At 41.8% G+C, this 71,345-nt stretch overlaps 5 protein-coding genes across 7 annotated transcripts in view; 2 read left to right on the forward strand and 3 right to left on the reverse strand.

The window, feature by feature from the left end:
- The first annotated feature begins 14,326 nt into the window (after window positions 1-14,326).
- zgc:153169 (uncharacterized protein LOC767799 homolog) lies at window positions 14,327-18,150 on the forward strand. 2 transcript variants are annotated; one of them, XM_038990521.1, is made up of 11 exons: window positions 14,327-14,484; window positions 15,314-15,452; window positions 15,545-15,683; window positions 15,801-15,957; window positions 16,059-16,104; window positions 16,560-16,598; window positions 16,783-16,871; window positions 17,308-17,323; window positions 17,406-17,473; window positions 17,685-17,789; window positions 17,930-18,150. In XM_038990521.1, exons 2-11 carry the CDS (start codon window positions 15,344-15,346, stop codon window positions 18,071-18,073), a joined length of 912 nt encoding a protein of 303 aa, XP_038846449.1. In that variant the 5' UTR covers window positions 14,327-14,484; window positions 15,314-15,343; the 3' UTR covers window positions 18,074-18,150. The 2 variants fall into 2 exon arrangements, with proteins under 2 accessions (XP_038846449.1, XP_038846451.1); XM_038990523.1 differs by having other exon boundaries at window positions 17,412-17,473.
- Window positions 18,151-18,833: 683 nt separating this feature from the next.
- Window positions 18,834-34,276, forward strand: LOC120046534 (ras-related protein ORAB-1-like). Of its 2 annotated transcripts, XM_038991852.1 has the most exons (6): window positions 18,834-19,187; window positions 30,931-31,003; window positions 31,415-31,510; window positions 31,907-32,002; window positions 32,675-32,806; window positions 33,072-34,276. In XM_038991852.1, the coding sequence occupies exons 1-6, from the start codon at window positions 19,174-19,176 to the stop codon at window positions 33,267-33,269; spliced, it is 609 nt and encodes a 202-aa protein (XP_038847780.1). In that variant the 5' UTR covers window positions 18,834-19,173; the 3' UTR covers window positions 33,270-34,276. The 2 variants fall into 2 exon arrangements, with proteins under 2 accessions (XP_038847780.1, XP_038847781.1); XM_038991853.1 differs by lacking the exon at window positions 18,834-19,187 and having other exon boundaries at window positions 31,324-31,510.
- Window positions 34,277-38,975: 4,699 nt separating this feature from the next.
- LOC120045863 (centrosomal protein of 68 kDa-like) lies at window positions 38,976-43,840 on the reverse strand. Its single transcript, XM_038990797.1, has 7 exons — window positions 43,715-43,840; window positions 42,535-43,504; window positions 42,124-42,504; window positions 41,803-42,008; window positions 40,339-40,461; window positions 39,983-40,079; window positions 38,976-39,160 (listed from the first exon to the last, which is right to left on the reverse strand). The coding sequence occupies exons 1-7, from the start codon at window positions 43,838-43,840 to the stop codon at window positions 38,976-38,978; spliced, it is 2,088 nt and encodes a 695-aa protein (XP_038846725.1).
- A 14,236-nt stretch (window positions 43,841-58,076) lies between these two features.
- LOC120045617 (succinate dehydrogenase assembly factor 4, mitochondrial-like) lies at window positions 58,077-65,153 on the reverse strand. Its single transcript, XM_038990524.1, has 3 exons — window positions 64,993-65,153; window positions 59,863-59,976; window positions 58,077-58,643 (listed from the first exon to the last, which is right to left on the reverse strand). The coding sequence occupies exons 1-3, from the start codon at window positions 65,075-65,077 to the stop codon at window positions 58,534-58,536; spliced, it is 309 nt and encodes a 102-aa protein (XP_038846452.1). The 5' UTR covers window positions 65,078-65,153; the 3' UTR covers window positions 58,077-58,533.
- A 3,414-nt stretch (window positions 65,154-68,567) lies between these two features.
- Window positions 68,568-71,345, reverse strand: part of LOC120045618 (T-cell leukemia homeobox protein 1-like) — a 3,302-nt gene continuing 524 nt past the window's right edge. The window contains exons 2-3 of the mRNA XM_038990525.1: window positions 70,005-70,242; window positions 68,568-68,778 (exon numbers count right to left, since the gene is read on the reverse strand). Of these exons, the coding sequence (XP_038846453.1) occupies window positions 68,568-68,778; window positions 70,005-70,242 (449 nt within the window). The remainder of the gene's footprint in view (window positions 68,779-70,004; window positions 70,243-71,345) is intronic.

Here is a 71,345-nt window from a genome sequence, read left to right on the forward strand (position 1 = left end):
ACAGAAATCCCATAATTTAAATTCCTCAAACATACAAGTATTTTACACCATTTTAAAGATACACTTGTTGTAAATCCAGCCACAGTGTCCGATTTCAAAAAGGTTTTACGACGAAAGCACACCAAACGATTATGTTAGGTCAGAGCCAAGTCACAGAAAAACACAGCCATTTTTCCAGCCAAAGAGAGGAGTAACAAAAAGCAGAAATAGAGATAAAATGAATCACTAACCTTTGATGATCTTCATCAGATGACACTCATAGGACTTCATGTTACACAATACATGTATGTTTTGTTCGGTAAAGTTCATATTTATATCCAAAAATCTGAGTTTAGGCGGGACGCTACTGTCTCACTTGGCCAAAAGCCAGAGAAAATGCAGAGCGCCAAATTCAAATAAATTACTATAAAAATCAAACTTTCATTAAATCACACATGAAAGATACCAAATTAAAGCTACACTGGTTGTGAATCCAGCCAACATGTCAGAATTCAAATAGGCTTTTCGGTGAAAGCAAACGATGCTATTATCTGAGGATAGCACCATAGTAAACAAAGAGAGAGAAGCATATTTCAACCCTGCAGGCGCGATACAAAACGCAGAAATAAAAATATAATTCATGCCTTACCTTTGACGAGCTTCTGTTGTTGGCACTCCAATATGTCCCATAAACATCACAAATGGTCCTTTTGTTCGATTAATTCCGTCAATATATATCCAAAATGTCCATTTATTTGGCGTGTTTGATCCAGAAAAACACAGGTTCCAACTCGTTCAACATGACTACAAAATATCTCAAAGGTTACCTGTAAACTTTGCCAAAACATTTCAAACTACTTTTGTAATACAACTTTAGGTATTTTTTAACGTAAATAATCAATAAAATTGAAGACGGGATGATCTGTGTTCAATACAGGATTAAAACAAACTGTAGCTAGCTTTCTGGTCACGCGCCTCTAACAAACAGTACACTTCACTCGACCCTCGTTCTGAACAGGGCTACTTCTTCATTACACAAAGGAAAAAACCTCAACCAATTTCTAAAGACTGTTGACATCCAGTGGATGCGGTAGGAACTGCAAGAAGGTCCCTTAGAAATCTGGATTACCAATGAAAGCCCATTGAAAAGAGAGTGACCTGTTATACTCACAGACATGATTCAAACCGTTTTAGAAACTTCAGAGTGTTTTCTATCCAAATCTACTAATAATATGCATATCTTATCTTCTGGGGATGAGTAGCTGGCAGTTTAATTTGGGCATGCTTTTCATCCAAAATTCCGAATGCTGCCCCCTACCCTAGAGAAGTTTTAAAGGTAGATTCATCGATATGACGTAGATGCAGAAAGTAAACAGCATAGTGGGTCAATTTCTGCAACAACAACAAAGAGCAATAAATAAATATGTATATATGTACTGTATATATTTATTGATTTTTTGGGGGGGGCTTGCCTGTTCTGCATGTTATTTTGACATTAATACGTGTCACATATCAGTTTGCAAACAATGTAAAAAATAATATATATCATTGAGTTAATAAAGCCACATACAAACAGGCAGCTCCAAAATGCGTGTTTCAGCCTAGCTCAGTGCTTCTGTGGTGGTGGGGCAGGCCAGCAGAAAATAGGAACATTGCACCGTGATTGGCTCAGCACTGCACCGTGATTGGCTCAGTGTTCTGTCATTCATGGGGACACTACGTCACCGCCTTTAGTAAGGGTAGACATCAAGAATGTGAGCCCTTTGGGTCCTGTCATAGACTTAGATTAGAAGTGCCCTTCCAAGAAGGCTCAAGGTCATTGGCCACAGATAAAATGATGTCAAATCACGTTATATGTACAGTAGCTTTGATTGGACTGATCATGTCAACATCTTACTTTCAAAGTCTTAGCTAGCAGTCATCATCAGTTGTCGACAATCTACTAGCAAATCCTTTTTAATCCCTGTCAAATGAAGAGAAATTATAGCTAAAACGTATCGGTTCTCATCGGCCATTGGACATAAAGATTACAAAACAAGTTAGAAATCGCAAATTCAACAAGGAGTCGTTTGGAAGGAATCAGTGGCTAACTGCAAGCATTGCAAAGAAACCACTAACCGCCTGCTATTCAATGGAGTGGCTGTGTTTTTCCCCCCGAATTCCCACCATAAATCCCGAGAATGCCATACTTTGATGACAAAGTTTGATGAAAAAATATGCCTACAAAAGACCGCTGCGCCATCTTCACAAGGTGAGTCCAAAAATGTCTTGTATGCTGCTGCATATATTATCTAATATGCAAGGGAGAAATGTATACTGTGGCTAAGAAAGTAATATTAAGTGTATGTTGTGTAGTAAGCTGTTAGTAACCCCTGTGCTTCATCCTAATAATTTTCACCAACGCGGTATTGTAAATACATCTAGTGGTTAGAGCATCGAATACCCGAGCTGACAACGTACAAATCTGTCATTCTGTCCCTGAGCAAGGCAGTTAACCCACTGTTCCCAGGGCGCCGAAGCCGTGGATGTCGATTAAGACAGCCCCCCGCACCTCTCTGATTCAGAGGGGTTGGGTTAAATGCAGAAGACACATTTCAGTTGAAGGCATTCAGTTGTACAACTGACTAGGTATCCCCCTTTCCCTTATCGTTCGTGGCCCGGTGTGTGCTTGTTTGGCTAGTGTTTTGTACAGGTTTGACAGTGCTGCCAATAGTAGTGGTAGTGCTTGGCTTGCAGGTGCAAATCTATGATAGAATCGTGTTATTTGACATGACAAATTAAAAGCTTATTTAACGCATCAAATACTGTTATATGACATGTATCTTTTTTGACACGCAAAGACCCAAACGGCGTTTAATAATTTGGTATATTTTCATCTCTTAATTTTGCCTACTCTTCTAACTTGGTGGTGCACATATAGCCTATAACCTGTTTTAGAGAAATGTAATCATCAAATATTGCAAGAGCTTTCATTGTCTGTTTATATGCCCCCTTTATTTATCCAACGGTTCTGACTTGTACAGGGAGTGCACTGTAAGAACGGCCCATGTTCTGAATTCTGTCACTGTACATTTAAAAAGTGCTGAACAAATAGTTCTATTGACTACGTCCGTCGTAGCTTGCTTGTCACGGCTGTTGAAAGTAGAGGACCAAGGTGCAGCGTGGTTAGCGTACATGTTCTTTATTTAGACAAGACGCCGAACAAAACAATAAACACTACCAAAAACAAACCGTGAAGCTCAAAGGCTACGTGCCCTAAAAAAAGTCAACTTCCCACAAAGACAGGTGGGAAAAAAGGCTACCTAAGTATGGTTCCCAATCAAAGACAACGATAGACAGCTGTCCCTGATTGAGAACCATACCCGGCCAAAACATAGAAATAGAAAATCATAGAAAAACAAAACATAGAAACACAAAACATAGAATGCCCACCCCAACTCACGCCCTGACCAAACCAAAATAGAGACATAAAAAGGATCTCTAAGGTCAGGGCGTGACATTGCTCATTAATGTCTTAATCGAAATTACGGATTGCCTCTTATCCGCTTGTCGTCCCCATAGTTTGTACATCTCAATTGTCAGTAGAAACCACATTTGATTAAGCAAGTCTGCCATATCAGCTATATATTTTTTAAAGCCAGTAAAGGAGGCTAAATGAACTGTTTCGCTGCCAGACAGAGCTCCGCTTAAAGCCAGGTGTAGCCGTGGGAAGGTGTTGGGACTCTGCTGTTGGGACTTTATCTAGGCCCTAACAGTTTGTGGGCACCGTTTGTCACCGTTATGGTGCAATTAACGTATTGTTTAGTGTTGTGTTGTGTAGTGGCTTTGCTGGCATGCATCCCACTCCCCCCCACCAAGATTTACATGCTAAAATCGCCACTGCTTGTTTCTAGGAAAACGTACTCAAAATGTATAATTTGACCAAATATTTAGGAAGAGGTCATCATTTCATGGAGTCTGTGAAGGAAGAAACCACATAGAAAACGTGGTCAGCAAGCTGGGTAAAAAAAAAAGATTTTCACCAAGTCAACGATTTCATTACACTTTTATCTATGCATCAGTTAGGGTCTATATAAGCTTCAATATGAGGTCCTATACCTAGCATGAAAGTGCCTTCTTGTAGCTGTGTGGGCTAATAGAGTCAAAATGTTTGCCTTGGGTTAAATTGAGTCAATGGCCATGGGGTAAGTTGAAGGAATGGCTGAGCCAATGGCCAGTTGAGCAAATGAAAGTGTTTTCTTCCCAGGCGTAATGCAAGGCATTATCGCTGAGATATGAAGTAGCAACAGGGCCTATGTTAAAGGAGTTTTAAAAAGTACAGTGTTTGTTTGGTGTTTAGCCTGTGTAAAAATATGTTTAAAATTATTAAAAGACAAAAACATGATTGTGATTGTTGATTTGTGTTTGGGAAATAAAGATAGACATGGTTTTAAAAAGGTAGTGGTAATATTTCATTCAGTACAGAAATGTGTAGGCGGCTTAACTTACCCTGTCCCGTGGTTTGACTTACCCCCGCCGGGGTAGTTTGTGCCAAGAGACAATTTTGGGGGGAATAGCTATATTTTCAAAACTGTAATGTTTACATGAATTCTGATTATTTCCAGGGATACACAACATCCTGAAATATATGTCTATACAATATCTTAGTTTGAAAAATTACTATATTTCCTTTGACGTAGTGATGCTGAATGTACAAAATGGCTCAACTTACCCCACTCTCCCCTACCTGGTTTAGTGTAAAGTAAAGCCTTTAAGTCCTATTGATGTGGATTGAATTATCTTTATCCCCCACAGTAGCTTCTATCTATTCAATGCTGTTTTTATCAACAGTGCTGTGTTTGTGTTACCATGATAGCTTATTCTTTGGCTGTTGTGTTCAGCAGCTGTCTCCATTGCTCAGATCACTAACTGGAGCCTGGCAGAGAGCAGGCCTTATCTAATGTTGAATGCATATCACACCCTCTGCTGATTGGGGTTGGGATTACAGTCTCATGTGGTCAGTTGTCTCTCCCTGTTCCCTAATGTCCTCCTGTTCCATATGCTTTCTATTGGAAGAACTACGGCTGTTTTGTCTCCTGTTATTTTATTTTATATTTTTTTACAGATTGGTCTATATGCATTTTGTCCGTCATATGGAAGTGTCAGATAGAGTGGGAGCAGGAGAAAAGGGGACAGCACTTTTTTGTCATCAAGGGATCTGTAAGGGGTGTGAGGGGGTATGTGGGGTAGCAGAGGAAAGATGAGGTCATTTTGACCAGGATGAGATTGGGGCACTGTGGGTTTACATTTTATATTTGAGTCATTTAGCAGATGCTCCAGAGCGACATACATTTAGTGCATTCATCTTAAGTAGGCCTAGGTCTAAGCCCTTAGATCTCAATATCTACTAAGCTAAAATATGGAAGTGTTTAAAGATGGTCATAAAATTGATTATTTAGCCATTTTATTTAGAATTCTAGGACCCCTGAAGGTATAGAAAATTATTTGATGAAAGGAAGAGACAAGTGCAAGCATTATTTATTTATTTAATTTTGGGGGGGATAATAAGACTGACATGTCTTATTTAAGATACTCTTTGAAGAGGTAGGGTTTCAGACGTTTTCGGAAGATGGGCAGTGGCTCTGCTGTCCTAGTTTCAGGGGGAAGCTCGTTCTACCATGGGGTGACAGGACAGAGAAGAGCTTTGACTGTGCTGGGCGGGAGCTGTAGGGATGGGAGGCCAAGAGACCAGGGCCCGTTTCTCAATAGCGATGGAATTTAGGCTTACAAGTGTTTTAAAGATACAACGACCGAAGATGTAACATGCGTTTTCCAAAACACCATGCAAAGAGAACAGTCACTAAGTGTGTCATTGGAGCATGTGTCGATACTGATAGTGTCGAAAGAAAGGGAGCGCTGCTCTCGGATGAGCTTTTTCCATTCAAATCTTAATTTAACATTATAATTATTTCACAATACTGACTACGGATCAGCTCCTATTACAACCTAGTGCAGCAAATATTGAGGCGGCTTTTTCTAATGTAATGCTACCCAATAAAAATGCACTTAATCACCGATTTGGCACATCATTGGGCACGTTATGCTACAAATCATGAAAGAAAAGTGAAACCTGCACACTGTTCTTGCTAGTATCACTGTTCTTTATTAAGCTTATGTATTGGTCTCAAGGCGTTTGTCAGAGCTTTTGTAAGTGTTTTTAATCTGCAACCTTATGTAGACATTGCTCCACCCACATCCGTTCAGTGCATCAAATGTTGTTGTAGTCAAGAGAAAAATAAACATGTGTTACCAAATATAACAATGTGCATTTCATAAATATTCTAAATATACATACAAAGTACATACTTTATTATCATGCACCTGCAACAAAGATACTATAGCTCAGATGTGCGAGTGCCTTTTAAATTTTGAGGCTACACATCATGAAATAAATTGAGACAAATTACAGAAAGTAGTCAAATATAACTCAACTGATTGAACATGAATATGATTGAAATAGGCATATCTGGTTTTCATTTTGTCATGCAGAGCGGAACAGGTGAACCCAAGAGCAGACTGGGATGAGGTAACCAAGGTATTTATTGAAACACAGGTGGACGATGGGGTGCAGGCCAGGGGAAGCTCGGGCGGGTTACAGGAAGCCAAGTGCAGAGGCTGAGGCTGGAGCGAGGCGAGTTGGGACTGGGTAAGCAGGTCCGGAGAGGAATCCAAGGACGCAGTGGAGTGGGGGGTCCAGGACAGAGTAACAGGACTGACAAGACGTGGGACTGGAGACAGGGGCCAAAGTCAGAGCGGGCAGAACTGTAGCGGAGAGGAAAACAGCATCAGGCAAGGGAAAACAGGCATTTAAAAAAACAGGCTCTAATCAGGAACAAACGGCCTCTGACTGAGGTTACGATCTGGCAGCGTGGTAGTGGCAGAGCTGAGTATTTGTAGAGGTCTTGATTATGGAACAGGTTGCAACTGGTGTACATTTGCTCTGCCTCCAGCACACCTGGCTCCGCCCACACAATCACACACACACAACACACACACACACACACACACACACAGAGGAAGAGAGCAGTGGGGGAGTGGCGGGCGTGGCAGGAGCAGATGTAACACGTTTGAAGCATCTTTTTATATGTTACTTGTTTGTATCAATTGCAAAGACAATGGCAACTTTAATGCTAAATGCTACGGTCTAGTGAGTTTCTTCTTCTTCTGTAGGGATTGGGAGTTTCAGAGTTTCACCATTTCAAACGTATGGACTACCGTCTCACGTTGTCTGGTCTGTGGCAGTTTAACTTCTTATGGGCAGGTGGGAAGGTAGCATCCCACCTGGCCAACATCCGGTGAAATTGCAGAGCGCGAAATTCAAACTACAGTATTATAAATATTTAACTTTCATAAAATCACAAGTGTAATACATCAAAATAAAGTTAACTTCTTGTTAATCCAGCCGCGGTGTCAGATTTCAAAAAGGCTTTACGGCGAAAGCAAACCATATGATTATCTGACGACAGCGTCCTGCATACAAACACATGAAAAACATATTTCAACCAGGCAGGTGTGACACGAAAGTCAGAAATAGCGATATAAAAAATGCCTTACCTTTGTTGGCACTCCAAAAGGTCCCAGTTACATCACAGATGGTCCTTTTGTTCGATAATGTCCTTCTTTATATCCATAAAAACTCAGTTTAGCTGGCGCTTCAGTCAATAATCCACCCAGTTTCCCTCCATCAAAATGCATACAAAATGAATCCCAAACATTACTAATAAACTTTTCCAAACAAGTCAAACAACGTTTATAATCAAACCTTAGGTACCCTAATACGTAAATAAACAATAAAATTTAAGACGGAGAACTTTATTGTCTTTATCGGAGAAAAATACCAAAGAACGCATTCTGTTCCACGCGCTTGGAAACACTACAGCCAAAATGGGAGCCACCTAGAAAAACTACAATTTCTGGCAAATTTTTCCAAAAACCAGCCTGAAACTCTTTCTAAAGACTGTTGACATCTAGTGGAAGCCCTAGGAACTGCAATCTGGGAGGACTTAGCCTTATAAGTGATAGCGATAGCTACATAAGTGATAGCCATTGAAAATAGAGGTAGGCTGAAATTTTTTCGTGTTTAAAGGGGGTGTTCCATTAAGCAAACACAATGTCTGTGCTCACTTGGGTGTGGTTACTAACTTGTCACAAGTTTATATGGAAAACAATTATCTAATTTAGAAGGCTAAAATCACATTGCTATCTTCCCAAAAGTATTATCATACTTAATCATATATTTTATACAACATTTAGAAGCAAACCTGACAACTAGAATGTTTACACCCTCAGGGATACAGTTATTTAGTTATACCATCCTTAATGACATCACTAAATAATAAACAATATAACATGATTATTCTTTACATCCCCACCAACCATTCCAAACATTTGGATTTCAGAAATAATGTTCCAATGTCCAATCTTTTTTCACACTCTCTGTAACAAAGGAGTTTCAGTCTTCCAATACTGCAGGGAAAGGAAGAGAAAGTTCTCTCTAAATATACAGCACCGTGTTAAGGTGTCAAGACCGGCAGAGCCCCCCCTTCCCCTCTTCTGTGGGAGAGAGGGGGTCTGGCTATCTTCAAGCATTTGCCTAGCTGATGGGTTCTTTGATCCACTGTCAGGAGAATCATGACAGACCTCGGGGGCAATTTGTTTAATCAGCTGTGTTTGCTAGGGATGGGGAAAAAGTGTGACACCACTCCAGCTCCCGGGGACTGTCCGGACTGTCAAGCCATTCTTAAGGGTTTGATGAGCGTAGCACAAAGTGGGTTCAGGAGAGGGATGTCTGCCATGGATGCCCTGGTGACAGTTAGTACAGAGATAGCAAAGGCCCTGAAAATAAAAGAGGAGATGAGTGTTGCGTATTTTTTATGGAAGAGAGGTGGGAATGTGAAATATGTGATGAGGAATATGCAAGAAGTTGTGTGAGTTGTGGAAGATTGGTCTCTAACATGGGGGTTTAGGATGTCTATGGCCAAGTCCTGCTTTATGGTGTATTCTAGGAGGAAGGTTAAAGATGTTAGGCTGCAAATATATGGACATGATATTGTTTGGGTGTATTTAGGTATGTGGTTTGATGAGAGGCTTACGTTGGAAGAGATGTTGAGCATATTGAAGTTAAGTGTAGGAAGGTGCTTGAGACGGTGTGTGGAGAGATATATAGATAATCCGTTTTTATTCATTTTTAAGGATATATTCAGATGGTTCAAATGATCCAGTCAGTGTTAGGGTGGGGGCAGGAGTGTACATCCCAGATTTCAATCTTAGAGTATGTAAGCGGTCAACTGATTATGTGTCAGTGTATGCGGCCGAGTTGTCGGCCATGATTCTAGGTTTGAGATGGGTGGAGGAGGTGAAACCACTCAGAGTGGTGATCTGCTCTGATTCGGCGGCAGTGTTGAGTAATGTGAAGATGGGCAGGTCGGATATGACAGACTTGTTTGTGAAGATGATGGTGCTGTTATTGGGATTGGAGAGGATGGGAGTGGTGGTAAGCTTTTTCTGGGTTCCCATCCATGTGGGTGAGGAGGGTAATGAGAAGGCGGTGGCTAAGAGTGCTGTGAGGAGAGAAGGAGTAGATATTCAGCTCTCGCTGAGCCAGAGAGAAGTCAAGTTCTTGATCCGGGCAAAAGGGCTTGATCTTTGGCAAAGGGAGTGGGATGCTAGTAGTAAGATGGGGCAATTTTATCGTAATGCACCGGTCAGGAAGGAAGAGGTGGGGACTATGGGATGTAGACAGGGTTGGGTAGGTTACTTTCTAAATGTAATCCGTTACAGTTACTTGTCCAAAATTGTAATCAGTCATGTAACTTTTGGATTACCCAAACTCGTAATCTGATTACATTCCGTTACATTTAGATTACTTTCCCCTTAAGAAGCATTAGAAGAAGACAAAAATGTATGTTACCAATTGAACGGCATCTATTGCAGGATAAATCAATGTTAAAGTTTACATAGCTGGCCATATATGGATGTTACATTTTACTTTATGGGTTGGTTATGTAGGTTTCTTCTAACCCATCGCTTTCTACTACATATAATAATACGATTAAATTATATCTTTACATTAAAAACCAAAGTATCAGAATTCCAGTCATTCCAATAAATGTTATACCCCTTGATCTTCAAGAATAGGACTTGGAAATATGGAAGTATAGATTAGACAAATTGTTTTACCTGAGCATGACCCCAAAACTAAAGACTTACTAAACAGCTCTACTCTGTTGTTTAGGATTTTGTTGTCATGGAGGACTGATTGGGCTCATTGATTCGAGTTGAAAAATAAATGCTGCACACATGGAATGGCACAATTTGAGCACTACTGAAAAGGGCTATTTACATGTGAAAAATGAAAGCCATATGCTGCATTTTCTACAGGCCTATTGTTTACATTTTTGTTAGTGACACTTTGATATCTTGAGCTGTTTAAAGGGCAAATCCACAGAAGAAACAATAACAAAAAGGTTGCCCCACCTCTGTTTTGGAGAAGAAAAAAAACTCAGCATAATAGACAGAGCTATGGATGCAAGGACTGACCATCCATGATACAAAAATGATTGTTTTAACCATGTTAACCATGTTGTCATATGCTGAGGTAGTGAAGAAAGTAGAGGAAGGTGGGTCAGGTGGAGGGATCCTGAGAGCAGTGGTGTGAGTAGTAGAGCTGTACCAGTACAGAGAAGTAAGCCAACAAGTGATATCTGTTTCTGTAACGATCGTCGTCATATTCCTCCTCCTCGGATGAGGAGGAGCATGGATCAGACCAACACGCAGCGAGGTATGTAGACATAATGAATTTATTAGACACGACGAACACTGACACGAACTAATACTTGAATATTACAAAATAACAAACAACGTAGACTGACCTGAACATGCAAACTACATATCACGAAGCACACATGAACAGGAAAGAACGAACGAACGAGACGAGACAGTACCGTGTGGTGCAAAAAACACAGACACAGCGACAATCACCCACAAACAAACAGTGAGAACAACCTACCTTAATATGACTCTCAATCAGAGGAAACGTCAAACACCTGCCTCTAATTGAGAGCCATACCAGGCAACCCAAAACCAACATAGAAACAGAAAACATAGACTGCCCACCCAAAACTCACGCCCTGACCAATAAACACATACCAGACAACAGAAAAACAGGTCAGGAACGTGACAGAACCCCCCCCTCAAGGTGCGAACTCCGGGCGCACCCCTAAAACTCAAGGGGAGGGTCTGGGTGGGCATCTGTCCGCGGTGGCGGCTCCGGCGGTGGACGAGGACACCACTCCACCACTGTCTTTGTCCCCCTCCTTAGCGTCCTTTGAGTGGCGACCCTCGCCCCCGACCATGGTCCAGGAACCTTCACTAAGGCCCCTCCTACATAGAGGAGACAGCTCAGGACAGAGAGGTAGCTCAGGACAGAGAGGTAGCTCAGGACAGAGAGGTAGCTCAGGACAGAGGGACAACTCTGTACTAATGGCAGCTCCGGACTGGGTGGCAGCTCCGGACTGGGTGGCAGCTCCGGACTGGGTGGCAGCTCCGGACTGGAGGGCAGCTCATGACTGGAGGGCAGCTCATGACTGGAGGGCAGCTCATGACTGGAGGGCAGCTCATGACTGGAGGGCAGCTCCTTACTGTCTGTCGGTTCTGGCAGCTCCTGACTGTCTGGCGGTTCTGGCGGCTCCTGACTGTCTGGCGGTTCTGGCGGCTCCTGACTGGCTGGCGGCTCTGGCGGCTCCTGACTGGCTGGCGGCTCTGGCGGCTCCTGACTGGCTGGCGGCTCTGGCGGCTCCTGACTGGCTGGCGGCTCTGGCGGCTCCTGACTGGCTGGCGGCTCTGGCGGCTCCTGACTGGCTGCCGGCTCTGGCGGCTCCTGACTGGCTGGCGGCTCTGGCGGCTCCTGACTGGCTGGCGGCTCTGGCGGCTCCTGACTGGCTGGCGGCTCTGGCGGCTCCTGACTGACGGACGGCTCTGGCGGCTCCTGACTGACGGACGGCTCTAGCGGCTCCTGACTGACGGACGGCTCTAGCGGCTCCTGACTGACGGACGGCTCTAATGGCTCGGGACAGACGGGCGGCTCTAATGGCTCGGGACAGACGGGCGGCTCTAAAGGCGCTGGGCAGACGGATGGCTCAGAAGGCGCTGGGCAGACGGATGGCTCAGAAGGCGCTGGGCAGACGGATGGCTCAGAAGGCGCTGGGCAGACGGATGGCTCAGAAGGCGCTGGGCAGACAGATGGCTCAGACGGCACTGTAGGCCTGGTGCGTGGTGCCGGAACTGGAGGTACCGGGCTAAAGACACGCACCTTCAGGCTAGTGCGGGGAACAACAACAGGGCACACTGGACTCTCAAAGCGTACTATAGGCCTGGTGCGTGGTACCGGAACTGGTGGTACCGGGCTGAGGGCACGCACATCAGGGCGAGTACGGGGAGAAGGATCAGTGCGTACAGGGCTCTGGAGACGCACAGGAGGCTTAGTGCGTGGTGCCGGAACTGGTGGTACCGGACTGGAGACACGCACCTCAAGGCTAGTGCGGGGAGCAGGAACAGGGCACACTGAGTTCTCAAGGCGCACTATAGGACTGGTGCGTGGTACCGGAACTGGTGGTACCGGGCTGAGGGCACGCACCTCATGACGAGTGCGGGGAGAAGGATCAGTGCGTACAGGGCTCTGGAGACGCACATGAGGCTTAGTGCGTGGTGCCAGAACTGGAGGCACTGGGCTGGATACACGCACCACAGGGAGAGTGCGTGGAGGAGTAACAGGGCTCTGGAGACGCACAGTAGGCTTAGTGCGTGGTGTCAGCACTGGTGGTACTGGGCTGGGAACACGCACCACAGGGCTAGTGCGAGGAGCAGTAACAGTACGCACAGGACTCTGGAGACGCACAGGAGGCTTTGTGCGTGCTGTAGGCACTGTCTTAACCAGACGGCTAGCACGCTCCTCAGGACGAGTATGGAGAACTGTTCCCGGTGACATTAAGTCACCAACACGTTCATTCGGACGGATGCCGTGCCTCATGCACCAAACCAATACATCCCTCATAACTCTCTCCTCCAATTTCTCCATTAACTCCTTTACTGTCTCTGCGTCACTCTCCTCCAAATCCGCCCTCACCGGCTCCTTACGGTAAACAGGAGGAGTTGGCTCACGTCTCCCGACTGACCCAACTAAACTACCCGAGAGCCCCCCCCCAAGAAATTTTTGGGTTTGACTTACGGGCTTCCAGCCTTGTTTCCGTGCTGCCTCCTCATATCGCCGCCTCTCTTCTTTCGCTGCCTCCAGCTCAGCTTTGGGGCGGCGATATTCTCCTGGTTGAGCCCAGGGTCCCTTTCCGTCCAATATTTCCTCCCATGTCCACGAGTCCTGGTTACTTTGCCGCTGTTGTTGGTTCCGCTCACGCTGCTTGATCCATGGTTGGTGGGTGATTCTGTACACGATCGTCGTCATATTCCTCCTCCTCGGATGAGGAGGAGCATGGATCAGACCAACACGCAGCGAGGTATGTAGACATAATGAATTTATTAGACACGACGAACACTGACACAAACTAATACTTGAATATTACAAAATAACAAACAAACAACGTAGACTGACCTGAACATGCAAACTACATATCACGAAGCACACATGAACAGGAAAGAACGAACGAGACAGTACCGTGTGGTGCAAAAAACACAGACACAGCGACAATCACCCACAAACAAACAGTGAGAACAACCTACCTTAATATGACTCTCAATCAGAGGAAACGTCAAACACCTGCCTCTAATTGAGAGCCATACCAGGCAACCCAAAACCAACATAGAAACAGAAAACATAGACTGCCCACCCAAAACTCACGCCCTGACCAATAAACACATACCAGACAACAGAAAAACAGGTCAGGAACGTGACAGTTTCAGTAAGATTGGATTTTTAGCATTTATAGCAATGATTATCAATTGTACTGCAGGGATGGAATGTAAGTTGCAGAAAATTGAGGTTATGGTGGTAGCTGCAGAGAGGTATTTGGGTGTGCGAGACTTGACGTCAGAAGAGTTACAGGGTGTGTTAAGTGGTGGTGTCCCATCCTTTCAGGCTGTTGGCCTGAAGTAGGACTAAATAGATTTAAATAGTGGAGTAGGGTGGTTTTATTAATTAATATATATTTATTTATTTGTGAGTGTAGTGTAGTGTTAGATGGTAAGGTATTTTTTTTAAATTAAAAAATAAACAATGTATAAGAGAGTTAAACTCCAGTCTAGTAGGTGGCGGTAATGCAACATTTATTGGATGCCAACCACAGTTAAACCTCATCGAAGAAGGAAATCACTTTCGTTGGCTAGTGGTAGACAACATTCTACAGTGGTTCTATTTTTCTTGTTCTGTTTGGTGATATTGGCAGCTTAGTTTAACATAAATAAGCATAAATAACATATGTGAGTTGTACTGTACAGGCAAACTGAAAGAGAACTAAGGTAGGCGATGTGTAGCCTTTGGACCCAGTCTCTCTAGCTGCTTTTAACAACGCGGGTGTATTTACAATGCATACACTAGCTTTGAGCCCAATTGTATTGGGTTGCACAAAAACAGTGCACAGGAAGCCAGTTAAATACAATTCCATTTCGACTTACTGTGCCGGTCAGTTGGTCACTATGACGGGTAATATAAATAAATAAAGGTTATGCACATGCGTCATGTGGTCAAAAAAGGAACAACTTGTGGGGGACTTTTATTTTGACATGGGGTAAGCAGAGAAGAAATAGGTCTATAACAGACCCACGTTTGGAAGGTTTCTAATTCCCTGTTTTTGTGCAACCCAATTCAATTGGGAGGAGCAAGGCTAGTATATGTAAATACACCCCTGTTGATAAAAGCAGCTACCCTCTTCCAAGTACTGATGTAAACAAACATGCAATAATCATTACAAGCATGGCAGTTGCATTACTTACACCAAGGGTTCTCTCAGAATCTAATGATGATTTGTAGCCTAGTTGTTGTATCCAGAGTCATATAGAGATCTATACTGGTTGTGGTGAAATCAGTGGGTTTAATCCTTGGTCATGTCCATATTCAACAATCCCTTTTATTTTGCCCAGTAAATGCATAGGTAGGGATCTCTTGCTTTCACCAATCTAGCATTTCCAATGGTGATGACTCATGAAGGAAAGAAGATGAGAGGAAAGTGCTAGTAGTGCATCGTTAATCTATTTGTTTATTTACTCGTTTGTTTATCCCAGACCTTGGATGTGGGGACTTGAATTAGTATATGGATTGGGACTATAACCCTGTGTTTTGTTCTCCTAGACCCAGTAGAGTTCTTCAGACAGCGGAACCATGGCAGCTGTGGGGACATGGGGTTTCTCTCAGCCTTCCGTGGAGAGAATACGGTCCCTGATTACCGCTGGAGGACACGCCACAGATGCTGTAGAGGAGGCCATGGCAGGTTGGCATGAGTTGGCGTGGGTGACTCACCTACTACAGTTCAGCAGTGCAGCATGTCTTATGTCCATTGTGAAACTCTTGTATTTCTTCCAGAGGTTGAAGATGATCCAAAGACTGGGCTTCACATTGTGGGGAGGGGAGGATTCCCTAACAGTGGGGGAGTGTTGGAGTGTGATGCTGCCATCATGGAGGGCATCACTGGCAGGTTTGGGGCAGTCGCAGCACTACGGGGGTGAGAGAACCACCTGCTAAAACCACTGCCATGGCATGGGAAAGAGATGTCTGTGAAAATGAATAGTCATAGGGAAGCCCATTAATAAATGGAACGGTATGAAACTATGGTTTCCAGGGTTGGGGCTCCGATGCGGGTGGCTCGTAGGGTGATGGACAGAAGCCCCCACAGTCTGCTTGTTGGGGAGGGAGCAGTAGCTTTTGCCCGGGAGCAGGGCTTTACTATAGAGCCCAATGACAACATGCTGAGTGCACACTCAGCCAAGGCTTACCAGGTACCAATACCCCTTGGGGGAAAATGGCATGGCTAACCATTTTAAATATAAATGACAGATATTGGAAAACTACAAATTATAACTCGTATTCATTCTTGCAGGAATTTCTGGAACAGAAGCAAAGTGTCAGTGGACATGACACACTTGGTGAGAACTGAAACTTTCTTTTGAAAAATGTTGATTTATCATGATCTTCCTGCTCATTGTAGAGCATTGAGTGACAATAGAACACCTACTGTAACAACTGAAAATGACTGATAAATGTGACTGATACTTGTGCATTAAATAGTTTGGTCCTCTAGGGGGAGTCCTAATCCATATAATCACATTAGTCTGGGTTGTATATTACAGTATTTATGGATCCTAACCTGACACCTACCGTTTAGAATCTGGAATCTCTTTACAATAGTCTCGATTCCCCCCCATCTCCAATATCAAAGTTTCTCATCTAGGTTAAATAACCTCACTTTCCCTTTTTTTACATTTATATTACTGACCATTCCTGCAAGACAAGTTGGTACAAAACATCTGTGGAACCAGGTCTAAAAGTGCAGGTTACATATTTAGTATGAGATCTAACAACTTCTTCCCTTTCTCAACAGGACTTATAGCATTAGACAACATGGGGAACATAACTGTTGGTGAGGAAGGTGTCTTCTGTTTTTTCTCTTGCTCTTTCTTATTTATTATGTAAAAGACCTATTGCAAGCTCCAGTCTTTGAGTATTTCTTTTCAGAATCTAGAGATACTTCCATAGCAGCTACAGTATGAGGTTAGGTTGTAGTATTATGATTCAGCTGATTTTGCTCATGTCCTGTTTTTCAGGAGTTTCTACTTCAGGGGCCCCCTTCAAATCACCAGGGAGGGTGGGAGACTCACCCCTACCTGGATGTGGCCTATACGCTGAACACATGGCAAGTTTACATCTACCAAAATCAACTCAATCAAAGAACTGTACACACTGATTAACTTCTTTCCCTCTGTGTTTTAGTAGCCTTTTCTGGATAATTGTATTGTGACATACTACACAATGAATCCATTTTACTGCATGTTTGTTAATCCTACAAAGATTGCAGGTTCATGTAAAGTTTTAATACACTATTGTTATGTTAATGTCTCGGTTTCAGTACGCTTAAAGGGAATCTCATTCATAGCCAATTCACCACAGTTTAACATCCTTATGATCAATTAAAAAAGCAAGGGAAGATGACAGTCTTATGTTGAATTGCAAGTGGTTTCAAATATTCCAACTGAAGTAACAGTCAGATTGCAGGTTCACACTAAGTCTAACAGGCACATTTTTCTATGACTGTCATCTCTGTCATTGTATAACCCTGCTCACTTTTTCAGGTGGGAGCTGCGGCAGGTATGTGAACTATTTGGATGATCTTTTCTTTGACTGCTCAAATATATGTTTTATTATATTTTCTAAAGACTTCTCTTATCAGCCACAGGTGATGGTGATAAAATAATGTGTCATTGCCCAAGCTTCCACGCTGTTCAACTGATGAAACAGGTAGTGTTATGAGATGATCAAGTCATAAATCATTTTACTTTGTCAACCTTATACTGAGTCAGGTGTAGGTTTGATGTGCCCTGTGGTTGAGATGTTTGAGCAGCCACACTGTCCCATGAAATCTAACTAGCCAGCTATTATTCACACAGCATTAGCCTGCCTGGAACTTTTGGCCACCCTTACCTCAACTGACTCTCTGTCTCTCCCCCAGGGGTCATCACCCAACAGGGCCTGTTACACTGTCGTGGATGACATCATCAGGAGGACTGCCCCGGACAAGTGCTTTGAGATTGGACTCATCGCCCTGAATGTGAAGGTATCTTTTCTACTCTTAGTACTATATTATAGAGATACAGAGTAGTCATTGTTATATAGATCAATTAAGTTGCACAAAAAACAGATTGGGTCTTTCTGTCTCCTCGACTCCCTAACACTATATTGAAACCTATCCTCTAGGGTGAAGTAGGGGCTGCCTCTTCAGTGGAGTTTCCCTACACATTCTGGATCCAGGGGAAGGACTATGTGGAAACAAGTACTCAGCTTCCAAATTCCACAGAAATGGAGGGCACAGAAAAATGTGACACATGTACTGTAAAATAAAGGGTGTGTCATTGTTATCAGTGATGTCTTGAATTGTATTGATAGTAATTGATAATAAAACTATTTTATGTTTACTATAAGGGTCTAATAGTGCTGTCTGAAATAATATTTTAAAGTAGGCCTACACACATGTATGAAAATAATGTTATAATGGTATGTAGCATACTTATTTTCCCCAATCTGTGGAAAGGAAGTTTCTAGCTTTAGCCTACTTGTGAAATTTTGAACGCCTTTAACATGCACAGTTTATGGGCTGACTGACTCATACCTGTGCAGGTGCTGACAGGTCTGACAGGTGACCACCCTAGGCTGACATGATGTCACTCACACTAACTATGACTCAACAATTCAGGATGGAAGATCCTTCTGAAAGTAAACATTTAGCGAACCTTTGTCGGTGTATGATCTGATGTGGCTGGTCAATTTCATGAGGGAACTGGACTGTGCCTTCCGTTAGTTTTGCCATTTTATCCTCCATGTGGTCCTTGTCATTAATTTACTCATCCAACAGACCATCAGCGTCATACTGTACATTTTGAGAACCTATTGACAGAGGAACAATTTGTTTTTTGAGCACTCATTTTATGATTAATTTAATCACATATGATAGACTTGATTAATCTTAATTAATCTAGAGGTGGGCATGTAATTGATTTCCCCAGGCCAGAGTGATTCACGCCAAAATTCTGCCACGTTTCACTAGTAATGACGTAAGCTTTGACAGCAAGCCAAGGGGCAAACGAAACATCGACCAGCCTAGTTTCCTAGCTACATTGTCATTAGGGTAGTGTAGTCATATTCGGCACGGCAGAACATACTCAATACAAGAGGAGCCTTTAGGAACAAACTACGATTTCTGAGAATCGCTGATCTTGCTCTAGGGCTTCTCTGTTCAGTGTTTGAGTTGCTATTTCCTGGTTGATACTAGCAGCCATTTTGGTTTCAAGACAACTAGCCTGGGTTTGGAGGAATACCTTGCCAGCTAGTTAGTTACTTTTTTTCTCCAAAGGAATTAGCTAGCTAACTATTTATTTACATTTTTCAGAGCGAAAGGGAGTGCCGTTTTATAAGAAAAGGGGATTTACTGTGACGAGTCCAAGATGAATCCCGAATAGTAAGTACAGTAGCTAACTGAACGTTAGCTAACCTAGCTGTTCTGCTAGCTACACAGCTAACATTATCTGACCTGTTTGTGTTCTGTCCATCTAAAAAGTGCAAACTAGTTAGTTAGCTAGCTACCATTAGTCACTGTGTTTGTTGAGGTCATATTAACGTTTCACACAAGTTAATCAATGTCAATAAATGTGTTTACAGTCAGCTAGTTAACTTAGTTGCTAACTAGCACCGGCATAGTTATTCAAAATGAATTAGCTAACGTTAACTGCTAGAGCAGAGTAGTTAGGTTTAGTTGGTAACGTAGTACTAACTAATGTAAGTTACTTAGACTAGTTACCTTTTTATTCTAGTAGCCTGGCTAAGCGCATGTCAACTAGCTACGGTACATGTCATTAGATATGTTGTGATTATCGCTAACGTTAACTTAACGTTATTTAACTAGTTAACATTAGCCAGTCAAGTCAATATCCCAATGTGTAACGTTACATTACTGCAGCCTTTTGTGCACTTGTGGTCAATAATTAATGCTAGTTAGTTATATCTATAACGATTTCATCTGTGGCTATACCACATTGGTAACTTAACTCCTTGCTAGTTAGGCAATGTAGCAAGCTAGTACACTGGTTGATGCTAGTTAACTACATTGGCAATAAACCAAATTAGTGAATTAAGCATTGTGATTGATTCTATAACGTTACATCCATGGTATTCTGTGAATTTGGCCCTCAAGTGGAAAGCAACTAAGCAATATGACAGGATAGGAGTCAGTGGCACCCACCCACTCTCTACATCCTGAGTCAGTCATGTGTAGGTCACATGCAATATGACATGTCTCTTTCAACACACTCATTGGGATGTTGGGCAAGCCACGGGTTTGTCTACCATCCCTCTAAACATGTTGGCAATTACTGGAATCCTGTGGTTTAGACATATAGGTTGGTGTTTTATGATACATATGTAGTATGTATTTTAGCTCAGTTAAAAATAAAAATCGAATCTATTCAACAGTCCCACTGCATGTGAACATCTGATTTGAAATGTTCTTCAGAATCTATTCTGATTACACAAGATAGTGAATATGCCTTTGCATTGCAAGGCTAGCCATTTCCTTTTTTGACATGCACACTAGGCTATTACCCCCATTTAGAGACAGGATACAATTGATTTGAGACAGAGGTTTAATGGGTTCGCACTCAGATGTTGCATAAAGCTTCATTATTCAATGTTTATACATTTTTTACTGCATCAAGGATAGCGTACAGACGTTTCGGCTTTACAGTCTTCAGTGTGTAGGTACAATTCTCTTTCAATCAAAAAAGTATTTCTAAAGAACAACAAATGAGGAGCAGGTGCTTCTAATCAGGGTTGCCACTCATCTGCCAATCATTGGCCCCTCTGGTCTACCTGTATACAAATGTCACAAAAAGAAACAGAATTATAGGGTATGGGAGCGGGCACGAAGGGCAACTCGCAAATCAACTGCCCCAGGTGTCTGCTCACCTAAATACATCACATCAATTCATGAGCCAGCCCACCGCGAAGGACATCAGGCAAAGCCGTTCATAAATATGTGGGGCCAACTCATAAATGATATGCAAAATCTGATAAGAACATTGTTCTTGCACAGTCTAAATGTGGCTTATAGGAACGAGGTGAAATCTAATTCTTAGTTTAAACCGTGTGGAAATACATTATTCATAAGTTATTGAACTTTTAAAGGCCCAGTGCAGCCCAAAATTGTATTTTCCTGTGTTATACATATCTACACTATGCAGTTGGAATAATACTGTGAAATTGATTACCTTTTAGTGTAAGAGTTGTTTGAAAAGAGTGCCTGAAATTTCAACCTGTTTGGTGGGATGGACTTTTGGACTCCCATGGTGACATCACCATGCGGTAAATTAGTTAATAAACCAATGAGAGAGTGTTCCAAACCTCTTTGCCAATAACAGCACATTTTCCCCCTCCCCACTCAGACCTATCCTAAACAGTCCTAGCTAAATTCTTGCTTGAGAAAATGACCTTTGCTAAAGAAGCTATTTTTGTTTATTTTTGACCCTTTTTATTGAAAACAATCACGGTAAAGTACTTATTTGTTACCCATAAATGATTTGGTATTGAGATAACAGGGGTCGCGAAATGGGCATTCTATCAGCAGGCGGCGCTCTTGACTGATGTGTAGCTACTTTCTCTGGTACTTTTCTCGGTGTAGCCTACTTTTATTCAATTAAAATTCAAGATTAACTTCAAGCAAAACATTTAGGAAATGTAGCTGGCAGCATTCTTTCTATGATAAACATTATAAATATGATGGCTATGCATCGTTTTTGCCGAAAAGACCTTGCTTTTTCATTATACGCTCGTGTGGCTGTACTTGTGTGGCTGCTAGCCAAATAGCGTTGCACATCTGATGAAAATGAAGCTATTTTCTGCTGAATGTGTTGCACTTATGTATTTTCTGTGAAGGAAAACTAGTTGTATGCCCCTTACCACTCTCGAAGCAAAAAAAAAAAAAAAAAAAATTCTAGTAGATCATCAAAATAAATAAATCATATTACATTTTTTGGACTCAGTTTTTACCTGAGCAGTTTTTACCTAATGTTTAATTAAGTAGAATACTATTGGAAATGAATGTGAAAAGTTAATTTATATTCCTAAAACATAAGTTGAAATAATGCTGTCGCTGCTTCCCGTTGACTAATGTTTTATATATATATATATATACACATACATTTACATTTGAAGTCAATAGAGCGAGGACAAACGTTTGGGGTGTATGCAGTGTTTAAACTAACACTATTCAAAGGCCACACAGAATCTGAGAATACTTTTTATATCACTGGTTAGAAGAGAATTTGCTGAAGACCTTCATCCAGAATGTCGGATGGAAGTTTTGCGAGGCTGCCGAAACGGGGAAGGAAACAAATCAGTTGCTTTGTTATTCAACTTAAACAAATCACCACCCGCTGTAGGATATCAACAGTGACTCGGGTTGGCTTCTATTTGAGTGATAGTTTGAGTCGCAGATCCATGTATTGGTGTGAGATCAGCTACTTTTATACGGAGAGCGGCTTGAATTTTCCCTGCCATTTGAGTTTGAAACGTCCTAAGACGGCCAGCGCGTATGACAAAATCAACTGTACAAAACCAGTGATATTGATCTATTTTAAGTTGATTGTGTCATTGTTTTTACTATGAGCTTGTATACTAACATCACTAACCTGAGGTAGAAAGGATGTGTAATTACCCTCAATTCGATGTAGTCAACGTGAGGTTGTGTAATGTAGTAACACACACTGTCCACGTACAGGAAATTGCCACATCTTAAATGACCAGGTTTTCATGACTTTGATGATATAATTTTGAAGCCCATTCAAAAACATTACGGGACTAGATTTATTAGTCGACTCCAATGGCAACAGCTAGTCTTACTGGGGTCTGACACGACGAAAAAGACAAGACTTTACAATTTACATTTTATTTAATTAACATGTGTTTGCATCTATCAGTTACACATACATGTCAGTACAAACACCCAACAAGTAGGCCACATGGGGGAGAGGCGTTGTGTCGTGAGGTGTTGCTTTATTTGTTTTTTGAAACCAGGTTTGCTGTTCACTTGCGTTATATGAGATGGAAGGGAGTTCTATGCACTCATGGCTCTGTATAATGTACCAGGAAGTAGGCTGGACTTTCATAGGGTATTGTCCCCAGCCCTTAACACCTCCCTCAGCTTCTTTTGTTGCACTGAAGTCCTCGCAAGAGGTAGGCTACTTATCCATCCCCACACTGCTTCCATGGACTCAAATGCACCTGGTCAACCAGAAAAACTATCTTTGGGGTTCTCTGAGTTCCCAGTTAGTAGCCTGCAGAAAACAGGCTATATCTGATGCAGTGTGTTTTAGTGATGGGGGGGGGGGGGGGGGGGGGGGGGGAATCGATAGTTAAATATCGCAGTATTATTTGGGATGCAAACTCAATATTAGGAACGTGTTCGTAATGGTTGTACACTTAGTGTATAGTGAGCAATATGTTTGGAATATCAAATCGCAGTGTCAAATCGCAAAACATATAATCGTGAGAATCGCAATAGATACTGTATCGGCACTTAAGTATCGTGATAATATCGTCTCATCAGATTCCAGGCAATTTCTCAGCCCTAGTGTGTATTTTTGCAGAGCACTTGCTTTCAGTATCTTTTGCCTTGCTCTAGCCCATCTTTTGTCTGCCGGAGCTGAGCAGCTGATGTGGAAATCAAATAATGGTGGGCGGTATCGTGTTTGGTGTGTCTGTCTTTGCAGCATACAAAGTGCCATCCAATCCCACTTAAAACGCTGACTGTGATACTGGGGCGGACAGATTTTTGCTGTAGGCTATTTCCCCCTCTCTTGCAAGACTAGTCAGCGGTACTACTAGCCTTTCACAGGGCCTGTCATTGTTGTCCTCAACCATCTGCTTAACGAAGACTGCATGACTGTAATTCATAACAATGGGCGAGGGGGGGAAAAGGACAGGGAGGCAGGAAACAGGGCTGCCTCAGAGTTTCTTAGCCTTTGTGCTGGGTCAGACTAGAGCGTCGCCCAGGTTCATCCGAGCCTGCCTGCCTTCCTTTGACTACTGGAGAGAGTGGAGGAGGGTCCGATCTGAAGTTCTGCTGAATTCCCCTCTACTGTGGAATGCTTAATCAGCTTACTGGAGTTTCCATACCTTTCTGTGTTTAGCCTAGTTGTATGGCACATTGCGTAGCACATGCCCCTGTTAAATAAATACAGAATACCGTGTGGAGGGGGTTGAGAGAACTCTGTGTGTGTGTGCGCCTCGGTTAGATCTGAACATGAGTGGACAATAGCTGTATAGTTTGCTAGAGGTTTGTCTTTTGCTGGTCTGACCTATTTTGATAGGCTATGCTGATAATGCTTCCCTAATTCACACGGTTGGGAGTGGGACAGGATGTATGGACTGGTAATGCTCAGCATTTTGTTGTTGTCATGGGTTCATCCTACTGGGGTTTCAGCTCATATACAGTTGAAGTCGGAAGTTTACATACACTTAGGTTGGAGTCATTAAAACTCGTTTTTCAACCACTCCACAAATGTCTTGTTAACAAACTATAGTTTTGGCAAGTCGGTTAGGACGTCTTCTTTGTGCATGACAGAAGTAATCTTTCCAACAATTGTTTACAGACAGATTATTTCACTTATAATTCACTGTATCACAATTCCACTGGGGCAGAAGTTTACATACACTAAGTTGACTGCCTTTAAAAAGCTTGGAAAATTCCATAAAATTATGTCATGGCTCAAGAAGCTTCTGATAGGCTAATTGACATAATTTGAGTCAATTGGAGGTGTACCTGTGGATGTATTTCAAGGCCTACCTTCAAACTCGGGGCCTCTTTGCTTGACATGAGAAAATCAAAAGAAATCAGCCAAGACCTCAGAAAATAAATTGTAGACCTCCACAAGTCTGATTAATCTTTGGGAGCAATTTCTAAATGCCTGAAGGTACCACGTTCATCTGTACAAACAATAGTACGCAAGTATAAACACCATGGGACCACGCAGCCGTCATACCGCTCAGGAAGGAGACGCGTTCTGTCTAATAGAGATGAACGTACTTTGGTACGAAAAGTGCAAATCAATCCCAGAATAACAGCAAAGGAACTTGTGAAGATGCTGGAGGAAACAGGTACAAAAGTATCTATATCCACAGTAAAACGAGTTCTATATCGACTTAACCTGAAAGGCCGCTCCGCAAGGGAGAAGCCACTGCTCCAAAACCGCCATAAAAAAGCCAGACTACGGTTTGCAACTGCACATGGGGACAAAGATCGTACTTTTTGGAGAAATGTCCTCTGGTCTGATGAAACAAATAGAACTGTTTGGCCATAATGACCATTGTTATATTTGGAGGGAAAAGGGGGAGACTTGCAAGCCGAAGAACACCATCCCAACCGTGAAGCATAGGGATGCATCATGTTGTGGGGGTGCTTTGCTGCAGGAGGGACTGGTGCACTTCACAAAATGGATGGCATCATGAGGAAAGAAAATGATATATGATATATATAATGAATATTGGGTATATTGAAGCAACATCTCAAGACATCAGTCAGGAAGTTAAAGCTTGGTTGCAAATGGGTCTTCCAAATGGCCAATGACCCCAAGCATACTTCCAAAGTTGTGGTAAAATGGCTTAAGGACAACAAAGTCAAGGTACTGGAGTGGCCATCACAAAGCTCTGACCTCAATCCTATAGAACGTTTGTGGGCAGAACTGAAAAAGCAAGGAAGCCTACAAACCTGAATCGGTTACACCAGCTCTGTCAGGAGGAATGGGCCAGAATTCACCCAATTATTGTGGGAAGCTTGTAGAAGGCTACCTGAACGTTTGACCCAAGTTAAACAATGGTTAACCAAGTTAGGCAATGCTACCAAATACTAATTGAGTGTATGTAAACTTCTGACCCACTGGGAATGTGATGAAAGAAATAAAAGCTGAAATAAATCATTCTCTCTACTAATTATTCTGACATTTTACATTCATAACTAAGAACAGATATAGCCCTTGGTTCACTCCAGACCTGACTGCCCTCGACCAGCACAAAAACATCCTGTGGCACACTGCACTAGCATCGAATAGTCCCTGCGATATGCAACTTTTCAGGGAATTCATGAACCAATACACGCAGTCAGTCAGGATAGCAAAGGCTAGCTTTTTCAAACAAAAATTTGCATCCTGCAGCACTAACTCCAAAAGGTTTTGGGACACTGTAAAGTCCATGGAGAATAAGAGCACCTCCTCCCAGCTGCCCACTGCACTGAGGCTAGGAAACACTGTCACCACTGATAAATCCACGATAATCGAGAATTTCAATAAGCATTTTTCTACGGCTGGCCATGCTTTCCTCCTGGCTACCCCAACCCCGGCCAACAGCTCCGCACCCTCCGCAGCTATTTGCCCAAGCCTCCCCAGCTTTTCCTTCACCCAAATCCAGATAGCAGATGTTCTGAAAGAGCTGCAAAACCTGAACCCGTACAAATCAGCTGGGCTAGACACTCTGGACACTCTTTCTAAAATTATCCGCCGCCATTGTTGCATCCCCTATTACCAGTCTGTTCAACCTCTTTTTCCTATCGTCAGAGATCTCTCAAGATTGGAAAGCTGCCGCGGTCATCCCCCTCTTCAAAGGGGGTGACACTTTAGACCCAAACTGTTACAGACCTATATCCATCCTGCCCTGCCTTTTCTAAAGTCTTCGAAAGCCAAGTTAACTTCTTATGGCTGCAAGGGGCAGTATTGAGTAGCCAGTTAAATCGTTCCCATTTCAAACGGCCTCGTACTCAATTCTTGCTCGTACAATATGCATATTATTATTACTATTGGATAGAAAACACTCTCTAGTTTCTAAAACCGTTTGAATTATTTCTCTGTGTGAAACAGAACTCATTCTGCAGCACATTTCCTGACCAGGAAGTGGAATGTCAGAAATCGATGCTCTGTTCAACTTCCTGCCTATACATGGGCATGATACGTAAGAGTCTACGTACACTTCATACACCTTCCCCTGGTTGTCAAGAGGCGGTGAGAGAAGACATTTCGTGTTTATCTTGGTCTGAAGTGGAATTAAAGCTCTTTGTATGACGTGACCGTCCATTTCCTGTTTCTGGAGCGCGCGAAAGGGGACATGGATTTGCCTTCTGTTTAGCTGTCGTTATGGACGACTAACATCTCCGGTTTAGATTTTATTTGATACATGTGACCATATCATCGTAAAGTATGTTTTTTCAATATAGTTTCATCAGATTATTGAAATTTTTTCGGGAGTTTTGCCGTGTTCCGTTCTCTGACTTTGTTGACGTTGGAGAGATCCGTGCCACTTGGCAAGTGCCCATGCTAAATCAAGAGGGAAATTTGCCGTTCCAGATCCAAACAACGACTGTTCTGGACAAAGGACACCTTGTCCAACATTCTGACGGAAGATCACCAAAAGTAAGAAACATTTTATGATGCTATTTCTAATATCTGTCGTGCATGTGAACTGGTCGTCAGCGCCCAAGTGTTTCTGGCTATTGTGGCTACGCTAATATAACGCTATATTGTGTTTTCGCTGTAAAACACTTGATAAATCGGAAATATTGTCTGGAATCACAAGATGCCTGTCTTTCAATTGCTGTACACTATGTATTTTTCAGAAATGTTTTATGATGAGTATTTAGTTATTTGGCGTTGGTGTCTGTAATTTTTCTGTCTGCTTTCGGTGCAATTTCTGACTGTAGCTGCAATGTAAACTATGATTTATACCTGAAATATGCACATTTTTCTAACAAAACATATGCTATACAATAAATATGTTATCAGACTGTCATCTGATGAAGTTGTTTCTTGGTTAGTGGCTATTTATATCTTTATTTGGTCGAATTTGTGATAGCTACTGATGGAGTAAAAAACTGATGGAGTAAGAAAAGTGGTGTCTTTTGCTAACGTGGTTAGCTAATAGATTTACATATTGTGTCTTCCCTGTAAAACATTTTAAAAATCGGACATGTTGGCTTGATTCACAAGATGTGTACCTTTCATATGCTGTATTGGACTTGTTAATGTGTGAAAGTTAAATATTTTAAAAAATATATATTTTGAATTTCGCGCCCTGCACTTGAGCTGGATGTTGTCATAAGTGTACCGGTGTCGGGCTGCACCCCAAACAGGTTAATAAACAGATCACTGACCATTTCGAATCCCGCTGTGCAATCCGGTTTCCGAGCTGGTCACGGGTGCACCTTAGCCACGCTCAAGGTATTAAACGATATCATAACCGCCATCGAAAATTTAAAAAACAGTACTGTGCAGCCATCTTCATCGACCTGGCCAAGGCTTTCGACTTTGTTAATCACCGTATTCTTATCGGCAGACTCAACAGCCTTGTTTTCTCTAATGATTGCCTCGCCTGGTTCACCAATTACTTCTCAGAGTTCAGTGTGTCAAATTGGAGGGCCTGTTGTCTGAACCTCTGGCAGTCTCTATGGGGGAACCACAGGGTTCAATTCTCGGGCCGACTCTTTTCTCTGTATATATCAATGATGTCGCTCTTGCTGCGTGTGATTCCCTGATCCAGCTCTACGCAGACGACACCATTCTGTATACATCTGGCCCTTCTTTGGACACTGTGCTAACAAACCTCCAAATGAGCTTCAATGCCATACAACACTCCTTCCGTGGCCTCCAACTGCTCTTAAACTCTAGTAAAACTAAATGCATGCTTTTCAACCGATCGCTACCCACCCGCCCGACTAACATCACAACTCTGGACGGTTCTGACTTAGAATATGTGGACAACTACCATTACCTAGGTGTCTGGCTAGACTGTAAACTCTCCTTCCAGACTCATATTAAACATCTCCAATCCAAAATTAAATGTAGAATCGGCTTTCTATTTCGTAACAAAGCCTCCTTCACTCACACCGCCAAACATACCCTCGTAAAACTGACTATCCTACCGATCCTCGACTTCGATGTCCGTTACGAAATAGACTCCAACACTCTACTCAGACTGCATCCAGTTTGTTATCACAGTGCTATCCATTTTGTCACCAAAGCCCCATATAGCACCCATTCGTCGCCAGACCCACTGGCTCCAGGTCATCTATAAGTCTTTGCTAGGTAAAGCTCCGCCTTATCTCAGCTCACTGGTCACGATAACAACACCCACCCGTAGCACACGCTCCAGCAGGTATATCTCACTGGTCACCCCCAAAGCTAACACCTCCTTTGGCCGCCTTTCCTTCCAGTTCTCTGCTGCCAATGACTGGAATGAATTGCAAAAATCGCTGAAGTTGGAGACATATCTCCCTCACTAACTTTAAACATCAGCTATCTGAGCAGCTAATCGATCGCAGCAGCTGTACACAGCCCATCTGTAAATAGCCCATCCAATCTACCTACCTTGTCCCCATATTGTTTTTATTTACTTTTTTGCTCTTTTGCACACCAGTATTTCTACTTGCACATCTATCACTCCAGTGTTAATTTGCTAAATTGTCATTACTTCGCTACTATGGCCTATGTATTACCTTACCTCCTCACGCCATTTGCACACACTGTATATAGACTTTTTTTCTATTGTGTTATTGACTGTACGTTTGTTTATTCCATGTATAACTTTGTGTTTGTCGCACTGCTTTGCTTTATCTTGGCCAGGTCGCAGTTGTAAATGAGAACTTGTTCTCAACTGGCCTACCTGGTTAAATAAAGGTGAAATAAAAAATAAAGTGGTGATCCTAACTGACCTAAGACAGGGAATTTTTACTTGGATTAAATGTCAGGAATTGTGAAACTGAGTTTAAATGTATTTGGCTAAGGTGTATGTAAACTTCTGACTTCAACTGTAAATTAGCATAGCCTGAATTGGTGTATTTTAGCAAGCATCAGTGGGCCAAGGAATGGTGTTTTAGTGTTTTACCGATCGTTTGTAGATCAGTGTTTGGCAAGCTCATACCCGGTTATTACGCTGTGAAAGCCAGTTTGTTAAGATGTTCAATTTTGAATCTAAGAACACCATTATTAAGGCTACCACTGTCTGTCACACGTTGATATTGGTGACCATCACCAGAGCTCACAGCCCCATGTCAACCCAGTCTTAAGTTCACACCTCAGCCCTCACCTCTTCCTCCTCACTGTGAGTTGCTGCGCAGGTACCCCTGCCTATTTCCACCCAGTGTGCACGTACCTACGTGTGTCTGACTGTGTCTCTGTTTGCATTTTCATTTAGGCTATTTTGTGCAAGTGGTTTGTCTGCGTGTTGTGTGGTGTCTCTCACACCGGATCAAGGTTAGCAGCACTCTGAAACCTGAGCTGATGAACTACAGAGAGCTTTAGCAAATTCGACAGCAGCTCTGTAAAAAAATCATTAAACACGCATCAGGCTGATATGACATGAGCTCAATTAAAGAAGGCTTCTTGGTGAAGTTGAGCAAAGGCCTACTGAGTGTCTACTGTATTCCAGTTAACATACTATGCTGTCGGCAGTCACAGTGCCGTCTTCATCCTTTTTAAAATGCCATTGTCTGAGTGTGTATCACATGAGCACTGAAACTTTGAGCTCCCCCACTGATATTTAGTTTTGCTGATCGTGCACAGATCTGTATGGTCATAGCAGCGTGAGGTTTCATTTGCCCGCCAAACCCGATGTTTCACTGTCTGCTGAAGTTGCAGACAATAGATGTCCGTTAATCTCTACTTTTCTGTACCAAAAAGGTATGCAGGATTGCATCTCTTTGTGTTTGGACTCGGGCTTGAATTAGCCTGGTTTCAACTTGGGTGTGATTGTCTATAAAGGGGTCGGCGTGAAAGACCTTTTTCTAGGCGTTAGGCAAGCATTATAACACATCAGACTCATCTTCTCTGTTGATTGTATGGTGGTGTGACCAAAGTAGTTCTGCTGAGAGTTAACCCAACACAATATGTTGCCCAAGGCACTGAAAGCAATAGAACCGCAATGGTGTCTTTTGAATTGTCTGACACAACACCACAATGAAATCTCTCCTTGAGAGACGGTGAAGCGAGAAGAAACTGTTCTGTCTGAGGAAGCCATCAGAGCTGATGCTGTCTACAGAGTTTAGAGGCAAGCTTCCAATGGTTTCTGACAAGGCTGGCGTTATTTTTTTAATTTTTCTAGCTACTTTTGTTGGAACTGTGTGGGGAAACCTGGAATCCTGTTGTTTTAAAACATCTCTCTACTCTCCACAGTGACTATTTATTCAAGCTGCTCCTGATCGGTGACTCTGGCGTCGGAAAGTCTTGTCTTCTGCTCCGATTTGCAGTAAGTGTTCTGTTAATCCGTCCATGTCTCGTAGCCATTCATAAGGTGCTCGTCGTCACTCATTAGTTGCTCCAAGGCTGACCTAGTCATATTAACAATAATAATTATAGTCCTCTTAATAATAATAATAATAATAATGTAATATTGGACTAAAATCTGAAGGTAAGAACTGGATGCCCTGTAATGTGAAAAGGTCAAATCGATCACAGAAATAGTATTTGTATTATAGTATTAATACTCAGTGTTAAATCAACATTTTCTGGTTTACTCTCCTACTGTAGCAAATGATCCTACTTTTTGATTCCTTTTTTTCCCTCTAGACTGAGAATGTATGAAATGTTAAGGATTTGTACTTTGAACAGGACGTCTGCATGTTCCCACACCGACTCCTCCCCTGTCCTTTCTCCCCAGGATGACACATACACAGAAAGCTACATTAGCACAATCGGAGTGGACTTCAAAATACGAACTATAGAATTAGACGGAAAGACTATTAAACTTCAAATCGTAAGTGCTTCCCCCCCCAACCACATCTCTATTGTCCTCTACTGTGTAAAGGGGAAGCTCCACGTTACACTAACAAGTATGTATTTCAGGATCTGGCCACATTTGGACAAAAAAAATGCTATTGTAGGCATTTTAGAACCTAACTCTAGACTGTTCACCAAATATCCAAAGGCAGAGGCCTATATTATTAAGACTATCATGGTTGACTACAAAATGGTGAATTATCAGTTAGAAATACCCTTCTCTCATTTGTGTGTTTTGGTCTTATTTGTCACAGTTGAATGTGCTATGAAGCAGCATCTATTTGGCAGAGGTGTGTGTGGTGTGTGTGTGTGTTTGGCCTTCCCGTATTTGTGACGGTGACTGAGCGTCTCTGCTGTGTGTTGACACTGACAGTGGGACACGGCGGGGCAGGAGAGGTTTCGCACAATCACATCCAGCTACTATAGAGGAGCCCACGGCATCATCGTAGTCTATGACGTCACAGATCAGGTCAGTCTGCCTCTTTAGCACAGTCCACCTTTACCTTTTCACTGTGTTTGAGTTTTCTATATTATTTTCCACTATTGTTTATAATTGAAATTCCGGAGTGCAGGTTAACTAGTATTTTGAAAGACTAAGGCCTAGATTCAATCAGCAAGCATTAACCGGTGATCGCCGAAAACCGCATAGCTGAGGTTTTCGCGGTGTCAAAGGTGTAGCTGCGTTGGCGCTGTCAAATCGGTGAGCAGCTGCTCTTGATCATTGTCCCGAAGCCACATCTGCCCCACTCACGTTAGACGTTCAGAACGAGAAAGTGTAGGTTATAGAGAAATAATGATGCTCAAATAGAAAATCGTTAAACAAAATAATGAGGATTTCTGTCAGCCAAATCGAGGTCTTGATTACATCACACGTTCCATTGTTTGCATTTGTAAACATGGCTGCATGGGGTTTCTCGTAATGCGACTCTATGCAGCCAATGGCAACGTCTGCTTTCGGTTTAATGCCAGGTGCCGCTTTTGGCTTTGAAAGCTCTTAACGCATTTACACCTCCGACACCTCCGACACCGCCAAAACAACCACTATGCGGATATCGGCTAAAGCGGATCTGATTGAATATAGCCCTTTACAAATATCTTGCCCACCCTGACATGCTGGTTTTGATTCTCTTTCTTCTTCTAGGAGTCCTTCAATAATGTCAAGCAGTGGCTACAGGAAATCGACCGCTACGCCAGTGAAAACGTCAACAAGCTATTGGTAGGGAACAAGTGTGACCTGACAACAAAGAAAGTGGTGGATTACACAACAGCAAAGGTAAGGGCTTCCATCAAAGTCAATGGGTTATCAGATGGTGCAGGAGTAATGCATTTTTTTGTTTAACTATTTGAAAAAATAGTCTACAGCTGTGGTTTCCAAACTGTCAAATTTGATATTTTGTTGAGGCCCCCAAACTAACCAAATGTGTCTGGACACAATCGGATCTTTGTCTGCAACCCAGTAGTAAAATAGTAATAGTGTACAGTACTGTCACGAATGCAGCAGTTCCTCTAACCCAGTCTCTCCATTCCATTCTTTGCAGGAGTTTGCAGACTCCCTGAGCATCCCGTTCTTGGAAACGAGTGCCAAGAACGCCACCAATGTGGAGCAGGCCTTCATGACCATGGCTGCTGAGATAAAGAAGAGGATGGGCCCTGGGGCTACGACCGGAGGCAACGAGAGGTCCAATGTCAAGATCGACAGTACGCCTGTCAAACCTGCCTCGGGGGGCTGCTGCTAAGAGGGAGAACCCCACCAACACCTCTACCCTCACCTCAACCACCCCCCTCCACCTGGCCCCATTCTCCACCATGCCTCACCCACCCAGCTTAACAGTAACTGAGCGAGAGTGTGAGAGCGAAAACAAAATTAAGTTGCCTGAATTTGTACTGTAGCCGTACTACCAACAAAAATGTATGGTTATCACCCTCCCTTTATGCCCTGGTAGTTGATGATTAGTAGTACTTTCCAGGCTATCAGCAGTCAGATGGTCAGCCACTCACTGGACCTCCCCTGGCCCCCTCCTGGAGTGGCTTTACCCCCCCACCCTTATCCGAACCTCATCAGAAACAATGGATTTCGTTTGAACCCCCACCCCCATCTGTGTGAAGGTTAATGAGAATAATGTGTGCGTGTCTATCTCACTGCATTCCTACTGCAGGGTTGGTCTATAGTCAAATTCAATGATGTTTTGTTATTCTGTTCCCCTCTTCTTCTCGGTTATTTTGCTGTTTGTATCAGCAAGTGTAGATCTCTGTCTCTTTTGAAGGCGTTTATTCGCCAATATGCGGTCAGCCAACTGCACAACAGTGTCTCACTGTCTCGCAAAAAAGTCTAGTGAAAAATATGTACATATACATTGTGTGTGTGCGTGTGTGTGTGTGTGTGTGTATATATGTAAGATCTGATTTGCTAGTTCTGTAGACTTCAATACATTATCGGAGTAGTCTTGACTTAATCTCTGCATTAAATTTGTCTCAACATGTCACATTTAAACTGAAAAATAAATAAATGTTGTACTTCCAGACTGTATGATACGGAAAGATCTGTCTGCGATTCTTGGTGGAGATGTAGGAACATTTTGTTTTTAATAATTTATTCTACATTTATATGGCAAATATATTGTACCAGTAACTTAGACTCTGTATGCAAATTGGCCATTACCTGTGGAATATCTCAGTACAGAATTGCATATATAAAACACTATGTTCTTTTTTCATAATAAAGGCAACTGAATACAGTTTTAAATGAACTCAACCATTTCTCTAGCACTGTTTACCTAGTTTGACGTGTGTTTGCTGTATGGATAGGTGTGTCTAGCTAGATTTGTGCTATATCACAGTGCTCTGTTGTATGTCCAGATAGCATTCTGTGGTAAAGTCACACTACAGAAGGTCAGAACAAAATTCCCATGTATCCCGAATCCCTAAGGTACACCAGCTGCTAAATTCAGACACATTCTAATTATTACACTTGAGCTCTACACTGATTGTACATAAAATCAAGTGGCTATACAGTGTGAGGTGTACTCAGTAGGAACAAGTAGTGTAGTTTTCACCAGGTTTTTTCTGTAAATGAGGATTACAATAGAGGGAAGAACAAAGTTTTCCATGGCGTTTAAAAGTTCTCATTCGAAGTGCACATTACCCTCATAACATTCACAATTGATTACTACAGTAACAAAGACGCTGATTAAAAACATGTTGCACATTAAAGGCTTTAGGTACAAGTACTGTATGTCTTAATGCACTTTTCATCCAGGTTTTCCATGTTCTGGCCCAAAGTGCTAACTGCTAGGCTACCTGCAGCCCTAAGGCCACTGAATTGTCCAACATCCTACATTACAAATCTACAATGATGTGTAGTGCAGACCACGTTCTAATATGGAGTGATGAATAACGCTTCACCATCTGGCAGTCCGATGGATGAATCTGGCTTTGGTGGATGCCAGGAGAACACTACCTGCCCGAATGCATAGTGCCAACTGTAAAGTCTGGTGGAGGAGAAATAATGGTCTGGACCTTTTTTTCATGGTTTAGTTTAGGTCCCTTAGTTCCAGTGAAGGGAAATCTTAACTCTACAGCATACAATGACATTCTAGACGATTCTGTGCTTCCAACTTTGTGGCAACAGTTTGGAGAAGGCCCTGTCCTGTTTCAGCATAACAATACCCCAGTGCTCAAAGCGAGGTCCATACAGAAATGGTTTGTCGAGATCGGTGTGGAAGAATTTGACTGCCTGCACAAAGCCCTGACCTCAACCCCATCGAACACCTTTTAGATGAATCGGCACATCGAATGCGAACCACGCCCAACATCAGTGTCCAACCTCACTAATGCTCTTATGGCTGAATGGAAGCAATTCCCCACAGCAATGTTCCAACATCTAGTGAAAAGCCTTCCCAGAAGAGTAGAGGCTGTTATAGCAGCAAAGGGGGGAGCAACTCCATATTAATGCCCATGATTTTGGAATGAGAGGTTCAACGAGCAGGTGTCCCCACATACTTTTGGTCGTGTTCTGTACCTTGATTAGATAAGTATTCACCCCCCTGAGAAAATACATGTTAGAAACAGCTTTGGCAGCGATTACAGCTGTGAGTCTTTTTGTGTAAGTCTCTAAGAGCTTTGCACACCTGGATGTACAAAATTTGCCCATCATCTTTTATTTTATTCTTCAAGCTCTGTCAAGTTGGTTGTTTATCATTGCTACCCTGAAAAAATATATAAATACAACATGCAAAGTGATGCTCCCATGTTTCATGAGCTGAAATAAAAGATCCCAGAAATGTTCCATACGCACAAAAGCTTATTTCTCTCAAATTTTGAGCACACAGTTGTTTACATCCCTGCTAGTGTGCATTTCAATAAGCTGATGAAACAGCATGATCATTACACAGGTGCACCTTGTGCTGGGGACAAGGCCACTCTAAAATGTGCAGTTTTGTCACACAACACAATGCCACAGATGTCTCAAGTTGAGGGAGCATGTTAATTGGCATGCTGACTGCAGGAATGTCCACCAGAGCTTTTGCCAGAGCATTGAATGTTAATTTCTCTACCATGAGCCATCTACAACGTAGTTTTAGCGAATTTGGCAGAACATCCAACTGGCCTCACAACCACAGACAACGTGTGTGGCGTCGTTGTGAACAGAGTGCCCCATGGTGGCGGTGGGGTTATGGTATGGGCAGGCTTAAGGTACGGACAACGAACACAATTGCATTTTTTATAGATGGCAATTTTAATGCATATCAACTCAGTTTTTTTATAGCTGGCCATGGCAGAACACTGACATTCCTGTCTTGCAGGAAATCACGCACAGAACGAGCAGTATGGCTGGTTACATTGTCATGCTGGAGGGTCATGTCAGGATGAGCCTGCAGGAAGGGTACCACATGAGGGAGGAGGATGTCTTCCCTGTAACACACAGCGTTGAGATTGCCTGCAATGACAACAAGCTCAGTCCGATGATGCTGTGACACACCGCCCCAGACCATGGCGGACCCTCTACCTCCAAACCGATCCCGCTCCAGAGTACAGGCCTCGGTGTAACGCTCATTCCTTCAACGGTACACTAATCCGACCATCACCCCTGGTGAGACAGAACCACAACTCGTCAGTGAAAGCAACTTTTGCCAGTCCTGTCTGGTCCAGCGACGGTGGGTTTGTGCCCATAGGTGGCGTTGTTGCCGGTGATGTCTGGTGAGGACCTGCCTTACAACAGGCCTATAAACCCTCAATCCAGCCTCTCTCAGTCTATTGCGGACAGTCTGAGCACTGATGGAGTGATTGTGCGTTCCTGGTGTAACTTGGGCAGTTGTTGTTGCCATCCTGTACCTGTCCCGCAGGTGTGATATCCGGATGTACAGATCCTGTTCAGCTGTCCGTCCTGTCTCCCTGTAGCACTGTCTTAGGCGTCTCACAGTACGGACATTGCAATTTATTTCCCTGGCCACATCTGCAGTCCTCATGCCTCCTTGCAGCATGCCTAAGGCAAGTTCACACAGATGAGCAGGGACCCTGGGCATCTTTCTTTTGGTGTTTTTCAGAGTCAGTAGAAAGGGTGCAGGGTGCATGTTTTGGGATATTTTTATTCTGTACAGGCTTACATTTTTTCCCTCTGTCATTTAGGTTAATATTGTGGAGTAACTACAATGTTATTTTCTCATATCACAACCAAAGTCTGTAACTGTTTTCCCTGAGCAGTTTCTTTCCTCTCCGGTAACTGAATTAGAAAGGACACCTGTATCTTTGTAGTGACTGGGTGTATTGAGCCTAATTAATAACTTCACCATGCTCAAAGGGAGATTCAGCGTCTACTTTTTTATATTTGTACACTACCAATCGGTGCCCTTTGTGAGGCATTGAAAAACCTCTGGTCTTTGTGGTTGAATCTATGCTTGAAATGCACTAGTCGATTGAGGGATCTTACAGATAATTGTATGTGTTGGGTACAGAGATGGAGTAGTCATTCAAAAATAATGTTACCCACTATTATTGAACACAGAATGAGTCCATGCAACTTATGTGATTTGTTAAGCAAATCTTTACTCCTAAACTTATTTAGGCGTGTGTCATAACAAAGGGGTTGAATACTTATTTCAGCTTTTCTCCCCAATTTCGTGATATCAAATTGGTAGTTCCAGTCTTTTCCATCGCTGCAACTCCCATACGGATTCGGGAGAGGCAAAGGTCGAGAGCCATGCGTCCTCCGAAAAACGACCCTGCCAAGCTGCACTGCTTCTTGACACACTGCTCGCTTAACCCGGAAGCCAGCCACACCAATGTGTCGGAGGAAACATTGTACAACTGGTGACCGAAGTCAGCATGCATGCGCCCGGCCCATCACAAGGAAACGCTAGAGCACAATGGGACAAGGACATCATGGCCAGCAAAAACCTCCCCTAACCCGGAAAACACTGGGCCAATTGTGCGCCGCTTCATGGGTCTCCCGGTTACGTCCGGCTGTAACACAACCTGGGATTGAACCCAGGTCTGTAGTGACACCTCAAGCACTTCGATGCAGTGCCTTAGACTACTGTGCCACTTGGGAGGCACTAGCTTTTCATTTTTAATTAATATGTAAAAGTTTAAGAAAAATTAATTCCACTTTCACATTGTGAGATATTGTGTGTAGATCAGTGACACAAAATGTCAATTTAATACATTTTCAATTCAGGCTGTAACAACAGAAATGTGGAAAAAGTCAAGGGGTGAGAATTCTTTCTGAAGGCACTGTAAATTTAAAAAGCACTTAACAAAATAATGAATCAAAAGCATGACAACAGTCAAGTGGTCTCTATCCAACACAGCAAGGTCCATTCCACTATTTTTTTACCAAGTGCAGACACTTTTTGGGCGATTTCACTTAGTTTTGAGAAACTTAGACCCCCGCAATAGACTTCCTCTTTGCATGCTCTGCATTATGGGGGCTACGAAGAAAAAAAAAAAGCAAAGGCTCCAAAAACACCCAAATACGTTATTTTAGTGATACAGGTCATTAGATGTTGTACACATGAAATTCCAAACTTTATCCGCAACATTATATTATTCCATTTTGGGCGACTCGATCAGTTTCCCTTACCAGCCTTTGTTAATGTTTTTCCGTAGCCCCCACACTGCAGAGCATGCAATGAGGAAGTCTATTGCGGGTGGTCTAAGTTTCTCAAAACATGCCATTGGCATTAAAAAAAAAAGACATTTGGTGAAAAAAAATGTGAACCAATCCTTTAAGGCATGTCAAAGTGAAGAAGCTCCTCCCCCCCATCAAGCCTGCTCCACCAATCAACACTCATTCTTCATTACTGAAAGAGAATAGGAGAAAACTGTCTTCTTATGATGATAAATAATAAAACTGATAACATGTCACTAGAGGGTGCTATAGAGTAATCATATCCCAATCTCTACATAACCGTAGAAACATACTAACCATGCATCGAATGGAGCCCTCACTGAGCTGTCCCCTGGACCGCCATCCTATCCGGGTCCCCTGCCTGGGTCTCCTCTCTCCCACTGGGCTCCCTGGGCTGGGTCAGTCTGTCCATGGCCGAGATAATAGAGGAGAAGAGGTGCTCTGAGTGGGTCTCCAGCGCTTTGGACTGCCTCTCAATAAGACAGAGGGTCTCTTTCAGAACTGGGGGACATAAGAAGAGGAAGAGAGACAGGGGGGAGAGACAGGGGAAGAGAAGAGAGAGTAATGTAGAGATGAGTATAGAAAACAGAAGAGAAATGGGAAACTGTAGTGGTACATTTCACATTCAACCCACTAAGATTCCTTCTTGTTTGCCTGTGATATGTAACAACTTGGAATAAGAGAAAGAGAAGAAAACAGAGCCTCAAAACTCTTAGTCATGCATGGCCGCATTCTCCTCACACAGCGTTTCCTGCTTCTGTCAGAGGAGAGGACTGTGGGTATAGAATTACGCCTGACCGCCAGAACAAATCTACAGTATGCCAGTGTTAGGTGTTGAACTGAACTATATGGGACCTGAAACAAATAGTCAAGCTCACCACTGTTAGCAGACAAGAAATTCTACCCTTTGATCAAGGTAGCCTTCACACAAACAAGTAAACTCATTTGTCATTTGGAGCCCTTTAAAAACACAGGTAGCGCCCACTTCAACAGTCTCAGATGTTGTTGCTGTGTCATGCAAATCATTTTACGCTTTCGTTAGTAAAGGAGCACAAGTGTATTTCAGAATTCACAAAGGGAAATAGTGTAGGGTGGTGTGTTGGCCTCATCGTCTTCTTTCGGTTAAAACACACCCTTTACTAAGAAGAAGTCTGGTCTGACAGGCTGATCCGCTTGAGTTGAGAGCAGGATCATTCCTGTGTGAAGGCAGCCTAATTTCTAAACCTGTCCTAATTATCAGGTGGTGGTTGACACCTTAGATACAGTAGCTATAAATTAAATAGCTGCAGGCAAAGAGTAACTTGTCAGTGATGGAAGGGTCACCGGGAGAAGTGGAGGTCAAACAACCCAGGAGAAGCTCTCCAGTTTGCAGAACAGAGGTGGTCAGGGGCTGGTGGGCGTTTACTTCTCTCTGAAACCTCTGTGGAGGGAGAAAGGGAGGGGGAAGGAGAGAGTGAGATGGGGTGAAGAAGACAAAGGGAAAAACAGAGGGAGTGGGGAGAAAGAGGCATATAGAAATATTAAGAGAGAGAGAGATAGAGAGAAGGGGGCAGAGTGGGTTGATTAATCCATTTTCCCAAGATATAAAGCTGAGAAGACGCGTAGTGTACACCCGAAGAATTAAACATAGAATTGATTTATATGACAATTTAAAGTATCTGTGTATGTGCACCACTGACTGTATAATCCGCCAGGGATGACTTGACACTCTTGATGTCCACAGTGGGCGGCTCCAGCACCTCCATCCTCTCCACCACCGTGTACAGCCATTGGATGAGCTCCTCCAGGTTAGAACAGAAGGTCTGATGGGTAAACAGGTCGTAAGTCACAGAATTAATATCAAATTGCCCCACAACAGCTTGTTTGTGGATTTGAATATAGTAGTATTTAAAGGTGCTACACATAGGATTTGTGTTGTTGTTGAATTTGTGCATTGTAATTTCAGAAAATGTCCATAATATATCTGTAGTAATAGTGGAATGATAGTGTTTCACAGTATTACTTACCCGCCAGTGTTGTGATTGGCTGTGATATTCGCCAATGACTTTGTGGCTGTGCTTCAGTTTGTTTTAGTTTATGTGAGAAAACAAGTACTGAATAGTGTAGGGAATCATTGTATTAAATCGCCGATAAATATATTTCCAGCAACAAAAAATATTGTTTTTACGGTTGTTTGAAGCTGGTGAACTAAAACCGAAAGTAAGAATATTTTTCCATATTGAAAAGATGTTTCACAGCGATTTAGATGGTACAATGACTCCCTACGCTATCCAGCGCTAGTTTTCTCATATAAACTGAAATTGATCGAACAGTGTAGAATTTTTGCAAATATCACAGCCAATCACAGTAATACTGTGAAACACCATCATTCCGCTATTTGCGCCAGATACCCTGAGTGTACAAAACATTAGGAACACCTGCTCTTTCCATGACATAGACTGACCAGGTGAATCCAGGTGAAAGCTATAATCCTTTATTGATGTCACCTATTAAATCCACTTCAATCAGTGTAGATGAAGGGGAGAAGACAGGTTAAAGAAGGATTTTTAAGCCTTGAGGCAATTGAGACATGGATTGTGTATGTGGCAAGACAAAAGATTTAAGTGCCTTTGAACGGGGTATGGTAGTAGGTGCCAGGCGCACCGGTTTGTGTCAAGAATTGCAACGCTGCTGGGTTTTTCATGCTCAACAGTTTCCCGTGTGTATCAAGAATGGTCCACCACCCAAAGGAAATCCAGCCAACTGTGGAACGCTTTCGACACCTTGTAGAGTCCATGCCCCGACAAATTGAGGCTGTTCTGAGAGCAAAAAGGAGATGCAACTCAATATTAAGAAGGTGTTCCTAATGTTTTGTACACTCAATGTATTATGGACATTTTCTGAAATGACAAAATTGGCAATGAAAAAAATGATATATATATCCTGTGTGTAGCACCTTTAAGAGAGATGTACATATGTACTGTACATGTATTATGCAATATACCATTATCAACACCTTGCACTGATTGTGTAATGTGTATTGTATTTCATTGTGCCGTGTATCATATTGCATTACGCTGCATTGTATTGGTGGAAGTGGCATATGCTTGTTATTATATTCCACAAAATACAGTGATCATCTTACAGTAGCTCTCTGTCCTAACCTGGATGTGCTGCATGAGGGACTCCCTTTGCTCCTGCTCCCCCTGGCTCCCCGTCTGGAACTCAGGCAGGGTTAGTCCACTCAGCTGGTCCACCATGCCCGCCGCCTCCCTCAGACTGGCCCTTCTCACTCCCCTGCCTACTACCCCAGCCTCCATCCTAAAACCAGAGCCTCTGGCTGCCTGGAAGGACTCCCCACAATGGATCGCTTCAGAGGCGGAAAGTATTTGAAGTCAAACACGTGCTAAATTAAAAACTATTACAAATACTATAAAATACCATAAAATAACAGAGCCTTTTAAAATGCTGCCACCAACACATACCTTTATTGAAGTATTGAAGTGCTTCAGAAATGGACACTTCCTCTTTCTCCTTCTCATCCTCCCTTTCTTCCTCCTTATTCTGCTCCTGTTCTTCTATCTCCTCCTCTGCCTCCTGTTTCTCTGCCATGGTCATGCAGGACTGGACGGAGGTGTTCCCCCTCTCCAGGGAGTCCCAATTGGCTGTGACAGACTGGCTGAGTTGGGCCGTCACCTCCCTGACCTGCTGGGACAAACCCTGGAGCTCCTCCAACTGCTCCGGGAGAGGCCAGAACTCCTCGTCCCAATCCCACTCCCCGAGGTATCCTGGCCGGGGAAGGATACTGGTTGTGCGGATGAACGTGGTGGAAGAGGAAGAGGAGCTACCATGTTGGCGGTAGTGACCTCCCCCGCTATGATGTGAATGGTTCAGACCACCACCACTTCCACTATAGTCCAGACTCTCTACTGATAGACCAATAGGGTCCGCAGAGAAGAAGGGGCTAGTGGAGAGGCGACCATCAGAGGACTTGGAGTGTGAGAACCCACGCAGCTCAGATGACCTCTGACCTATACCCAGCATCCCCATCTCCCTGGCCCTACTAGTGCCCACCCCTGCCGTGACACTTAGGGAAAAGTCCAAAGCTGATAGGCTGATGGAGCTACAGAGGCGGTTCAGTTCTATCCCTGAATCCAGGAGGCCCGGGTCTGTCTGGATGAGAGACCCACCCCCGAGCTCAGAGGTATCCCATCCACCCACCACCCTACCTGGCCTCAGGGGGTAGGTGTAGTCCAGGAGGGTCTGATACTCCTTATCAGGGTCCCAGCTCGAAGAGTGTCGGTCTGGGGAGTGGGGCAGGGAGCTGGAAATGGTACAGGGCCAGCAGTTGACCTGGTGGGGGGACATGGTGTGGAGCGCAGGGTTGGAGCGACCCTTGGAGTCGCCCACTGAAGGGCCTACGTTTAGATACGTTTCCCCTCCCCCTTCACATGATTGATAAACTTCACCTGCAACCATTCTCAGCTCTGTCCGTCTCTGTCTGGAGGGGTGCAAATGGGGGATGTAGGAAGGCGAGAGAGAGGATAGCAGAGTGGAGGTCCACTTGGGTCTGAGTGGAGTAGAGAAGCTATGGACCTCCAGGGGTCGGCTGGAGAGGCTGTGTCGGCCGGGCCTGCTGCCCATGTATATTGACCTGAAGGTGGGTTCTTCGTGTGACAGCCTGGTCCTGAGGTCTGACACCCCCAGGGAGGTGTTGAGGTCCTCTTTGGAAGCTGAGCAGGGTGAGATGTCAGCCTGAGAGGGGTTGAGGTTGTCTGGGGACTCCTGTTCAGCCCGTCTGACCTGGAAGTCAAACACTCTATTATGATGGTCTGCTTCATTACTGCTACCTTCCCACTGTCGCTCCTATGGTGAGGGATAGAGTAGGAGTAGGTACAGCTAACATACACTGTAGTATTCATTGTTATTATTTCTATAGTAGAAGTAGAATTAGTTTCAAAGCAAAAAAAAAAATCAGGTCATCTAAATTTAACATGTGTTCTTTATACTTCTCAGAAGTCATACAATTGTAGCAGTCAATGCATTTGTTACAAAGCATATACACTCCCATCTCACGTATTCTGGGTGCTCCTGTAGGTATGATTTCTTTAGGATGGAGGTCTGCTGCTCTGTGGTGGTGACCACCGGTGCCCTTATAGAGTACTGCCTCCTGTCACTCATATAACCGGAGGTGGGTGCCATGGTAGCATTCTTCCTGGAACCACCGCTGTCCCCTTTCCTCCTCTCCTCATCTCCTCGTCTCCTCCTCTCCTCGTCTTTGTCTTTGGAATGTTGGGTTGTTGTTCTGCCTGTACCACTCCTCTGGATAAACTCTGGAATCCGGGTCTTCTGTCGCCCACTGCAGCCCTTGGACCCCATCGGAGAGACGTATGCTGGGAAGGCCCTGTCAACTCCCAGCTCCATGGTTACAAGGAAAGGCCCAGAGATGCGTCATGTGTCCAAGGCAACTGCTGAAATTGACAGCAAAAAAAATGTACATTTCAGTCTGTAAACAGTTGTTGCGATGTAAAACAAAGACTGGTTGCATAGTCAGGGTTGGCAGCACAGATACGTATGAGGGTGCTTATTGGGTCCATGTGAGTGGAATGATATCATATGTTTGCTCCTGGCTGCCTGACTCGCCTCACTGGTCTCATTAAGTCTGCATGCTCAGGCTTGCCTTGCCAGTGTTCGCTGGACCAGGAGAAAGAACACTGCCCTTTGTCCACTTCTGCAGTGTACCTGCAGTAACGTAGCTACAACCAGACAGACCAACCATATAAAACACACAAACATTTAGCATTCATCCAGCTAGAGCCGCCTGACAAGTCACGCTGATATGGCAATGTAAACCACCATATTAGGGTAACGTGCAGTAACAAGTGGTTTATTTATAGTAAGGCTCCTCTAATGGTATATACACTAAAAGACCAAAAGTATGTGGACACCTGCTCGTCGAACATCTCATTCCAAAATAATGGGCATTAATATGGAGTTAGTCCCCCCTTTGCTGCTATATCAGCCTCCACTTTCTGGGAAGGCTTTCCACTAGATGTTGGAACATTGCTGCATGGACTTGGCATGGACATGGACATGGCTTCCATTCAGCCACAAAATAATTAGTGAGGTTGGGCACTGATGTTGGGCGATTAGGCCTGGCTCGCAGTCGGCGTTCCAATTCATCCCACTGATCGCGACAAACCATTTCTGAATGGACCTCGCTTTGTGCAAGGGGGCATTGTCATGCTGGAACAGGAAAGGGCCTTCCCCAAACTGTTGCCCATAAAGTTGGAAGCACAGAATTGTCTAGAATGTCATTGTATGCTAAACGTTTTAAGATTTCCCTTCACTGGAACTAAGGGGCCTAGCCTGAACCATGAAAAACAGACCCAGACCATTATTCCTTCTTCACCAAACTTTACAGTTGGCTCTATGCATTCGAGCAGGTAGTGTTCTCCTGGCACCCGCCAAACCCAGATTCGTCCGTCGGACTGCCATTCTTTGATGAACTGACTTGTTGGAAAAGTGGCATCCTATGACAGTGCCTCGTTGAAAGTCACTGAGCTCTTCAGTAAGGCCATTCTACTGCCAATGTTTGTCTATGGAGATTGCATGGCCGTGTGCTCTATTTTATAAACCTGCCAGTAACGGGTGTGGCTGAAATAACCGAATCCACTCATTTGAATGGGTGTCCACATACTTTTGTATATATGTACAGTGCATTCGGAAAATATTCAGACCCCTTTACTTTTTACACATTTTGTTACGTTACAGCCTTATTTTAAAATGGATTAAATAAATGTTTTTCCTCATCAATCTACACGCAATACCCATACAGACAAAGTGAAAACAAGTTTTTTGAAATCTTTGCAAATGTATTAAATATAAAAAACAAATATTCAGATCATTTGCTATGAGACTCGAAATTGAGCTCAGGTGCATCCTGTTTCCATTTATCATCCTTGATCATCCAATCAAGTTTCTACAACTTGATTGGAGTTCACCTGTGATAAATTCAATTGATTGGACATGATATGGAAAGGCACACACCTGTCTATATAAGGTCCCACAGTTTACAGTGCATGTCAGAGCAAAAACCAAGCCATGATTGTGTTGAGGCACAGATCTGGGGAAGGGTACCAAAAAAGGTCCCCAAGAACACAGAGGCCTCCATCCTTCTTAAGTGGAAGAAGTTTGGAACCACCAAGACTCTTCCTAGAGCTGGCCGCCGGCCAAAATGAGCAATCGGGGGAGAAGGGCCTTGGTCAGGGAGATGACCAAGAACCTGATGGTCACTCTGACAGAGCTACAGAGTTCCTCTGTGGAGATGTGAGAACCTTCCAGAAAGACAATCATCTCTGCAGCACCACCAATCAGGCCTTTATGGTAAAGTGGCCAGACAGAAGCCACTCCTTAATAAAATGCACATGACAGCCCGCTTGGATTTTGCCAAAAGGCACCTAAAGGACTCTCAGACCATGAGAAACAAGATTCTCTGGTCTGATTAAACCAAGATTGAACCCTTTGGCCTGAATGCCAATCGTCACGTCTGGAGGAAACCTAGTACCATCCCTAAGGTGAAGCATGGTGGTGGCAGCATCATGCTGTGGGGATGTTTTTCAGCAGCAGGGACTAGGAGACTAATCAGGATCGAGGGAAAGATGAACAGAGCAAAGTACAGAGAGATCCTTGATGAAAACCTGCTCCAGAGCGCTCAGGACCTCAGACTGGGGCGAAGGTTTACCTTCCAACAGGACAACAACCCTACGCACACAGCCAAGACAATGCAGGAGTAGCTTCAGGACAAGTCTCTGAATGTCCTTGAGTGACCCAGCCAGAGCCCGGACTTGAATCCGATCGAACATCTCTGGAGAGACCTGAAAATAGCTGTGCAGCGACGCACCCCATCCATCCTAACGGAGCTTGAGAGGATCTGCAGAGTAGAATGGGATTAACTCCCCAAATACAGGTGTGCCAAGCTTGTAGTGTCATACCCAAGAAGACTCAAGGCTTTAATCACTGCCAAAGGTTCTTCAACAAAGTACTGAGTAAAGGGTGTGAATACTTAAGTAAATGGGATATTTCCATTTTTTTATACACATTTCCAAAAAACTGTTTTTGCTTTGACATTGTTGGGTATTGTGTGTAGATTGATGAGAGGGAAAAAACTATTCAATCCATTTTAGAATAAAGCAGTAACGTAACGAAATGTGGAAAAAGTCAAGGGGTCTGAATACTTTCCCGAATGCACTGTATGTATATAAAGTGTAACGGTATTCGTCTTCGGATGAAGAGTAGTCATCGGACCAAAGCGCAGCGTGGTAATTGTTCATGTTATTTTTATTAGAACAGAAAACACTAAACAAAATAACAAAGAGAGTGAACCGAAAACAAAACAGTCCTGTAAGGTGCAGCAACACAAAACAGAAAACAACTACCCACCAAAACCAACATGGAAAATGTCAACCTAAATAGGCTCCCCAATCAGAGACAACGAGAAACAGCTGTCTCTGATTGGGAACCAACTCAGGCCACCATAAACCTACAAACCCCTAGACCATACAAAATCCCCATAGATAAACAAAAACCCTAGACAAGTCAAAAACCCCTAGACAATACAAAAACTAAACAAATCACCCTTGTCACACCCTGACCTAACCAAAAAATAAAGAAAACAAAATATAACTAAAGTCAGGGCGTGACATAAAGTTAATAGATCAAACTTCAAAATATTTGATAAATTTATCTCAAAATTGTTTTGTTAAAGTGGCTTAAAAAATTGAATTGACAGATAACATTTATAACTGAGCAAGAGTAGTGGCAGCAAGGAAAATTGGTGACCAGTAGCGTTGCATGGATGAAATCACAAGGGAAGCCAAAACAAAAAGCCATATTACAACTTGTGTTGTGATAATTGCATTGTTTGCCCTATAACCTGTTAGTTCATATGCCTTGCCACCGTGATATATGGGCATAGGGCCGAGACAATAAGAAAACACAATGGCAGAATCAATTCAACCATAACCTTTGTTTCATCACAAAACCGGAGAGCAACCTCTGTCCGGTGAAGTCCACAAAGCATATTGCATGTAACAAACAGTTACATGACCTACAACATGGTCCAGTAAGTTAAGTTTCCCAAATTTTCAGACGACTTAACTATTGATTTAGAACCACAGAGTTACCACAAGTCGCAAAGAAAACAGGAGCTACTTCCACTATTCTAGCACCATTTCAACTTCAATATTTCAACATCATTAAATCACCTACTGTATGCTTAGACAAATACAGCGAAAACTAAAAAGATACCAAAAACAATTTAGTCCAATCAATGTAAGCTAAATATATTGTGGCTGTCCATGTTGACGAAACGTTCTATGACTGTAATAGAGTACACGCTTTTAGTTTTTGTTGTCGTAGGATACCAGACGGCATCCCTAGCCGCGTCCTCAGAGCATGCGCAGACCAGCTGGCTGGTGTGTTTACGGACATATTCAATCGCTCCCTATCCCAGTCTGTTGTCCCCACATGCTTCAAGATGGCTACCATTGTTCCTGTACCCAAGAAGGCAAAGATAACTGAACTAAATGACTACCGCTCCGTAGCACTGACTTCTGTCATCATGAAGTGCTTTGAGAGGCTAGTCAAGGATCATATCACCTCCACCTTACCGGCCACCCTAGACCCACTTCAGTTTGCATACTGCCCCAATAGGTCCACAGATGACGCAATTTCCATCAAACTGCATACTGCCCTATCCCATCTGGACAAAAAGAATACCTATGTAAGAATGCTGTTCATTGACTATAGCGCAGCATTCAACACCATAGTACCCTCCAAGCTCATCATCAAGCTGGAGGCCCTGGGTCTCAACCCTGCCCTGTGCAATCGGGTCCTGGCGGGCCGCCCTCAGGTGGTGAAGGTAGGAAACAACATCTCCACTTCGCTGACTCTCAACACTGGGGCTCCACAAGGGTGTGTGCTCAGCCCTCTCTTGTACTCCCTGTTCACCCACGACTACGTGGCCATGCACGCCTCCAACTCAATCATCAAGTTTGCAGACGACACAACAGTAGTGGGCTTGATCACCAACAACGACGAGACAGTCTATAGGGAGGAGGTGAGGGCACTCGGAGTGTGGTGTCAGGAAAACAACCTCTCACTCAACGTCAACAAAACAAAGGAGATTATCGTGGACTTCAGGAAACAGCAGAGGGAGCACCCCCCTATCCACATCAAAGGGACAGCAGTGAAGGTGGAAAGTTTTAAGTTCCTCGGCGTACACTACCGGTCAAAAGTTTTAGAACATGTACTCATTCAAAGGTTTTTCTTTATTTTTACTATTTTCTACATTGTAGTGATATCAAAACTATTAAATAACACATATGGAATAATGTAGAGAATGCCAAGAGTGTGCAAAGCTGTCATCAAGGCAAAGGGTGGCTACTTTGAAGAATCTCAAATATAACATATATTCTGATTTGTTTAACACATTTTTGGTTCCCAAAACAGCTCTGGAACGACCTGTACGATGGCGTGTTCCAGTTTCCGCCAATATCCAGCAACTTCGCACAGCCATTGAAGAGGAGTGGGACAACATTCCACAGGCCACAATCAACAACGAAGGAAATGTGTCACACTGCATGAGGCAAATGGTGGTCACACCAAATACTTACTGGTTTTCTGATCCACGCCCCTACCTTTTTTTAAGGTATCTCTGACCAACAGATGCATATCTGTATTCCCAGTCATGTGAAATCCATAGATTGGGGCGGCAGCGTAGCCTAGTGGTTAGAGCGTTGGGCTAGTAACCGAAAGGTTGCAAGATTGAATCCCCGAGCTGACAAGGTTCAAATCTGTCGTTCTGCCCCTGAATCTGTTCATAGGCCGTCATTGAAAATAAGAATTTGTTCTTAGCTGACTTGCCTAGTTAAATAAATAAAAAGGGCCTTATGAATTTATTTAAATTGATTGATTTCCAAATATGAATGATAGAAATGTTGCGTTAATATGAATAGGAAAGTTACTTTCCTGCATAACCATCCCGGATCCGGGAAAATTGTCATCAGCATAGCGAATAGCATAGCGCCACAGTCAAATAATATTACTAAAAATATTTATAATCATGCAATCACAAGTGAAATATACCAAAACACAGCTTAGCTTGTTGTTAATCCACCTATGGTGTCAGATTTTGAAAATATATTTTACAGCGAAAGAAATCCAAGCTTTTGTGAGTGTAGTTTTCAATGCTACATCAGCTAACCCCAAATTAGCATAGTCACGAAAGCGTGAAAAACAATAAAATTCATCGCTTACCTTAGATAATCTTCAGACGTTTCCACTCACGAGACTCCCAGTTACACAACAAATCTTCTTTTTGTTCGATAAATATTACTTTTATCACAAAAAAACGCCATTTGGGTTGTGCGTCATGAAGAAAAAAACGACAGCCTCATTCAGGTCCTGAAAGGAAGACGGAAATTTCCAAACGTATCAGATTAAAAAATATTCCTAAAAATATTTATAATCATGCAATCACAAGTGAAATATACCAAAACACAGCTTAGCTTGTTGTTAATCCACCTATCCTGTCAGATTTTGAAAATATATTTTACAGCGAAAGAAATCCAAGCTTTTGTGAGTGTAGCTTTCTATGCTACATTAGTTTAGCCTTATATTAGCTTGGTTAGCTTGGTCACGAAAGTAAGAAAAGCAATCAAATTAATCGCTTACCTTTGATAATCTTCGGGTGGTTCCACTCACGAGACTCCCAGTTACACAACAAATGTTCTTTTTGTTCGATAAATATTACTTTTATATCCAAATACCTCCGTTCGTTTGGTGCGTTATGCTCCGAAATCCACCGTAAAGAGCGGTCACGAAAACGCATACGAAAATGCCAAATAATATCCATAATGTCCACAGAAACATGTCAAACGTTTTTTATAACCAATCCTCAGGATGTTTTTCAAATATATATTCGATAATATATCAACCGGGAGTGTTGGTTTTTCATTAGGAAACAATGGCCGCCTTTCTCTGTTGCGCACAACTCACTCTGAGAGCCCCCACCTATCCACTTACGCAATGTGATCTTTCACGCTCATTTTTCAAAATAAAAGCCTGAAACTTTGTCTAATGACTGTTGACACCTTTGGGAAGCCATAGAAAAAGGAATCTGGTTGATATCCCTTTAAATGCACGTTAGGCATGCATAAGAACAGAGAGGTTTAAAAAAAGAGGCACTTCCTGATTGGATTTTTCTCCGGTTTTCGCCTGCAATATCAGTTCTGTTAAACTCACAGACAATATTAAGACAGTTTTGGAAACTTTAGAGTGTTTTCTATCCTAATCTGACAATTATATGCATATTCTAGTTTCGGGGGCTGAGAAATAGGCCGTTTCAAATGGGTACGTTTTTTAGCCAAAAACAAAAATACTGCCCCCTAGCCTTAAGAAGTTTTTAAGTAGGAAAAAGCAGGAAATGCCAATTAGACTGGTTTTGGATTTCTCCCAGACCAAGATGATTATGGAACTGACGGTTTATGACATAGCCCCTCTACCCTCTAGTAATTTAATAGGATCTCTATGGCGTTGTCAATCAAAGCCTACTACAGCAGAGTAGGCTTTGTTAGAGATCCTAACAAAGACTATTACCTTTATGCCTACACGATTTGAAATATCCTACTGTATTATGTCTGAATACAAACAAATACACATCAATTTAATCAATGTTAATTCCGTACCTCTCTGTTGAAGCTGATCAAATCATTTCGGTCCCCAGTGCTTCTTTGTTACTTTCGTTTGAGGGAGAACAGTTGTGGATACTGGCGCTTAGCAACAACTTGTTTACCTTTAATCACACATGGCAGAGCAATGCACAGTGAATAACTGATATTGTTGTTAATTAAAGAGCCAATGAGTCTTCTTGCCAGACTTACAGACATTTCTGGGAACAGGACTAGTTTTCTTGTATATATTTATCTTATTAAGAGAGCCTAACTTTCAGAGGTATGCAGGTAATTTGACACCTCAACACTAACTAGGGTTGTGCACTGTGACACTGTATTATAGTATGGCCTTAATACGCACATTTAGTTAAGAGCATAGTTTTAAATGAGGACAATGATACAGAAGCTTTGCTCTGTGAGAAAACCCTCTAATGTTTTAGGATGCTGACTACTCTTCTGACAGGCAATGTTTTTTTAGGGGTCTGAAAAAGTACACAGATCTCACTGGGCACCAAAGGTAAACCCAGTGATTCCAAACAAATGAACGAAACAAAGCAGCGATCCTGGGTGAATAAAGCTTGCTCACTGTCCAAAATGGTCCCCGTTATAGACATCTATTTCTTGGTTAGTTTGGCCTACATTTCCTAATCTTGTTTGTAAAGAAAGCTCTTAATTGTCAATCTAATGTGTCAAATAAATTTCCTAAGAGCCTTCCAGGTCTTTCAAAAATCCCATCTTTGTGTGAAAAACAAACAACTATGGTTGCCAGGCTGAAACAAAATAGCCTAGAGTTTACAATAATTTATGGTTCCTAATATTTTAACTGTGATTCGCTACGTAGGTCCTAGTAACTTTAAATGATTACATGGGTCTACACAAAGTACAAGTCAAAGACCAGTCAATTGAGAAATAAAAAAATTACCAGTGCAGGGCTTGGGGGGTGGAGGGGGGTCCGTGTACATTTAGTTAAGATTTCTGACTCCAAACTGAGAATGGAAAAAAATGGAAAACGGTAAATGTTCCGTTTTTCGTTTCTGAATTTGAAAAAGAAAATCGACTTGTTTTCTCATTTATTGCGTCAAAATTGGACATGGAATAACAGAAAACAAATAAAATGCATTCCATTTTTTATTGTAGTTTTTGTTCACACATGGAAGTACATGCCTCCTCGTAGAATATTCACGGGGCTAGGTTGGCAGCACAAAGAAAGGATTAGACTGTGTGAGTGAAAAAAAATACTCATGCTTGCTAAAATGCATGACTTATTATGAAATTAGCATGCCAATAGAAAAGCTCAACAAATGAACAAAGTTGGCTTGCACTAGCTGACTATTGACTAGCTAGCAGGCTAGTTAAGTTAGTCCCACAACCTGCTACAAGATTAAGGTGGCTTCTATAGTTTATAATTTCCACTTTAAAATGTCAGACTTGATTTGTCCTAACTAAAAACACATCAACCCTCTCAAATATGTCAATTAATTACAATCCACACAAGAATTAACATTTTCTATTGCTGCAGGATTATTTTCCTGCTTTGAGAAAATTGTAAACATTATGACCCTACATCTGTACATACACCCTGTGGGGAGGGGGAGGGGGGGGGTTGATAATGATACGGAACCAGTCTAATATTGCTTGGTTAATAAACCCCCCCCCCCCCTCTTTCTCTCACTCACACACCGACAGGACCATTCATACAGTTCAGTCCTATGGATGATGCTCTCAAGGTCCTGCACTACTCCTCCTACAACAACCCAATGAGAAGCAATAAACCTGGCCCCATGACTGTACATTAAGTGTGCGTAACTCTCTAACACTGCTGTACCTACTGTGCTGAGACAATGTGACTCTAGAACAGTTTTACACTATTTTAAATGGAATGCTCAACAGTGATTATCTCTCTCTCTCTCTCAATTCAATGGGGCTTTATTGGCATGGGAAACATATGTTAACATTGCCAAAGCAGGTGGAATAAACAATCACAAATTAACAGTTAACTCTCTCCCTTATCAATAACAAGTGATATCCGTATCACCGTAGACTAAACCATTGCTGTCCTCCTTTCCCTTCTGTCGCTTGACAATCTTTACAGTTCATTCACAGATGGTAAGGTATGTAGGCTGGTTGACGCCACCTGCAGGCCTGTTTGAGGGACAACAGGACAGAACATATCAGAATTCTTGGACTTCAGCTGAGACCCTCCTCTCCTTCCCAGTCCTTCAAGGAAAGACCATTCTTTACACTTCCTTTAAGGCATGATGCTCTCAGTGTGTCTCTCCATTTCTCTCATGTCGTGTGGTATTCTGTCGCTCTCTCTCCAGGATACATTAGGGGAAGTTGTTTTGTTGTTGGCACCAACATCATTGCCAAGCAGTTGACTTGGCAAAGTTCAAGTGTCATACAAAGTGGGTAATGTTGAGCCCCCAAATCCTGTCTGTCACTGAATCAATGACATATCTTAAACATATACAGTTGAAGGTGTGGTCTGTACCTTGTGAATATTCCCTTTTGATTGCACAAATATTCCCATTTGTTCTCTCAGCTTTAAAATAAAGATGTTTTTCAGAATTACTGCCACAGGCATATGTTAAATAGTCAGGCACTCGCATATTGGAAAAGAGTGGAGGGGGACAGAGAATTAAGGCTATAGCACACTAACAAATGACCGGCCTGGCCTGAGTATTTAACATACGGTATATGTCTATGGCAGTCATTCTGAAAAACATAGTTATATTTTATAGCAGAGAGAACAAATGGGAATATTTGTGCAATCAAAAGGGAATATTCACAAGGTACAAACCACATCAACTGAATATGTTTAAGATATTTAATGGAGTGAGTGACAGACAGGAGTAGGGGGCTCAACATTACCCACTCGGTATGACACTTGAACTTTGCATGTCACACGTGTTACGTGACTGGATCACAAAGAGACATTTCTAGTATACATAAAAGCAACGTTCAGGGAATTTAATTCATTTTGACATTTGCTCAGTACTTGAAGGGTGAATAGAAAAACTTGCACAGACCTCTTTGAAGGTGCTAGCACATTACTGCCATCTAGTGGATGAAATTGTTTACAACACGGGGGTTAATTCTGTAAATACACTACAATTCAGCCATATGAGACTTGACACAGGATTATTAATGTTAACTTCAACCCATATCAGATATAATGATATTGCAGACTTTATTGTACATACAGTACCAACACATACATGAGCATAATAATACAGCCTGTCACATTTAACACTTCATCCAAAGTGCTTTACTGTAAAATGTTAAAACAGGCTTAAAAAAAAGAAATGCTTGCTGAAGCGGATTGCTGCATTTGGTTAGTAGTGAATAGATGTGTAAAGACCAGGGTTGGGTAGGTTACTTTCTAAGTGTAATCCGTTACAGTTACTAGTTGCCTGTCACAATTGTAATCAGTAATGTAATTTTTGGATTACCCAAACTCAGTCACGTAATCTGATTACATTCTGTTACACTTAGATTACTTTCCCCTTAAGAGGCATTAGAAGAAGACAAAAATGATTGTTACTAATTGAACGACATCTATTGCAGGATAGATCAATGTTAAAGTTTACATAGCTGGCCATATATGGATGTTAAATTTTACTTTATGGGTTGGTTATGTAGGCTTCTTCTAACCCATCGCTTTCTACTACATATAATAATACGATTGAATTATATCTTTACATTAAAAACCAAAGTATCAGAATTCCAGTCATTCCAATAAATGTTATACCCCTTGATCTTCAAGAATAGAACTTGGAAATATGGAAGTATTGATTAGCCTAATTGTTTTACCTGAGCATGACCCCAAAACGGAGGACTTATTAGCCAGCCCTACTCTGTTGTTTCTGATTTTGTTGTCATGGAGGACTGATTGGGCTCATTGATTCGAGTTGAAAAATAAATGCTGTGCTCATGGAATGGCATGCTTTGAGCACTACTGAAGAAAAAAAAAGCCCCACTTGCATTCCATAGGCTTGGATTCACACTGTGCAGCTGTTGCAAGAGCACATTTTTCACTGTCTGTCCACTGGTTTCAAAAACAATGATTGATAGGCAGCTTAAACATCTTGAATTCAACCATTATTGGGTTCAAATACACATTTAGATTTGCTAACAGCAATCCACAACAACCACAATCCGTAATGCGCAAATAGCTAAATGATAGAGCAGCGGTGTGATTCACATCAATGCACTATGTGGATATCAATAACAAGTGATATCCGTATCACCGTAGACTAAACCATTGCTGTCCTCCTTACCTCCAAACGTTTATTCAAGTTGGATAATCTTTGCATGTCGACAGCAGTCTCATCATTGGTAGACATACTGTAGCTTGGACTGTAGCATACAAAAGCCTATTCCTGCTCTTTTCCCGCGATCCATCAAACACATTTGGTGTGTCATCATAGTGATCGCTGACTTGTGGTAAGACTCCCTCAGGTGGAACAAACTTAAACTTGCGCCTTTTTTCAATGCTGATTTGAATGTCATTAAGAAAACAGAGAATGGTCAAAGATTTTTTGCTAAAATCCTTTCTGAGTTTAAAGGTAATCCTTGAAGTAATCATCTAGTTTTTCAAAAGTATCTGTAATCGGATTACTCTATTTTTGCTTGTTATGTACCGTTTTTTTGTAATCCATTACTCCCCAACCCTGGTAAAGACAAAGTAATATCATGAAATATAATTCTGTAAAATATGATTATTATTAATATTTTACCACAGACCTTAATATAAAATATTAGATTTTATATCACAGATAAAATGCAGCAATTACATTTCCTTTTATTACTTATAAAGAGAAGGGAGGTAGGGGGATTGGGAGTTTCTTCAACCAAACCCATCTACACCCATCTATCCGCTTGTCCCACACCCATATCCCTCCATACAAGTGCCAACTGTCAACTTTCACAAAAAACCACACTTGAAGCAAATATAAACAGGTGCAGTTAATACAGGTAATGAGTGGAGAACAGGGGGGCTTCTTAAAGAAAAACTAACAGGTTTGTGAGAGCCGGAATTCTTACTGGTTGGTAGGTGATCAAATACTTATGTCATGCAATAAAATGCAAATTAATTACTTAAAAATCATACACAGTTGAAGTGTACCTATGATAAAAATTACAGACCTCTACATGCTTTGTAAGTAGGAAAACCTGCAAAATCGTCAGTGTGTCAAATACTTGTTCTCCCCACTGTATATATACATGTATATATAGGGGAAGTACTCAGTAATCGACTTCCCAGCACCAATTGTATTGTGGACTTGGCTAAACTGATACTAACCTCACACTATTTTCGCTTCAGAGGAGACTTTTTCCTCCAGACCAAAGGGATAGCGATAGGGAGCACTATGGCTCATAATTATTCTAACATATCTAGGAATGTTTGAAAAACAGGTGGTGATGAATCCAGACCGTAACCCTTTTCTCTCCAATATTCTCCTAATTCTGAGATACTTGGATAACATTTTCGTGATCTATACAGGCACCCAGGAAGAACTTTTTCAATTCCATGCTTATCTAAACTCTGAATGAACACCTTCATTTCACCATTAACTTTGACCTATCACAAATCAATGTTCTTGATCTGATGGTTATTAAGTACAAAACTTCCCTCTACAATTCTCTATAGGAAACCTACGGACAGAAATACCCTCCTTAGAGGTGTCAGCTTTCATCCACGTCCACTTATTAAAAGTCTCCCTATAAGTCAATTCAGTCACATCAGAAGAATATGCAGCTTTGATGCTTCTTATCAGAAACAGACCATGAACCTCACACAAAGGTTTAAGGAAAGGGGATACAAAGACAATTGGGAAAAACATGCCAATGATCATTTTGAAGGACTAACAGTTGGAAAGCCTTCAACCAAAAGTTAAATAAAAAGAACATGTCCCATCATGCTTCACCCAAAACTCACCATTGGGGAAGGCATTTAAGGACGCCATCAGGAAGCACTGGTACATTATTGATACTGACCCACAATTGAAACCCATTTTTAAATATCGCCCAGGGTTTAACAAAATGGCCTACAAAAGTTAGAGATATTCTCGGTCAGAGAACCGTTACTACTTACAATGGGCCAGCCTGGTATAGGTGGTGTCATGCTCTTGTGAATTTTGGGTAGAGCGTATGACAGGTGTCACACATGTGGTTGGGCAGTCAACATTCATATACTCATATTCTGTCTTTGTAAAATCCCCTTCATCCCCAAATTTTGACAATTTATTATGGATCCCAGAACATTTCCATACTCACGAAAAGCTTATTTCGCTCAAATGTTGTGCAGTCAAGTGAAATCCATAGATCACAGCCCAATTCATTTATTTCAATTGACCGATTTCCTTCAATGAACTGTAACTCAGTCAAATCTTTTAAATTGTTGCATGTTGCGTTTATATTTTGATCAGTACATGTTACAGGGTAAGGGCGTGCCAGTCAGACAAGACGTAGAAGAGCCGCTCAGGTCAGGATGTCAGGTGGTTGCCTGTTGAGTGTCGCTGAGCAGGAGCGCTTCCCTTCATTGCATAGAATCAATAAACAACTGAGAGACAGGAAAGAGAGAGAGTAGAGTGAAAAGAGACATGGCCTAATGTAGGAATACTGACAATCAGAGGCATTGTAGATGACTCAATATCATGAGCATACATCAAAAAGTGAAAACATGCCAGAGTAATCTCCAGAATTTTTTACATTGCATTTATTCACAACATTGACATCTCTGTACAGGAAGCAATAACCTTGCATGACAATCGTTCACTATCAGTGGAGGCTGCTGAGGGGAGGACGGCTCATAAAATTGTTCAGAATGGAATCAAACAGCTTTTTGCCATCCTCCCTCAGCAGCCTTTACTGTTCACTAGGTCATCATGTCTCATCATCATCATACATTTCAACAAAGACAATATCAGTGTGCAAAGTGAGTATTGCACCATAAAAAGTAAGCGAGACTGTTCTACAGACTACATGTGTATAAATGTGAAATACAAATCAGATTGTATGGTTCATGGGGAAATAGTCCAGCCTGATTCAGTATGGTGCACTATTCCTGGTCTCTTGCACAACAATCCTCAGACATAGATGCATAAGTTATAGCTAAGGTATGTCCACATTGCATGTGTAATACACCAGGAATGGAAACTAGAAGTCGACACAGCGGCCCTTCCTCTCCCAGTCCCCGTAGCGCGTGGGTTCTGGGCCTCGGGGCCCCCCCTGCTCCTTAGTGGCTGGGTTCACATCATCAGGAAACTCTGGTAAATCAATGGGGAATGATTAGTGAGAGAGGTAATGGAGCATCCTAGAAGGTATCTGCAACCTTTTGCCTTATCTGTGACATAGTGAATATACAGTGCAGTCGGAAAGTATTCAGACCCCTGGACTTTTTCCACATTTTGTAAAAACTGAAATATCACATTTGCATACACTACCGTTCAAAAGTTTGGGGTCACTTAAATGTCCTTGTTTTTGAAAGAAAAGCAAATTTCTTGTCCATTAAAATAACATCAAATTGATCAGAAATACAGTGTAGACATTGTTAATGTTGTAAATGACTATTGTAGCTGGAAATGGCTGATTTTTAATGGAAAATCTACATAGGCATACAGAGGCCCATTATCAGCAACCATCGCACGTTGTGTTATCTAATCCAAGTTTATAATTTTAAAAGGCTAATTGATCATTAGAAAACCCTTTTGCAATTATGTTAGCACAAATGAAAACTGTTATTCTGATTAAAGAAGCAATAAAACTGGCCTTCTTTAGACTAGTTGAGTATCTGGAGCATCAACATAGAAAGAGGAGTGGGAGGCCCCGGTGCACAACTGAGCAAGAGGACAAGTACATTAGAGTGTCTAGTTTGAGAAACAGACACCTCACAAGTCCTCAACTGGCAGCTTCATTAAATAGTACCCACAAAACACCAGTCTCAACATCAACAGTGAAGAGGTGACTCCGGGATGCTGGCCTTCTAGGCAGAGTTCCTCTGTCCAGTGTCTGTTCTTTTGCCCATCTTAATCTTTAATTTTTATTGGCCAGTCTGAGATATGGCTTTTTCTTGGCAACTCTGCCTCGAAGGCCAGCATCGTGGAGTCGCCTCTTCACTGTTGACGTTGAGACTGGTGTTTTGCGGGTACTATTTAATGAAGCTGCCAGCGAACATTAGACTCCTTCATTTTAGAGAATTTGGCAGTACATCCAACCAGCCTCATAACCGCAGACCACGTGGTGGTGGTCACACCAGATGGTCACCAGATTATGACTGTTTTCTGATCCACACTCCTACCTTTTTTTTATTTTTATTATTAAGGTATCTGTGACTATCAGATGCATACCTGTATTCCTAGTTATGTGAAATCCATAGTTTAGGGCCTAATTAATTCATTTCAATTGACTGCTTTCCTTATATGGACTGTAACTCATTATTAAAATTGTTGTGTTTATATAGACAAAAAAACAGTGTATTTGTCCTACTTTCAAGGGGATCCTTTGTCTTCTCATCATTCATGTCAAAGCGGCCCTGGGGGGTTTTGGCCTTGCGCAGTGGCTCCTTGTCCTTCGCTGCTCCACTTGCTGTCCGCAAGCATCCTTTACACAAGAGAACCACATTACAGCTGAGGCATTAACCACTTCATACCTAACCTAAAAGATACATTTGTGTTGATATTTTGAGATTATTTTTACATATCAACATGAGATGATCGTTTAACAGGTTGGCTTGAGAAGGGTATCAATCTCTTGGTGTAGATTTTCTAAACAAATTATGTATGTGAGTGTAGGATCCATTTCCTGACTTAAAATTAAAATAGTTCACCTAATTTCAGTTTGTGACAAAACAAGCAAGTATAGCATAGAGAACCATTGTACCAGGGCTGACAACTTTTGAAGAAAGCTTGGAGTGAGATTTGCCATGTGAATTTCATTGCCCGCTGGCACAATCCCTTGATGGAAAATGTTACTGTTTTAAAGCTTATTTCCTGCAATTCTACGTATTGTGACATGGCTTAGGCGCAGAACCAGGGTGGAATAAAAAATAAAAAAAAATAAAAAAAAATGGTCAGGTGTATTTAGGAGGCTTTGAACATTAAATGAACACACAATTCAATGACTGCTACTTTGAGATTTTGGGGGGATGAAATTTAAAGTAACATTTTAATATCAATGGTCAATGGCAGTGGGTAACCAAATCAGGTTGCAGTCTTCTTGTCCATAGACTGCTTTCAAGGTATGGACACAATTGTTTAAATTTGGGTGAACTCTCTTTAAAAATAGGTCTGGAAGAAAATCCTGCTTGCTCTCCAGAAGGGTTGGCCTCCTCCTTGTTACAACAATTAATTTCTCAAAAATCACCCAACCTTCAAGAAAAATCTAATGAATACCAATATGCAGGAGGTTTATGCCTACTAGTTGAAGATCCTTGCAAAGGGTCGGAAACCTTCCAGTAAATTTCCGGGAATTTTTCAGGAAATTTTCCTTGGGATGTTAAGCCTGGGAATTTGGGTAATTTCGCTTAAATTCATCAACAAAAAAAAGTTTGCTTTTAACAGTGAACCTTTTTTATGGGATACACAAGGAAATTCTAGGTCTTGTGGCATATTTTGGTTATTCCATGTGTATCTCTGTGTTGTTGTTTGTGTCGCACTGTTTTGCTTTATCTTGGCCAGGTCGCAGTTGTAAATGAGAACTTGTTCTCAACTAGCCTACCTGGTTAAATAAAGGTGAAATTCAAAAATTATTCAAGAGCACAGACACAAGGGACAACAGACACACTGGTCTCTACATTGCAGATGAGCTGAAGCCAGTCATCAGTGACCTTGGACCACAGAAGGTATTTGCACTGGTGACAGACAATGCTGCGAACATGAACGCTGCTTGGCCTAAAGTGGAGGAGTCCTACCCTCACATCACACCCATTGGCTGTGCTGCTCATGCATTGAATCTGCTCCTCAAGGACATCATGGCACTGAAAACAAGAGTGCCAAGGATATGGTTAGGTATGTGAAGGGTCATCAAGTTATAGCAGCAATCTACCTCACTAAGCAAAGTGAGAAGAATAAGAGCACCACATTGAAGCTGCCCAGCAACACCAGTTTGGTGCGGTGTTGTCATCAGTCTCCTGGAGGGGAAGGAGTCTCTCCAAGAAATGGCCATATCACAGTCTGCCGACATGGACAGCCCCATCAAGAGGATCCTCCTGGATGATGTATTTTGGGAGAGAGTGGTAAGCACCCTGAAACTCCTGAAACCTATAGCAGTAGCCATTGCACGGATTGAGGGAGACAATGCCATCCTGTCTGATGTCCAGACTCTGCTTGCAGATGTAAGAGAATAAAACCATACTGTCCTGCCCACTTCACTGTTGCTCCAAGCAGAGGAAACTGCAGTTCTGAAATACATCCAAAAGCGTGATGACTTCTGCCTGAAGCCCATACACACCACAGCGTACATATTGGACCCCAAGTATGCTGGCAAGAGCATCATGTCTGGTGCAGAGATCAACAATGGTGTCATCAGTACTGTGTCTCCACCTTGGCCTGGATGAGGGCAAGGTTATTGGCAGTCTGGAGAAGTACACTTCCAAGCAAGGGCTTTGGGATTGAGATACAAAATGGCAGTCATGCCAACATATCTCATCAGCCACCTGGTGGAAGGGACTTTGTGGCTCTGAGGCTCTTTCCCCTGTTGCCTCCATCATCCTCCAAATCTCACCAACATCAACCGCCTCAGAGCGCAACTGGTCCTTGTTTGGGAACACACACACCAAAGCATGCAACAGGCTGAGCAATACAAGGCTTGGAAAATTGGTGGACATCCGGGCAAATTTGAGGCTTTTTGAGCCTGACGAGCCATCCTCAACAAGGTTGGAAAGTGACAGTGTAGATGAGGCCTCAGTCTGATGTTCAAGAGGTGGACATTGTGGAGGTCCAGGGAGAAGAGATGGAAGCATGAGAGCAAGACAACCAAAGCTTTATTTTCTAGACTATTATTTTACAGATGTATGCTGAAAATGTTTTTGGGATGGATCATTGTGGATCATTCAATTTTCCCATTTGTTTTCCCATTTGTTATTCTGTGAAATCATCCCATGTGAAGAGTCACCTCATTTAATTAAAGTTCAATTTGTAACTAAATAGTTTTTAAAATTTATATTGGAAGGATTTAATAATTTGCAATTATGTCTACTTATGATAAGGTAAAAGGTTTATGTTTCAGTCTCAATATGATATGGTAAATATATCCATTGTAAAAAAACATCTACATTTAAATGGTATTAAAAATAATTAGCATATATTTCCATTAACTCCCATATATTCCCGTTAACTCCCACGGAAAGTTTCCACCTCTGAATATTCCCCAAAATGTGCAACCCTACTCTACATAGACAAAATATAATGTATTTATGAGTTGTGAGTACCCCTACCATCTCTGCCTAGCATGTGCACAATACTGAAATGTCAAATGATATTTAATTCCTATATTTGAGCATTTAATATCCAATGCTTATTTGTATGATATTCAAAACTGTCTATGAATGGCTGCAAAAATATATAGCCTCAATTCATTTTCAAAGACCCCAAGTAGGCATATAAGATTTCAAATATGTTACTTTTTTCAGGAAACTAGACGTATGTCGTTCTTCACTACTTCACAGGAGAGACATTTGAACGTAAACACTTTTTTCTTAATCAAAATGCTTTTTTGGCAGAAATGCCTTCTGGAACATTTGAGCTTTCATGTGCCTTAATAACAAACTTGTATGCCATCTGTAAATACAAATAAAATGGTTAAATTACGAGCCTAGTTGGTTTAGCCACAGAAGAAGACAGCAAACTTCCCGCTAGCTATGATTGGCTGAGATAATGAGTGGGCTGGACATGCCTGAGAGACGAGTTCGCATTGGTCTGCCATGTAGCAAGCTTCTGGCTATAATATGAGCTGGTCAATATGTGTAGGTAATCCTTTCTAACACTTTATTTTTTATTTTTTTTAAGATATCACCTAGTAAAACTGCATAAGTGTTGCTCTCCACTTTCTGGAGGACCGATTTTTGAAATCAGTGGAATTAGAATATGATAGCTAAGGAGTTGGAGAAAATTCTCACATTTGATTGCAAATATGCAGACTGAGTCAAAAACAGAAAACACCCATCTCCAGATTACATCTTCAAACTAAGGGCAACCATGTCATCCGTAAGAGAGTCTAGCTAGCTACATTTTTAGATATTACACATTTAATTTTGTCAGAAAGTAATTTCCATTTCAAGTTGGTGTACTGTTAGCTAGCTAGCTAACATTAGCCGACTGGCTAGCTAGCTAACGTTATATGAATAATATTACTACACAGATCATACATGTCTCACAGCCATTTGCATTTCTAGTTAGTCTAATGTTAGCTAGCTAACATTGAACATGGTTGGTTAGCTACCTGCAGATTCATGCAGGGTAGTAACGTTATGAGTTGGGATTATGGTTCATTGTTTAGCTAGCTAGCTAGCTACATGTCTAAACAAAAGACTCCGCTGTGCAAGTAACTATTTCAATAGAATGTTATGTCATTGTGACAACTGTCGATAGATGTAGCTGGTAAATTTGCTCTGGCTATCTACTCCAATTTCAGAGCACTCTCGTCTGAGTGTGCCAGAGCACAGAATAACTGACAAATTTACAAATGCTTCACCCGGTATCAGTAAACATTGGCAAAAAAAGCATAATTCAATTGTTGCCAGCAGCACAGCTGCAGTCACCAACGCTCTGGGTAACATTAAAAAAACGCCTAACCAGCTCTGCTAGGGCAAGTAAGATGGTCCGAGTGAGCTGTACTCTCATTTGTGTTTGGAAGTAGCTAGCAAGCTAGCCAACATTAGCTTGGGTGCTTGTCTGCTGTTAGGTCAAAACGCTCAGATCAACCCTACTTTTCAGCCAGAGTGTCCAAAACGTTCCGAGGGGCGAAACACTGAATTTACAAATGGTCAAGCTGACAACGTTCTGTGTTTATGAACACTCCAGATTAAATTTACAAACCCACCCGTAGTATAAATCAGATTTTAGTTTTAAGAGATGGGTGGGGCTAAAACTTAAGGGTGTGAACGATGCTGAATGGTGTAGACAAAGATCTCTCCAGTAGGTACCAAACATTAAAGGGCCATTTTATCAAAGTGAGTTAATCAACTTTCATTTTCTCAAAAGTTGATCAACTTTCAAAGCAGAATTACTTTCCAATTGTATCTCAACTGTAGTGTATAATATACAAGTTTCTAGCTCTGAGTCTCTACTTTTAGACAATGTAAAAAAAAATAATAATAATGTTGCTACATAAGACCGGTCGGTCGCATGTGATTACACTGGCAAAATTGGGAAGGTCTGTAGTGACGCCTCTAGCACCGAGATGCAGTGCCTTAGGCCGCTGCACACACACACTGTCCTACATTGCCGAGGAAGAGCTTGCAAACAAGCGTTTCACTATACTAATTACACCTGCTGTATATTTTGCACTTGACAAATAAACGTCGATGTTGGTGTTGTTTACCTTTCTAGCCAGCAAGCATGCGCACATTGTGGCTAGCCGCTTTGAGAAAGACACTCTTCGAGTTAATAAGACACGCACCTGTAAAAGCAGACTCCATGAATAACCCTTGGGTCGCACGAAAAATCGATGTAGAAGCACATACGCGTAGTAGAGACATGTTCATTGCCGTTAGCTAGACACACTGGCTTGATAAGAAAGGTCAAACAGTCATTTACACAACTTTATGGTGTTTTGGCAAGCATTAATGACGTCTGGAACGTCATCATATTGCGACAAAATGAACTCTGCAGTAACTACGTATGGACACCAGGGCGAGCCAAAGTGAAATGTGTGAGTCAATCAGGATGCAGTGCAAATCAGAATCCTTGGGACGTCCATACCCTAAGCCCTAACATTAACCTCTACTCTTACCCTACCCCTTACCTAACTCTAACCTTAACCATTTCAAATGTCAACTGCGATTGGGTCAGAGTTGGGACGTCCTAAGGATCCCGGATAGCACCAACCATCAGTCAGGCATTGGGATAAGATGCAGCCTTGTACACAACACAACCTAGCACCACCGGTATGTCCCTGTGTAAGTGCTTTCATCATCATGTCTTCTGGACGCAGAACGTGATGTAACCTCATTATGAATGTCTGTGGGAGAAGTCATGGGTCTATGTTCTTCTCCTTATAAATTGTATGCATGTGTGCATATGTGGAAAAAGTATATTTTTGTTGGCATGACTATTTGTGACACACACAGATTGTTTCCCATGGGTTCTCGTGCTTTCCTTGGATGCTTTATCACTAAAAACAGTGAAGTGTGGAAGAAGTATGGTGTAATCTATCAATCCACCGATCAGTGGTCCAGAGGAGATGAGAAAACAAAGCCTTGTTCAAAATTGGGATACAGCTTTGGTATTCTTTTATGGGCAATATTTAGTCTCTTGTTATATTTTAAACAAGAGAACTAATGGGTTAGAAGAGCCAAACATTTTTCAAATACAAAACCATGAAGACAAATACTACAAATGATACAAAATCATTTAATACAAATTTGTAACGTACAAATTGCCCTATTCTGTTCATGACTATGATTAAACAATGATTGCAGGATAACGTCTGCAATAAACTATTTATTTTACATGCAGCTCGAAATTAAAAACAACCTTGCTCCATTCATACATTTTAAATTCAGAGACATAGGCTACACAATGATTTATGGCTTTGCATGGTACAGTGATTCATCTGGGTCTAGACACAAGAGATTATACTGTAGCTAATTTGACTCATACAGTCCTATTCATAAATCAATAGGATTTATTGCAAATGAATTGTAGCAATGTTCATGAAGGACACGACACAGATCGGTTTATTGCAATTTATGTTTTAACTTCTTAATTGATGATGTTCAGGATATGCTGCTTTGTTTCCCTGGTGGTGAATGAAGAATGCATGAGTTCAGTGACTCACTGTGGCTGAGTTATACATTACTGTAGTATAAACAGGAGACTAAGCTGTAACTCAGGGTTAACGCTCATTGGGAGTGTGTAGTGATGAATGCATTGCAACATTACAGATTATAGAGAAGCAAAGCCCAATAAAATCAAATAGAGGACATGTTTAGAAATATCCATACTTCATACAGTATGTTACAAAAAGGTGCAGAATAATAGCAAAATAAGAACTGAGGAATATTTGTGGCTGTGTCGCTAATATTGTTTGATTGTAGTTACAAGGTGGAATTGTGGCAGAGAAAACAAGCAGTAAATGCACATTTAGTCGAAATGCAATAACATGTTAAGACAGTTCTGAAATGCACAAAGGACATGTATTTGATTGCATAAACCAAGCCTAAATAATTTTCATTTAATGAAAAAAACAAATAAGAATACTGATTTAAAAAATGAGAAGACTGAGGACAAGAAAGAAATGCAAGGTGTTGCCTAAGCACTCACTCCAATCTGCCGCTCACTGTGCTTGTCCACTTCTTTTAAACTTATCTGCCATTTTGACCACCTTTTTCCCTTGAGGGCTTTGAAACAACTGAAAGCCAGCATGCTTGCTTGGTTTAGGAATTTCAGGAGTTTTGGAAAAGCCACTTAAGTGATGCTGCAGTGCTGATTTTCTGAGTAGATGGGGAAATTCTACCCTACATTCCTTTTTGACCATGGGGAGAGAGGCCCTGGACTAACTCACTCACTCACACACACACACACACACACACACACACACACACACACACACACACACACACACACACACACACACACACACACACACACACACACAGCTGCATAAGATCAGCATCACACACACACTTCACAGTTGCAATGAGTGTTACACTAACACACAAGTGCAGAGCCGCATACTCCATAATGTAGATTCACATTCATCATTATCATGCAACCAGTATTAATCACTTGCTGGAAACACCCATTATAAAGGTCTGGTATTGACTAATAGGGCAGATATACGAGGGATGGTTCCTATAGTCAAAGATAGTTCTGGCCATCAGTTTTCCCAGACACAGCAACGTAGTTCCTTCCATGCACTCCAAAATGCATGATGACCATTGGTTTAAAACAAAATATGACAAAAACACAAAGCACAACACTGCTGTATTAATTATTTTAAAAGATTTTATATGGCCTTATAATTCTTGCCTGTCATCATATGTATAAATGGATCACCAGAACTGAAATTATTAGAGGACTATAGCCTAAAATACAAGAAAATTGAACAAATAACACCTTATTTTACAGGCATAATTCAGCTGTTTACCTGGTTTTTATTAAGAAATGATAGGCTAATAGTAACGATGGATAGGCTACCTACCAAAAAAAAATAACTTCAACAAACTCAAGGCAATATTAATATATCTACCATCGTGCTTGTTTGAAAGATAAAAACAAGAACTAATATTGGATAATGAATTAGTAAAATATTTAGATAACTCATTTCTAAGCAAATACCAGGTAAATACCAGACTGCAATAAAGTTTCATCCAAATGAATAAGTGCTTGAGTGATGTGGTAAAAGGTAAAAGATAATTACTCATTTATAAGAGAGAAACTTGATGAGATGGTAAATTGTAAAATATTGTCACTGCTTCTTCCCTGCACAGAGAGAAAGGGGTTGCGTCTAGTCAACTGCTAAAACCTAATTTATAACCATTGTTATCAATATGAACATTGTTATGAGACACAGATAGGCTACTGAATGTATGCCACCGAATCGATACATTTTTCTTGAATTAGGCCTGTTCCTAAAATGATCAGGTATGAATATCTATACGTTTTCCTGTTAGAGAAAGTGCTAAAATAAGTGCTCACTTATTATTGACTTATATCAAGGTATATCTATATGCTTAGTCCATAATTAGGACTGGATTATGTTTTACTGAAAATGTTAAATAAAAACTTCTGAAATTAAATCACGTAAAAACAGGCAGAAAAACTGAAACTCAAAAGCCCGCTGCTATTGAGCGCGTGTCGTGGCTTACTTAAGTTCACTGACACTTTCAACCTAAACTTTTTTCGAGGCAGTGTCAGATAAATCCGGTCGTCGTGAGTCATATTTTTTCAAGTCCTCTTCATGATCTTAAAAAGTTGTTCTATATTACTACAATCATTTTAAAGAGGGAAAATAAAAGCGGTCAGAGTTTGTTATTCGCAGGCGGACACGCTGCTGATTTTGGCGGTGTTTTCAGTCCACGGCTGGAGGTTCTGAAGCGCAAACAGGGAGCTGTTATGCAGGCAGAGCGGGTCCGGGTTTGCCGGTTGATTTATCGTTTTCTGAAAAGCCTCCTGTTGGAGTTGCATGAGGATCCGGTTGGCTTGCTGTCGCTCTGCTTCTCTCTCCTCCGCTGTCTGGCGCCTGGAACACCGGAGACACAAGAGAGACACTGTGAGGCGTCAGAGGGAAATTATATCCAAAACAGGCTGCGTCGTATACGTACAGGCCTTGAGATCTACATCACATTTTGACACAAAGTGAATGTCTTCTGGATTTATTTGAACACGTTTAGTCAATCATGATTAGCCTAGATTATAGCACATTGTTTAACAAAATTAGCATGTAGGCAAAATTGCTTGCTTACGCATTATTAACATGTTGGCTAAAAGCTGATATCCAAATACAAATTGCCCACAATGTTCGAATTATTTCTCAGCCAACAATAGCCTATGTGGAAATAAATACAGTTTGGCAATTAATTTGTCTTCGTCTGATGACATAAATCTTTCTTTAGATTTTGCTGTTATGTTCTCCCATTGACTGAATAATTATTATTAGGCCTAGACTATATAACATAATATTAATCGTTGATTGATATGTTATTTAAAAAATTCTAAAATTCAATCTCCAGAGACGTATTAAACTGCTTCAGTAGACTACGGAAAACAACTTCAATCTGCGTAAAAGACGTGGCCAAATTGGCCTTCCACTTTTACCCATGATATGTTTAATCTGAAAGTAGCTTTAATAAATACCTTAGAAATAATGATTTTTGTCTGACATGACATTATTTCGAAAGATGAAAAAAACGTTCACTTTTACAAGAGTAGTCATATGCTAAAATAATCATTATCCTACTTTTGTGGGATAGGATATAGTTAGTTGCCACAGAATGTAACTCATTATAAGACTGACTTTGTCTTTTCCTTGACTGTTGCAAGACAACATTAATTATCTGAATGCAACGGTTTAGAACCGAAAACTTCAATAGTAAAATACAATTTACGACCTGGGGTAGACAAAGAAGTGGGGCGATTGGATTTTTGTATATATTTGTTATCAAATGCACACAATTAATTAATGTCATATAATAGATAAAGACATAATTTTCTATGCGTTATTATATTAGAGTTCATATTTGTAAAACATCACCCAAATGTGTAGACCTATTGCTATTTTTGTTGGGTTTGTAGCCTTCTTGGAGTGTAAATAAATTGCCCATTCTATACATAAAAGCACCAACAGACCTAAAACACACACATACACGCGCGCACACACACAAACAAACTATGACATTCCGCGCTGGAGCGTACACCTTATAGGCTACGTTAAATGTGGCCTATACAGATGATCATCAGTAATCTCACCTCCATTTTGTTCTTCTGTTCTGGAACCATGTTTTGACTTGCGCATCAGTCATCTTGAGGGCCTTAGCCAAAGCCGCTCGCTCTGCGGAAGCCAGGTACTTCTGTCGGTGAAAGCGTTTCTCCAGCTCGCAGATCTGCAGGCGGGTAAAAGACGTCCGGGGCTTTTTCTTTTTGGGGGGCGTTCGGTTCTGGTACGGGTGACCTACACGGCGTGTTACAGTGAGTGGTGAAAGCGCCACTGGATTGGGAGACGGATAGATAGGGACAAAAGCAAGCAGCAAAATCAGAAAGAGAGCAGCAACAGAGCAGCGAAGCAAGTTCAAGAAACGTCAGACATAGAGGGGAGATCTATAGCTCGCAGGGAAAATTAAAGGGTTAAAATGCCGGAACGTGACACAAAGAAGCGCAAATTCATTATGAAATGTCAAATTCCTAGACCAAACATCCTATTGTTAACAGTCTACTCTGATACATGCAGCCCTGAATTATATAAGTGTGAGGAATTTTTTTTGGTCAAAAAACAAACATTTAAAACCCCATCCCACCCTATTAGAAAAAAAGGTTCTGTATAGAACCAAAAAGGGTTATATTGCTTGCTTCATATATGGCACCCCTAAAGGTTCTACATAGAACCCTTTTGAACCCCAGCGGTTCTTCTTCACAACCAAAATGTGTGTATTGTTTTTGCATTATTATTGCTAGGTGTTACTGCACTGTTGGAGCTAGAAACACAAGCATTTCGCTGCACCTTCGATAATATACGCAAATCTGTGTACGTGACCAATAAACTTTGATTTGATTTGAAAATTGGTTCCTTATAGAACCCTTGGGTTTCATATAGGGTTCTAAATTGAACCACTTTCGGTTCTATATAGAACCTTAAGCGGTTCCATACATGAACCAAGCATAGAACCCCTTTTGGTTCTATCCAGAAACTTTGTTTCTAAGAGTATAGGCTTAAGTTAACTTTTAAAATGTCAGTTTGAAGGATCATTTTCATGTTAAATCATGGAGCACTAAGAAACAAAAATGCGTGTGTTAGCCTATACTTTGTTGGAGCAATTTGGGAAATGTAATTTAGGCTATTTCGATAGCATGCATATATGTCTTAGGCTATGTTATCTAAGTCACTGTTAATTGTAGGTGCTTCTTATGAGCTATAAAGGCCTAGTAAAATAAGTGAAAGCCATTGGTGTTCAACAACTAAAATCGTCTCATGAAATTACACAGCGTGTTCAGCAGTAGCCTAGCTTATGCTTTATTATCGATTATTTCAGAGCTGAGTTCATCAGGAAAAATTACTAGGTTACGGACCATCATCAGAAACAAATAGAATGACAG

Source organism: Salvelinus namaycush, chromosome 4, assembly GCF_016432855.1.
Source record: "Salvelinus namaycush isolate Seneca chromosome 4, SaNama_1.0, whole genome shotgun sequence".
Classification (NCBI taxonomy): Eukaryota; Metazoa; Chordata; class Actinopteri; order Salmoniformes; family Salmonidae; genus Salvelinus; species Salvelinus namaycush.

Bases quoted from the DNA above. Each gene is read 5' to 3' on its own strand.
- zgc:153169 (XM_038990521.1), top strand. From the start codon at position 15,344: ATGGCAGCTGTGGGGACATGGGGTTTCTCTCAGCCTTCCGTGGAGAGA. The intron at 15,958-16,058 runs GTACCAATACCC...TCATTCTTGCAG, and splicing joins ACTCAGCCAAGGCTTACCAG to GAATTTCTGGAACAGAAGCA. The intron at 16,599-16,782 runs GTGAGGAAGGTG...CCTGTTTTTCAG, and splicing joins CATGGGGAACATAACTGTTG to GAGTTTCTACTTCAGGGGCC.
- LOC120046534 (XM_038991852.1), top strand. The intron at 31,511-31,906 runs GTAAGTGCTTCC...TGACACTGACAG, and splicing joins AGACTATTAAACTTCAAATC to TGGGACACGGCGGGGCAGGA. The intron at 32,807-33,071 runs GTAAGGGCTTCC...CATTCTTTGCAG, and splicing joins TGGATTACACAACAGCAAAG to GAGTTTGCAGACTCCCTGAG.
- LOC120045863 (XM_038990797.1), bottom strand. From the start codon at position 43,840: ATGGCACCCACCTCCGGTTATATGAGTGACAGGAGGCAGTACTCTATA. The intron at 42,505-42,534 runs GTCTGAACCATT...ATAGCGGGGGAG, and splicing joins CTATAGTGGAAGTGGTGGTG to GTCACTACCGCCAACATGGT. The intron at 39,161-39,982 runs GTGACCCTTCCA...TATGTCCCCCAG, and splicing joins TTTGACCTCCACTTCTCCCG to TTCTGAAAGAGACCCTCTGT.
- LOC120045617 (XM_038990524.1), bottom strand. From the start codon at position 65,077: ATGAACATGTCTCTACTACGCGTATGTGCTTCTACATCGATTTTTCGT. The intron at 59,977-64,992 runs GTGCGTGTCTTA...TCTTGTGTAAAG, and splicing joins CATGGAGTCTGCTTTTACAG to GATGCTTGCGGACAGCAAGT. The intron at 58,644-59,862 runs GTAGGACAAATA...TTGATTTACCAG, and splicing joins GACAAAGGATCCCCTTGAAA to AGTTTCCTGATGATGTGAAC.